Consider the following 72089-nt stretch of genomic DNA (forward strand, 5'->3'; position numbering starts at 1 on the left):
TGATTTCTTGGTCTCTCAGACCTATGCGCGAGTATAGGAGTATTAACCGTCATGGTATTTCGTCGAAATTCTTCGGATATGCTAAATCATTTACGGTTGAACCATAAAAATGATTCTCAGGTGGTGGAGGAGACTGGGAAGAAGAATTTAGGGTCTGCAGGAGTAAAATGCGGACTTAAAGAAGGTGGTCTCAGCTCCCGTTCTATAATAGTAGTATTCAAATTCAGAGTGCCGAGGAAAATATACCATACTAGTGGTCAATGATTCTATAAATGTACCTCTTTTGAACTAGTAGCTATAAGGACCAAGCAGAAATATTCAAACAGATCAGCTATTTCATTCAACATTCAAAGAACAGGTAATTTTGAACAGAAAAAAATTTATGTTGGTACAATAATAATATTGTGCATCATTCTCATTGTGTACTTTTTTTTTCAATCGTCCTCATAAAATCATGAAATGGTAAATTTAGCAATATACTGAAATACCATTTCATTCAAAAACAATTATTCTGCACCATGTTTATTTCAAAATTATATTTAATGTAACTTTTAAAATTATGACATCATACTTTTTTATTACAAATATGTCTGTTCTTTTTGATTACAAGAAATAAATATTCGCTTGGTTAATCGAATACTGAAAAACAATTATTCGAATGAATCGAATATTTAAAAATGACCCCACGATTAATTGACAATTGAATAAACGAAAAATTTAGATATCTCTATTTGTAGTCAAATCCCTTTCCACAGTCCTCTGTATATTTATACCGTTTCCCCTCGCGCACTTATTGACGACACGGTCACACCTTTATTCCACACATCTTGGGTTCACACACAATTCACTACATTGCTATTCACTATGGCAACACATCCATCCAATGACAAATACAATCTCGCCGCATTGGCTCATGACAACAATATGAAACATTCCGCTTGCCGGTGGATTTTCTATTAACTTTTTAAGCAATATAATTTACCTTTTAACAACAGACTGCTGGTGCTCAGAAATCTGCACTGGTATCCATAATGTGATTTGACTGTGGCCACGTTCATCAACCGGCTGAGTCGCATCGTTGCACGAATATGACATAATACCATTTTACTAGAGCGCGCAGATACGAAGGATGAACCGAACTTGATGAGTATTCCTGCTTTACTAACGCGCGAACCGAACGACTGAGATGAAGAGAGCAACTAAATGTTTACTAAACCAACGCTATCAATTCTTGTCGCTCTTAATGTTTCATTATTTTCCGTTCACCGATTGGCAATTCCACATCAAGGAATACTTATTCCCCGTGATAAGGAATAGTAAATGCCAATGCGGGAAATAAGAAAGTTTGTTGTCAAAACATGCGAAAAGCTAGTAATACAGGGTGTTCTGACAGGTTAGGTTTGTGTATCCAATATGTACGTTATCCTTGTAACGTCTACATTTTCTGTGATTAATGTTTGCAGCTTCCCAGAACGAGTGTTCCAGTTTTAACATAAAACGTGACTAAGCATTTAATGTTGATAACGAATTCATCATACATCATACATTGGAATGCGAAAATCGAACTACGTTAATAGGCAAACTTATTGCGACTTTAGTTTTTACATGTATTATGTTGTGTTGTCTCATCATGCGATCCTCAGCTGACACGCAATCTGTCACGTAGGTTTACGCTTCAGCATGACTATAAATTCTCCAGGCGGCATTTAATCTCTACTCGCAAAGCTCAACTGACCCTTAACTCAATAGCGAGACGTGTCCCTAGCTTCATAGAATGAGTACAACATGTACTTTGACACCATTCTGTTGCAGGCGAACAGATAGTGCAGTATTGTAAACACGTGTTCGCGGGGGTTAAAGCTGCAAATTATGCATCTGTGCGCCGGGGATTCAATCTCATCCTTATCGCTCGCGTAAGTGTGTGGAAGGGACGAAGTTTCAATGGCGGAATGGTGTTCAACAACTTCTCCCCAGTTGATGGTCTAGCTTCACGTTTATCTGAAATTCAAGTTGTGTTTTCGCGGGGTTCATTCTTCCCTGTTCATTAATTCTGTTAACATATCTTCAGGAGAAACAAAATCTTGTTAATGTTCAAATCAAGACGTATATAAATACTAGCAGACCCAGCGAATTTCGACCCGCCCAAAATTGATAATCTGATCGTGGTTTTGCATTTTGTGGATTACAGATGACGCCACTTGAATTTTAATTAGTTATTAAATGCGATTGTTGACACTTTCCAAATTCGATTCAATTTAATACTTTTTATTAACTTTGTGGTAGATGTACGTTTGTTCGGTTGCAAGTAAATGTAATGAATAAGTTTGATTATTCGTAATTCCTCACGCATGTCATGGCGTCTTGGTTTTATTCTCCTCCGACATATGTGAACGGAAGAATTATAAAATGACCAATGTTTATGTAGTTTCGATGATATTGCAAAAATTGTTCGAAAAATGATTATGTTATTGTCAAAACGCATTTCTTCCAAGGTTGTCATGAATGACTGAATTAAAGCGTTATATCCTTCAAATGATTTTTGCAGTTCTTCAAAGATCTGACATTCCATATCATGGCTGCACGTACAATACTGTTCAATTCGGCTTTAAAATTGCCAACGAAATAAATTTGCTGGCCACAACAAGTGAATTTTCACTTGAATGAGAACATTTGTTTTATTTTTTGCGGTGCTGTCTCAATCGTTCAACAGTTGCATGTTTCGCCGTTGCATTGCGTTGCATCGTTGCATTCGCTTCAATGCGTTACTTAGGGGTTTGCGACTACGAGAACCAATGTTCGATTCTCTGGATGCCACATCTATTGACTACTGAATTAAGGAAAACGATTGAAAACCTTGAATTTTCCGGTTTGCAGCTGGACCATCTTCGAATCACTCGAACCTTATCGCTTCGGTATCGTTGCACTGCAGCACTTCAAGAATCACTGGGGACAAGAACGTGTCCACCGGGAAGGAAAATATGTACAAACGGAGGTCGGATAGCACAGTCTGCACACTGTCTGACAATGCGGTACTTGAAGCTACCCGAGGACTGGTAGATTGACCTTTGTACCTTTTTCCCTTATAAGAACAAACGAAGGCCATACAGAGATCACCTGACCACCGAACGACAAACCAAATTGATTATGTTCTCATCGACAGATGGTTCCGACTCGGACCACCATTTAGCAGCGGTATGTTTATCAGATCCGACAAAGCCGGTTCAACATCAAGCAGCTACGGAACCTCCAAATGGTCAAAGACTACGCATATCATCATTATTCCACATCTCCTCACTACTTTAATCTACCTCTGGCAACGCATAAAAACAACAAGAATGTGTGAATGTGAGGCCAAAATACAAAGCACTTTCCACCAGACACGACACGAGAATTGACACGGTACATTCACCGAACAAAATTGTATCACTGTTTGTGTTGCATCGGTAGCACGAGAGCGGAGGACCTGGAAGAATAGTTCTTAAAAGAACTGATAAATTAACTCCTTTTGCTTCGGTAAACTGTGAAATAAAATATTTTACGATAGGGGGAAAGCCTAAACTCGCGCGTTGTATTTTCGTTCAGGTTGTGACAGCTAATTAGAAGCTCGTTTCCTGTTGCTGCTACCGATGTTGTTGTCGTTGTTGTTGTTGTTGCTGCTGCTGCTGATGTTGGATTGCATTGTTTCTCCTGGTATTAACTAGTTCACGGCTGGAAAACGGCTGATCACCTCGCTAGGGCAGTTATTTTTATATATACTGACTGGCGATGCCAATCTTCTCTTCAGGAACTCTACAGGAACAGTGCAGTGCGCGATATCCTCCATTTTTCCTTTGTATCGATCAAAATCGTTGTGGGTGATATCAGCATTAGGGAAGGCAATTGTCTGATCGCTAGTTGATGCAAGACTGTGATTTGAGAGAGAGTTGAATTATAATGGTTTTGAACTTTTGTAGTTCATTCGCCTCTAGGGTTAGAAATTATCAATTCAGAAACTTTAACTAAAACTCTCGGTCTGCCGAATCGTAATTGACTCTGATTTGAAATCGCAAGTGTCTTATTTATATGTAATAAGTCGAAAGCGGACGGAGCATAAGTTGCAATATTTTCTCGCTCCACATTGTCCGTGCAACGATATTGTACCTCACTGATTCATTGTTTGCTCGTTATTGATAGTATGGATTGGTAAACACAGAGTGCTCCCGTGGCCGAGTTATTAGGTCACACATTATCATGCCGGGGGTTTGAATTCAATTTCCGTTCTGGCCGGGGTACTTTTCATCAAATAAATTTTTTCGACTTACACTTTATTCTAGAATTTGAATACATTCAAGACAGATTATTTGGCCTCATAAATCTCAACTAAGTACCAATAAATGACGTAAGTTTATACCTACATTGTGACGACATAATATCCTTTAGGAACGTTAGTGTCATTCAAGGCAAGCACAGAATTGCTCAGAACAATGTATGGAAAATGGGAATGCTCCTAATTTTCGAGAATTTACACCTTACCTGCGACCGGGACTTCATGAAAACTAAACCCTGACCTTTCAGTTTTTTTTATCCCATCCGTTTATTAGGCTCATTTAGCAATTCAGCTGTCACAGAGCCGAATTTATTCGTATACATTTTTATGTTAAGATAACTATTGTTGTATATTATTTAGGCTTAAGATTCCTATCCATCGATAAACATTTGTTTTTTTTATGTATAACACAGTAGCTGTTTAGGCCTAAGAATATTCCAATTCTATCGATACACAACACATGCCGAGTATTCCATTTCTATCGATACACAACACATGCCGCCTTTTTCGGCGTTAGAATATTCCTATTGTTCGAATGTTCACAGTTGGACTGTTCACAACGGGACTGCTGATATGAGGCTTCCATTGCTGTGTTAGAATTAGCACCAATTACCGATGCAGCAGATCGTAATGTGAGCGGTAAGGGACTGGGATCACCGACACATGATGATTGTTGCGTGGACGTAGTAGCTAGAATAACACACACAGATGGTCAGTTGAGGGGCCCTGAGTTATTAGCTCATGATCGTTCGCTTAGTAGCGGACACGCAACCAATTAGGCTACGAAGACCCCCGACCAGAAACCTTTCAGTTGAAGGATGTCGTTTTTCAAATCTGTAGCTTTTCCCACCCAAATGTGGGCTACATCTGTGATATAACCGCAAGGTTAACGTGGGACTACCATTGGCATTGAAGTTGCATCTAAATCAATTATCAATAAATGGATGAATGGATATTTTGTTTTCCTTTTGAATTGTCTTGCGTTCTATTCGAAACAATATACTTTCGTTTCTTTTGATGCTCGTCACTCAAATTTTCAAGACAAGATTATTTAATACTCCGTATATCCGAAATGTCTTTTCATGATACAAAAAATCATCACGGGAACACCTAGTTAAGTACCCAAATGTGTGCGAAACCTAATTTCATCCCTTGGATGCACTCACAAGCAAACGATTTTGCATGTCCGGTCATCACGGCAGTAAAAGAAAAACTGACAGATGTTGGCCAGCCAACCTATCATGTATCATGCATTATCCGCAGACCAATCGAGACAAAATTGAAATTAACTTTAAAATGATTTAAATAATTTGCTTTCGAAGCAGTTTTGAGGTATTGAATCAAGTTTTTATGGGCAGTGAGTAATATAAAACATCTCTCGTAGATCTTTTATCTTTAGAATAATGTTATGTTCATACCACTTCGTTCATTCGTTAGAGAGATATTAACTCCCAAAACTTTGTACTTCGAACGTAACCCCCTCGTTCTCGGGACTTTGATTTTACACCCCAGTACAGAAATGAAAGATGTAGAATGTCGAAATAATAAACATAAAAAACCAAGAAAGATTCTATAACACGGAGTTTTCCATAGTGACTTGTTTTGTCAGATTATAGATAAATTAGATGTCACCCCTCTAAGGGTGACACCCGGGGTGGAACGCCCCTTCCGCCCCCCCACACACTACACCACTGCTGTTCTACATTGATGATTGAATGGTTCATGTAATTAACCTCAAATAATACAATAGTGTCTTAAAATGGTCTGCAAGCTGTCATTAAACACGATACAAGAATTTAGGTCTTTGCGTTTCATAATGATCAGCTGATTTCAAGTTTCTCATTATTCTGTGGACGCTTTTCACTTGTCACACGTTGTTTAGTAAAAATGGCGAAGATTATTTTTCTACAAATATTTATTTTAGTATCCCTGGTAATTTTATTTGTTTCAATAAGTATAGGTTTGAATGTTTTGACCGTTGCTGTATTATAAATTTGAAACGGCATGAATTTCATTATTTTCTAATAGGTCTTAAACATCAATTTCATTGTTTTATCTCATGAAAATATTTTTCAAGAAGGAATAAACACTCTTTATTCTTTTATACTTCATGTAATACTTTCCACAAAAAAAAACTTACTCTTGATCTAGGACAAAGGCAAAAAAAATCATCTCAAAAACAAACAAACAATACAGCATCCAGAAGTTTTGATCATCATGTAGAAAACTTTTAACTTTTTCAGAGTATCTTTATTATTAATTAAAAAACCATCAAAATAATTTTTTTCAAAGGTGACTGAAGTGACATTTGACTTTATATTTTGAGGACTACGTCTTTCATTTCTGTACCGGGGTGGAAGTTCAAAGTTTCGAAAACGAGAACGTTACGCTTGGAGAGTGCAAGGGTTTGAGCGTTAATACCTTTTTACAATACCATAAGATATAAATGACATAAGTTTTACGTAAGAGGATTACAGAGGCTACTCTTGATCTAGGACAAAGGCAAAAAAAATCATTTCAAAAACAAACAAACAATACAGCATCCAGAAGTTTTGATCATCATGTAGAAAACTTTTAACTTTTTCAGAGTATCTTTATTATTAATTAAAAAACCATCAAAATATTTTTTTTCAAAGGTGACTGAAGTGACATTTGACTTTATATTTCGAGGACTACGTCTTTCATTTCTGTACCGGGGTGTAAGTTCAAAGTTTCGAAAACGAGAACGTTACGCTTGGAGTGCAAGGGTTTGAGCGTTAATACCTTTTTACAATACCATAAGATATAAATGACATAAGTTTTACGTAAGAGGATTACAAAGGCTACTCTTGATCTAGGACAAAGGCAAAAAAAATCATTTCAAAAACAAACAAACAATACAGCATCCAGAAGTTTTGATCATCATGTAGAAAACTTTTAACTTTTTCAGAGTATCTTTATTATTAATTAAAAAACCATCAAAATAATTTTATTCAAAGGTGACTGAAGTGACATTTGACTTTATATTTTGAGGACTACGTCTTTCATTTCTGTACCGGGGTGTAAGTTCAAAGTTTCGAAAACGAGAACGTTACGCTTGGAGTGCAAGGGTTTGAGCGTTAATACCTTTTTACAATAGCATAAAATATAGCATGAAAATCTGCTTTTTATTGTGATTGGAAAGTGACGGGAAGATGGTCTCGGTCGCTTAAACACTATGCATTTCTCTCCCAATTCCATTTCTTTTCTGCAACCGGAGCGTTTAGCGAGAAATGAAGTGTGGATGACAATTCGATACACATTGTTTCAAATTGGTGACATTGGCTATGGATTTGATAGCGAAGACAATGAAATGTTTGATACGATAGTAGGAAATATTCCACCATATCAAAGAAACCATATTGTTTGATGAAAGCAGGATTTTTAATACCATTTGTTGACGAATGCCACAATTAATCAATGAGAGGGGTTTTACTAATGCTGGGTATTTTCGGGGAGAACTCGATTCCTCCTTAGAGCGTTCATAATTCTTTCCCAGCTAAACGAAGTGGTGGTATAATCACTTTATTCGAAATATAAAATGTCTACGCGTTAACTATTGAGCGGAAGAAAAATAATAAATTGCTTCTATAACAGGCTATTGAAATCATCATTGTCTGTATACAAACTGGCACCCGCTCGGAAATAAATTTGGTTGGTATTGCGATGTGAGGATGGTCACGCTCACACGCCTATGAATTATGCTCTTCTGCCAATTCCATTTATTTTCTGCAGCCGGACAGAGTGGAGCATTTAGTGAAAGCAAAGTATCGATGATAATTCAATACATATGTGCGCCATTGACTATGAATTTAATAGTGAAGAATACGAAATTATGGTGGTATTATTTGTGCTGAGTAATTCCGCGGAGGAATCCATTCTTTTTTCAAGCGTTTATAATTCTGCTCCGAATAAGTGAAATGGTATGATAACTATTTCATACAAAGGATAAAATGTACAAGAGCTATATTCTTGCTATTCATTGACACGGACAATTGTTTCAATTGCTCAAATTTGCTTTGAAATCATGTTATTGACGAATTTCTTGCCAACTCTACTGGCCGTTGGCAGCACCATCTCAAATAGCAGTGAAACGTTGTGGGTGTAAACACATGGATCTTTTGAGCAACTTTGCATACTTGAAATATTCAAAAAATAGACTTTAGCACTTACAATTTCCTACAAGTCGTTCATACAAAAGAAGATGGGCACTTTTAAAGGGAACAACAACTTTTTCATGTTTTCTTTGAGAAAATACAACTTATCCTAATTTTATTTGAAGTCAAAAAAATGTTAATTTGAAAACAATGAGATCTTTAAAATGATGTTCAGAGAATGAAATGTACGAAATTATGTAGCTTTCAATTAAAAAATATCAAACAAATTTTTGAAAAAAAATTCACTGAAAAAAAAATTTTGAAAATTAAAATTTATTTTTCTCGAAAATATGTGTTTTCAAATTTATGAAAAGAAAAGATATAAACAGCCCTTACAATTTCGAACAAGTCACCTATAAATCCGAAGATGGGCACCTTTACAGGGAAAAAGTTTTTTTGACAACAACTTTTTCAGGTTTTTTATTGAAAAATTACTATTAATTACTATTAACATAAACAACTCGTAACATTTTTATGTATAAATTATCGCGATTAACATGCTCCGAAAACTTTTTTTCTATTTAAAAACATGTCAAGAACATGTCAAACGCGAGAATTTACACATAAAAATGTTACGAATAAAACATTGTTTTTTCAAGAGTCTTCGTAAAAAAATGTCCCTTGTTCCGGTAACTATAAAAGATAGAAAGTTGACATCTTCAACATAATTTAACAAGATCTAAAACTTTGTCGAATACGCTATACCGCTATCTTGGCTTTAAACAAAATAAGGATTAGTTGTATTTTTCTCTAGGAAAACATGAAAAAATGGTTGTTAGAAAAACTTTTTTCCTGTAAAAGTGCCCAGCTTCCTATGTATGGACGACTTGTTGGAAATTGTAGGGGCTATTCACATAAATTTTAAGAATTTAAAAAAATACGTTTTTGAAAAATTGAGTTTTAATTTTTTAAATTTGGTTTTTCTTTGTTTTGTTTTTTAGTGAAATTTAAAAAAATAATTTTTGGTAAAATAAATTTTTGGTAAAATTTAAACAATTTCCTGCATTTCAACCTCTGACCAGAATTTGGAACGTATCATAATTTTCGAGTTATATTTTTTGTAAAAAATTGAGTAAAATATTTTTAACCCTTTTCAAAAAGTGGTCTAATCCTATCTTGAATATCTCAAGTAATCAAAGTTGCTTAAATTACCCATGTCTTTACACCCACAACGTTTCACTACTATCTGAGATGGTGCTTTCGTCTGCTGAAATCATACTAATCTGTATGTAAGCCGGTACCTGCTCGAAAATTAATTTAGTAGTGATTGTAAAGTGACAGTTTGTGAAAGAAGCAGTTAGAAGGAATTTTCTTCACTAGGGTCCTTCTCAGGGTTTGAAATGAATGTACTTTAAAATTTCAAGTCTCTATAATTCAACTAGAAGAAGAGAAAAACAGGGAAATAATTATAGGTTAGAATGTACACGAATGCCGCAATCGATCGATGATTCAAATTGTTTGAGAGGGGGAAAGTGTTTATGATTTGCGCGAAGGAATCGATTCCTCTTTTGAGCGTTAACAATTCTTTTTCGGCTCAATAAAATCGTATGATAATCCCTTTTTTCGAAAGATAAAATATCTAAGAGTTATAAGTTTGTTACTTATTTTTTTTTTCAAAAATATATATTTTTATCAAGGCTCATATGGCGTTAGCCTCACGGGGCCGGGAGTTCAATACTTTGACAATTTTTCTTATTATCTATGTAAGTAATATGTAACCGATTACTCGCGGTTGGCTCGAGGTTAGTATTACAAGTGTTTTCGTAATTGGGATGTTGCTGTCTCCAATGCTCTGTACGTGTGCCCGACACGGGATACTTCCTATTTGGATGCAGCTGACCATTAATCAGCAACGCCCCCCTAGTCTGTACCTCATATCTAGCGTGGTGCGTCTTTCTCGACTCGAGTAATCCAGGATAGAATGGTCACTAGCCGGCGCAAACATCAGTTCGTGTAGAGTTGTCATGAGCGGTACAACCTTTGGCTCTTGTTGAATGATCAGTGGACTGCACAACCTTTGGCCCGTGTATCTGTAAAGAGTGTGTGTATGTATTGCCGCGACTAAGTAAAAGTTTATCGATAGGATAGGAGGGATATGAAACGGGGACACAATGAAGGAAACATCATTAAACGTTGACATCGGCGTTTCTGAGGAACAGGTATAGATGAAGCAGAAGATCAGGATCACGGCTACCTAAGATATCTCGGACGGGGATCTCCGATTGTCTGCCTTGTGCTCTCAGTGCTCTAGAGAGCTGAGAGCGAGCAGTATGGAACCGGATACACGACCAGACAACATGCTCGATGTCGTAGTAGTCATCGCCACAATCACAAAGATTGTTTGCTGCGAGCCCAATGCGATAGAGATGCGCGTTTAGGTTGTTGTGATTGGACATAAGCCGAGATATCACGCGAATGAAATCACGACCTACATTCAATCCCTTGAACCATGCACTCGTCGAGACCTTAGGGATAATCGTGTGTAACCAACGACCGAACTCATCTCCACTCCACATGCGCTGCCAACTTACGAGCGTGTACTGACGAGGAATGTGGAAAAATTCATTATAAGCAATTTGCCTTTCAAAAAGAGTGCCTTCTAAAGCGCCCACCTTAGCTAGCGAGTCCGCTTTCTCATTCCCCGGAACTTATATGAAACTTGACTGAGAAATCAGTTGGAGTAGATTTTCGAAATTATCAATCACCAATGGATGAGAAATCTGTAGGATAATTCTGTGAACCGAAGAGTAAGCGGGGTTACTCCTGCCAAGACTTCGAGACTCATCGTATGTGTCGAATGCAAACACCCCATGGCTATACGCAGGCAACGATATTGTATTCTCTCCAGCTTGAGAATATGAATCCTGGCAGCTGATCGGAAGCAAAAACTGCCATATTCTAACACTGATAATATCGTTGTTTTAAATAACTGAATGAGGTCTTGTTACTTATTGATTGCTAAGCTAATGGTAGTCCTACGTCAATCTTTCGGTTATATCATAGATATATCCCACTTTTAGTTTTTTCTTAACCTTTCCATTTGCTTTTTCATCAGCGGTTTAAATATCACAAATTTTCACAAAATAGCTACAGTGACTTAAAGTCGAATTCGAACCTTACCATGCAGATTTCTTGTTACTACTTTTGAAAGTTGAAAACAAGTTTTCGAACCATTTTATTTAGATAATACATTATTTTAAAGCTTAAGCCTTCAGCTTTTGGAACATTTGACGGTCATATTTTTAGCTTGATGTGTGTAGATGTAGTGGACAAAAATATCGGAAAATTGATTTTTTTCTGTTTTTTCAAAGATAATATTGGTCCTCAAAATCTTCTAACCAGCTAGCTAGCTTTCATTCGGTTTCTATAACGTTGATGTTGGACCCTCCCATACAGAGATACTTTTGTTTGAATGAAAAAATAATGAAGATGAATAATTCAATAAACATTTATCGCACCGCAAACCGTAATCTAGTTTTGAAATCCCAAACAAAAGCTGTACAAGCTGTACAATTTGCTTTGACGAGAACAAAATTATTTAACATTTTGCATCAATTTTATAAAAGTGTCAAAAATAGGGGGTTTTGGAAAATCTCTCCCAAATCCGGAACACTTTGAGTAATTGAAACCATTAATGACACGTTGTCCCACCATAAGTATTCGAGAGCATTCGATGGACGTCAATTACATCTTCATATCGATGCAAAAAATAAAACAAAAATTTCTTTGAAAGACGATAATCCATCTAGTGAAGTAACAGATAGTCAATAGCTTTATTATTCATATACAAACGGTCCAATATTTCTCCAAAATGCAAAATTTAATAGGAAAAAATGAATGCAATCAGTAGTATCTGTGAACAAGTTATTCGAATAAAGAGGCTTAAAGATAGCCAACCTAAGTGCACTTCTGTGAGATGTGTGATATAAGTAATGGATGCATGGTCATTTTAATAAAACATCGGTGGGTGAAAAAAATACTGGTTTTCGAGAATATGGCCGTAATTTGCGTTCAGGGCACGGCATAGTCATAGTCAACTGAGGATAGTCAGCTGACTATCTGACTGACTATATCCGTATTCAGTCGGAAATGACTTTTGGCTTCTTCACACAGTTTCTCAGCCACAACGACTAAACAGTTAGTCGGGTGTTTAGTCGCTATCTCTCTCTACCGACTCGAAATTCTTTCTAGTCAAGTTATCTTCATTGCATTTTGATGTAACTTCCCCCAAAAGGAATTCGTTCCTTATACCAGGGACAAACATACAGCTGTACTTGCGCTGTAATACTTATGACAGACATACAACTGTACTAGCGTTGTACTTCGAAAATTGTATGTCTGTCACCATGTACAGCGCTAGAACCATGCAAGCAACTCAGTACAATCGCTGTACCTGTACCGACCTATTTTACCGCTGTACATGGTTACAGTTGTACTGTGCGCAGCGCCATAGACGGTTGGTGGTGGGTAGCATGAACAAACCGAATCAAAGCACTTGGTAAACGTTCTTTTCATTGATTTTCTCATAAGTTAATAACTCATATTGGAGGCTTTTTTGTAGTGTTTGATAGTTTAGACGTTAAATAAAAACCTTTTTCATTGAAATATGTGGTGAAAATTGGGAAAATTTCTTATTGTCAGTTTGACATACGGTACAATGTACAACCAAAGTATGTCTGTCATGGTACGATGGTACCTGTACAACGCTGTACACGTACAACGCAATTACAGCTGTATGTCTGTCCCTGGTATGAGAGACTGTTCGAAGACTTTTCTTTACTGTGGATCCCCAAAATGTTTTGAGCTTAATTGTTTCGTGATTACTCATAATTGGATTTATTGGATTTGATTTATGAATTTATTCATCAACGATGGAATATCTAAATGTCTTGAGGTATCGCTTTCGATAATCAATCAAATCTTGTACTTCTCAAAACTGGTCGCAGAGGCGGTCGATTGGCGAAAGGATTGTCCCTCAACACGGGTGGACTGTCATCATCATTTCTACTCATCCGAGCAGCACCAACTGGACGCAATCCATTACTAGCACCATTGGTGTAGTTGAAACTATTGCGATAATTTAACTCTTGGGCCACTTTGGCAGCCGCAACGTCTCGCCTGACTACCGTGTTTATGTTAATATGTTTCGCCGAAGGCGCTGGAGGAATTGGTTTCTGCGGAATCGGACGAAGTTCGTCGGAATCACTAGCGGAATGCTGCCGGGCCAGTGGTTCGAATGATCGCATCACAGATGTGTGAGGATGTGGTCGTGGATTATCCGGCCAACTTTGTCGGTCATTCACAATTTCGCGTGGTTGTTCTTCGATACTTTCAAGGCGGTGAATGCTGGTGGGTTGGTTGTATGGTTGCCGAATTTGCTCTTGACTGATCGGCTGGCGAGGTCTAAAAATAATACATTTTATTATTTTTTTGCAATGAAAATACCATGGAATATATCTCACTCAATCACATAAGCATCGATTGGTGATCTTCGTACGTCCTTATTATCCCCTACAAATGCTTCATTGATGAAAACACGCTGTCAACGAGGAAGGCATGAGAAGTGTAAAAATGTGTTCATTAGTAGCAGACAAATAGATAACCCAGTCAATTATTTGAACGGCAGCGAACACCGATTGATTGATTAACAGCGGTAGTTTTATTAGCACCGACACGCCCATTATGCTGTAGCACTATTCGACTTATCGGCCGATAGCAAATTTTACACACATGATATGATTCATACCTTCCCCCGCAGTTGATTGTAGTCGTAAATTTTGAACGTTTGGGTGAAAAGATACGCAGCAAGTCCCACGTTGATTATCCAGAATATCCATCCACGGAAAGCCATCACCATCATTATTCCCGAAACGGTCGCCGCTGAAATGAGAACCTGATCAGCTGGGGTAGAAGCTGTATATGGCCGTTCGTGAAGAGCGCGCTGTAAAAAAATCATGTCAATCAAAATGTTACACGAGCTTAGCTTGAATTATCAACTTTAATAGTATCATAATCCACAGCAAACTGAATCCCTAGTGCAAAATCCAGAACGCAGACGACCACGATAAAGGCGACCCAGATGTATAGAAAAACGTTTATGTACCAAACATATTTCTTACGAGCATCTAGGAAAAAACCAACATATTAGTGAGAAAACTACAAACATCCGAATCGAACTTACTAGTCAGTAGTGTAAGCGAACTGATTCCCCAGAAAAAGTGCAGCATCAGATAGACCCAAAGCCAGGCTTGCAGATCTCCCGGTGAAAGAAGATTGAGCCCTCGAACCGCTGTCATGTCGATGAACGGAATGTTTGTTTGTCCGCATGTTCCTGGTAATAAATTGGATAAATCATGTATGTAGTGTGGTAGTAGTAAAAATTCGGTAATATGAACTTTTTCTCTATTTTTGATTAACACTTCTCGAATAAATGCAACCAACACCAATGAAAAAAGACTGCCCTGGGAGCTGACAAGGCAGATTAAGGCTACGATGGATAGAAAACAGTGCTGGGAGGCGATCTGGCGTAGTGGTAACATCCATACCTCTCACGCAGAGATCACGAGTTCAATTCTCACTCCCGACATTCTTCCAAAAATGGAAGTAAAAGTGACGAACCAGCCGAAATGTGTTGAAAGTCACTATAATAAAGAAAAAAAAAAAAAAAAAAAAAAGAAAACAGTGCTGTGTGCGAATATCGAGTAGATTATCTGAGTCATTCGAGTCCCGCGGGGAGCTTCGACAAGTTGATGGTCTCTCTTGCCTGCTGTTCAACATTGTGAAAAAGACCTCAACCCACCTAACTGTCCCTAGCTGCGGCCAATTGAACGTTACTGGGCCAAGTTCAAGAAGGAAGGTCCAGTGTCTACAAATATGCAGCGTCCACAAAGTGCACAAAGACTAGTGTACAGAATTTGAGTAGAGTTAAATCTAAGGTTCGATCAATTTCTAGAAATCAATAATAAGTTTGATTTTTTAATTTCATTGCTATGTAAACTTAATATTCTTTGATAAAATTCACTTTTGTAAACACTTTCTGAACGTTTTCAGTTTTATTTTGATGTTTGAAAATTTAAGACTACTCTTCGATACACTCCTTAATCAGGGCCATCAACAAGTTTAAAAAGAGGTGAATTACTTGTGTATCAATTGAGAATCGATTCAGTTGCAACTTCAAACAAATTGTTACCATTCCAACGTTAGTCCTACGTCCACACATATATAACCCACTTGAACTCAACATGACAGAACCTTCATCGGAACCCGTAATGAAAAACTCATCACTTAGTATTAATGTGGGATAATCCAATATGTCATCACAACGTCGTGTGGATTCTTGGAAGATTCGACAGAATATCCATTAAAAACATTGCAAGTGCAATTTGATATCTTCATAATTCGAGCGAACAGATCAAGAACTCAATAGCATTTTACATTCAAAGGGTCACATACTGCATGGACTGAAATGTCCCGGGATTTTTCAACCGTTAACCGTCGACCAAAAACGGCGGCTTAATCGAGTGGACTTCTATCGACGTTTTGTGACAATAGATGAAACGTGGATCCATTACCACACTCCTGAGTCCGATAGGCAGTCTACAGAGTGACACTGAGGCATATTTCGTAGACCTAGACGTTTCGTACTACAGAAAGGGAATCGAAATGTTGGAAACTCGCTATACCAAGTGTATTGCCCTCGAAGGAAACTATGTTAAGGAATAAATACAGTTTTTCCCAAAAAAATTGTTTTCATTAAAAATCCCGGGACTTTTCAGCCCATGAAATATACGAGGGCAGTCCAATAAGTACTTAGCCTTTTAAAAAAGACAAAAATTTTGGAAAAGTGGCGATTTATTTCTCAACATATTCTCCTTCAAGCTCGATAAACTTGACCCAGCGATGCTCCAACTTCTTTAATCCATCTGAAAAATACGTTTTATCGAGGTCTGCAAAGTAGGCCTCCGTGGCGGCGATAACCTGCTCATTCAACTCAAATTTCTGCCCGGTGAGCGACTTTTTCAAGTTTGGAAAAAAAAAGTCACACGAGACCAAATCTGGAGAATACGGTGGATGGGGCAGTTCGCAGTGCAATTCGACCAATTTGGTCGTGGCGACGGCGGAATTTCCATTTTTACAAAATCCGCGGACACACCCGCTGCCACATACGGTCAAAACAAAACTACGAGTCCGATTCGGCTGAAATTTTGACAGTAGCCGTTTACGAGAATGTACTACACGATAAGTAATCTCTCTTGCGATACTGACACCATCGGGCGATGAGGCTAAAGCCGGGTTCAGACGGTGCGAGTAAGCATACGAGTCAGTCTAGTCAGTTACTGCAGTGCCAGTGCCAGCATGCCAGCTAGTGTCATGTGTGATCCGGCGTGCGAGCTACTTCAAAGTTTTTTGAATTTACTCGCACTCGCATCCCTCAAAACGTCAAAAACAAAATTTAGCGTTCGAATCAGGGATGCCAAAAGTAAAGAAATGTCTCTATTTTTAAGATATTTGAAAATATGCGAAGATAATTATAGACTTGAAAATTATAGGAAAAACAAATAAAACCCTCATAGTTTCTAAACGAAATCGTTGTTATTTTGTTTTGCACTCTTTCTTTTTGAGATAGTTTCCTTGAGAATCTTTAATATAGAATCATTATCAGGCACAATATTCATTCAAAATATACTCACAACTTGCAAAAAAAAAGTATTGAAACAGCATACATATTCGATTTAAAAAAGTACATTTTCATTCATTATTTTAATTTTTGACGCGTACTTCGCGTATGACGCGTGCATCTACTATAAATCTACTATATTTTTCATTTCACAAATTGGTACACGAAGCTGCTGGCAAGGCGAAATAAATAAAATTAAAAAAAAATCTTTTAGACTGCCATTTATAGCATCACATACTTCCGGAATTATCTTAGCTATGGATGCTTTCGATATACGATATAAAAAAACGACAACAATCTGAACGATATTCCAGAAGAAAGGCACATCAATGTCGTTTTTTAATTTCACTCTTGCATGTATAGCATCTCTCAAAACATCTTGGCGTTGTTTCTTTGGACCAATGAAATCCAACAGTGTTTCCACTTATTCAGGTGTTTTTCTCAACACTGCTCTGTACTCTAGAGGATCATCATTGTAGAGTTCCTTTTCCTTGCATCAAATTAATGGCCCAAATCCTTTTGCCTTTCTGCTTTTTCGGATAGTACCTTCAGTTCGAAGAAATTCAGCACAAAGTATTTTTATACACGTTCAACGTGTATTTCGCGATAAAATTATGTAATGATAAATGCAACTGAAAACCTGAGACGAAAAATGCCAATAGAGAAGTCGATTTCGGATCAATCATCTGTCAAATTCGGACCTGATTGCTGTTTCTGACTATTCGATGGACATTTGAAAAATCATCTGGCATTCCTGGTAAGCCAATGCTGTAGTATCAAGTTTCTCGTCAGCAGCTCACACTGTGTGAACGGACAGGGCGAGTCAAGCAATTGTCAAGCGAGTTCACCGGCCCAGTAGCTGCTCACTGTCAAGTCAGTTACTAGCAACGTATAAATGGGCCTTAAGACTTATCCGACCGCCCTCGTATATTGGGTTCAGCATCAAGTGGATTATTGTTGGGAACTATCGCAGATGAAGTTCTATATTAGTAGTCTGAGTTCAATGTTAATGTCGCAATCACTCAAAATATTTTAGAAGTGCGAGCCGTTCAATGAGATTCCTGGAAGTTTTATTTTACACCTACGGGTTTTTGAATAAGGAGTGTATCGAAAAATAATCTCGAACATTTGATACGATATAACTCACAAACGGTTACATATTTTCTGGACGTGTATTCAGAGCATGTTTTGTTTATACCCTGGTTTTCTTTACACGGGGGATAAATACCTCGTAAAAAACGCGTTAGTTAGAAAATTGGCGTAAAAAATCTCGTAAAAACGCTGTAAAAAAACCGCGGTAAAACACCTGTGTGTACTTGTCAAAAACAGATCACTTGTTTCCGTTTGCAAAGTTGTTTTAAAGATACCGTGAATCGAATTTAAAACCAAAATAAATCGCGAAAAAAACCAAATTTTACCGGGGGAGTGTGAATCGAATAATTAAGAAGTTTGCTAATGATATCCTGGAGAATCTGCCAAGAAGTGGACGTAAACCCGGTTCTAGTGACCCTGGAGTGGACAAGGAAGTATATATCGATTTTCCTCTATTCGTGACTGGGTCAATAAATTCGGTGCCATCATCGAAATGATCCAGCGGATTAAGAAGAGACATGATTTGAAAACCTACAAGAAGAAGAAAGTACCCAAACAAACTCCGGAACAGCAACATCGTGCTATAACAAAAGCTTGAGAGGTTTATAAGGCTATTCTGGATAATCCCAAACACTGCATTTTAAAGGACGACGAGACATATGCCAAAGAGAACTTCAGAACTCCAGACTACGGATACGACTTTTGCGGTGGAAAAATTCAGCCAAAACGTACTAGCCTGGGAAGCCATTTGCACATGTGGCTTGAATCTTCCATTTTTCTCACAAAAGGGACCATGAATTTTCAAACTTATTTGGCCGAATGCTTAAAGAAGAGATTGCTTCGCATTGAAGGCATGACCTGCCTTCTCTATTCTTGCCAGATTTGACAACGGCTCATTACTTAAAATCTACTTTCCTCTGGTATGCGGAAAACACCATCATGTACTCGACGTACACATTCACCTACCAAATTGTCCCCAGCTGCGACCAATCGAACGTTACTGGGCAATTGTGAATGGCATATTCAAGAAGGGTTGGTACAGTGTCTCGGAACATTACAGACTTCGGAAGAATTGGTAAGCAGCGTCGAGGAAGTGCACGAAACCTACTGTGCACAATTTGATGGGAAGTGTGAAATGCAAAGTTCGACATTCTAGAGAAATTAGCGATCTGCGTGAACTATTCATTCTACTGTCTGTCAACACTGTGAGCAATAATAAAATGCGTTTAACCTTCCTTCTTTTTTTTAAAGAGGCTTTAAACTTTCCAGTTCATTCGCCTCTAGCGTTTAACCAAAAACTTCAACTACCTATTCGCATTTTCTTTACTTTTTAATAATTCGAGATTACTTTTCGATACACTTCTCATCATAAGGTATGTTTATCAAATTTATCATCATTTAACGTTTACTCAATTATGTCTCAATACAATATTTCTTTGAAACAACCGGAGCACGTAATGTGCTAAAAATATTTCGACAGCTGGATAAAATCAGCCCTTATTATTCGTAACAGTTTCAACGAACAGATAAAAATAATTTGATATGTCAAAAAAATCTTTCCGCCACCAAACATTTCGAAAACCCCACAGATTTGATACCTTATCTTCAGATCACTATCGCTATATTGTTATTCATGTGTTCGCATAATAGGGATTATCTCATTAGTCATACCAGTGAATCATTCCTGAACCTTTCTTATTCTGTATTCATTTTTTCACCATGCATTTAGGTGATGCCACAGTGAAATGTCAATGAACGGATGAATTTCAAGGACGGGAGCACAAAATCACTAATCTGTAGGAAAAATACTGTCTATGTGGATTACATTGTTCTGCGAACCTACCTTCAAAATACTGATAGAAGAAGGTCAGAGTTAGAAGTGATCCCAGCGTGTTGGTTTGGCGGGAAAAGTCCATCGAGCAATGGAACGCTACCAAGCCGGTAATCGCAAATGCGATCCATACTAGGGATTGGAACTGGTTTTAATCGGAAGTTGACGTCAATTCACAGTGCGGTACTGAAATTCAATTGCGATATCACTCACTATTCCAAAGATTCCGGCAAACTTTGCCACTGCCCTGAAAGCATCATAATTCACAAAAACCATTTTTTTATACGTGTGAGTGCACTATCTCCGGAGCGACGAACAAAATTCACACATCAGTTTGGTGTTCTTAAAACTATTTGTATACATAAAAAACTTTACATATTTTGAGAAAGCGAAATCTTATTGCATAATTCGTCTGCAAAACAAAAATAACTGCTATCGAGAACGCGGTCAAATCAAAACTGACTGTCCCAATTGGACACCTTTTCCGGTTTGAAATAACATACAAGTTGACATCAGAAAAAACGATATCGTAACCTCGGCATATCGCGGTTCTATCGATACCTAGACAAGCAGGTGGAAAATCTTATCTTTTCATCATGCTATCCACCGGCGCCCTCCACGCTTTCCGAAATGTATCCCAGAATGAATGGCCCATGGCTTCCGATAACAGCAGAGGCGCATGAAATTGATGCACTTTATATCTTAACTTATCATCGGTGGTAATGCCGACTTTTTTCCGATAGAAATATTTGAAGCATGATGTAAATAAATTATTTGGACAACAGTTGGATAAAGCAAAGGATAGTTTAATGTGAAGGCTATCGCCTTCCTTCATAGTAACTGTTTCATGGAAAATATGACAGCTCTCAATTTTCTAATATTAGATGCAATACCTTCAAGCTGCAGATCCATACATACTCTACGTTCCTATCAGGTTGGCTTTGAAAACATTATGCATCCGGTTTGGTAGGGTACATAGCATTAGAATGAATTTAATCCACCAATGTACACTTTGCAATACATCAGGTGTATGAACATTGGATTAAGGATTTGAGAAAACAGATGTCGCATCAATACTCTGTATATGCTATGAAGATTTTACATTTATGAGCTCATGAGCTCATAACATATCCTAAAATCAGAGAGGTGTTTTTTTTTTGTTTTGAAGTTATGATTTTTTAAGGATAACCGAAGGTCCAAAAAATCCCCATTTACCCTTTTTCCAGAAATGAAAAAAATCATAACTTTTGAAATACAGTAGAACCCCGATTATCCGCGAAACAGTCGGGCTAGCTCACCGCGGATCACGAAAATCGCGGATAACACAACAAATGACTATAAATGAGGTGCAAACACAATAAACAGATATTTCAGCATGAAAACAATCAATACAGAAATCATTGAACTATCCATCTGTAAGGTCGTGTATACCAGTTGTCAAATAATGTTAAAGTCATGACCAAAACAAAAGAACAAAAACCTACCACTCATTGACACATTTTGGACAGGTCCATAGAATTATTGTAGAACTCGATTTCGCGGATAAACCGCACCGCGGATCATCCGCTCGCGGATAATGGGGGTTCTACTGTACTAGACCAATTCAGATGATCGACATATCAAATTGAAGCCAATAATATTCATTCAAAAAATGGATGTTGTTTTCATAATTCTTGATTGTATTTGTTTTTTTTTAAAGTTTACATGGTTTCGGGACCAAGGGCGCCATATTTTTTTATATTTTTTCTTGAAAGTTGAGGTTCTTTTACAAAACATCTGCAAAAATCAGGTAGGTTTTTTTTTGGTTTTCGAGGTTATGATTTTGCAAATTATAGATGTTTCGGTTGCAATAGCTTAATGGACAGAAACTAGGAACATGGGAAATTCATTTTTTTTGCTAGTATAATATTTTTCCAAACAAGACTAGTTAATTCGCTCCAATTTGATATATCGATCATATGAACCGGTCTAGTACATCAAAAGTTATGAAATTTGAAAAAAGGGGAAAATATGATTTTTTAAAAATTCATGGCTCTAATATGAAAAAGAACACCTCTCTGATTTTTGGATATGTTGTGTAAAAAATCCTAAGCTTTCAAGAAAAAATATATAGCGCCTTTGGTCTGGAGACCAAGAAAACCATAAATAATAAATACAATTTATAATTACGACAACAAAATCCAATTAGGGGGTCTTCGTAGCCACTTGGTTACGCGTTCGCTTACTAAGCGATCGGTCGTGAGTTCAAACTCAGGACCCTCAATTGACCATCTTTGTGTTGTTATAGAATAACTACGTCCACGCAAACATCATCAGCGATGGAGATCGATCCACGGTCGAAATTAGATCGATTCATCCATACAACTGCTCTGCTCTGCAAGAAACATCGGGCTGCTGTTCTATAAAATAACCCAACAATGATCAATATCAACTGTCTCCGCTGTCCGGTCTGCTGAACAATGGAAGAACAGAAAGAGAACCCTTACGCCGAAATGGCTACTACTGTGTAATTTACCATAATGTAATGGAACAGAAAACTTAACGCCTAAATGGCTACTACTAACTACTGTGTAATTTACAGTTTATAGAAACATAAACATATGTACATGTACACGATTAAAACCCGGCTCTGTTACAGCTAAAATGCTAATGAGCCTAATAAATAAATAAATGGGATAAAAAAAAATAAAAAAATCCGATTCTTTCGCAAATGTAACAAATTTCCAAAGAAAATCGGCTCATTGGCTTCAATTTGATGTGTCGAAAATTTGAATCGGTACCCTAGTTCAAACGTTATGAATTTTCAAAAAAGTCATTTTGGGGAAAAAGTGGAAAATAGTGATTTTTCGGACCACCCCAATATGAAAATGGTTACTTTAATAAAAAAAAATTAAAAAACGGATCTAATGTTTTGGGGAAAAGAACAAAATTAGGGTAAATGATCTTGGTTTGTCCAAACAATGATTATGATTTGTCCGGTTTTAGAAATCACCATTTTTGAATGAAAAAATTCGAATTTTGCATTTGTTGCATTTATTATTGCTTGAGTTTACTGTCATCATTATCATCCATTCATAATTTAGGCTTTCTTCAGAATATTGCCTTTTCTTGGGCATTTTAAAAGTGTTCACCTCAACCCTCTCAACACACAGAAACTTTATTTCTGCTATGCGCGAAGGACACCATAAACAAACAGCAGCGCGCCAAGCGGTTGCCATAGAAATCATATGGACAAAACAACATTAGTGAATCGGACAACTTATGATCAGAATTCAGGTCATCGAAATGCGTTAATTACATGGTTTAGCTATGAAAATCTGATACAAATGTGCAAGCATGATGTTTACAACATTTGTAAGTGTTATAATCCAAAAAACGTCTGAATACGTGCCAAATAATCATCTGGTGATCGATTAAAAGTTAGCTCAAGTGAGGGGCGCATTGACACCAATAGCATGTGGATTGTATAATCTTTTGAAACATGTGAATCCGTAAAAATATACTATAAAACTACTGTAAATCATAAAGAAGACAATATTATTTATATGTTTTAAAATATTCGAAAACCTTATTTGACGCAGGTGCGTTGAACTGGAGCATTCAAAACAGTGGACAAACCATGATCATATTTTCGACTGGACAAACCAAAATCATTTACCTTACCACTTTTCACGAAAATCTGGCAATCACTATATCGGTTTGGCATGGAATGGCAGAATTGAGGTACGAAAAAGTAGGTGATCATGGCTCTGTAGCAATCATCATTAAATTTCACGTTCTGGCCGGCACAATTGTTGAAGAAAAACTGCATCAAAGGCAATCACTCGTCAGACCTGTTAAGGGGGTTTTGATCAAAATTTGGCAAAATTCCGAATAAGTCAGACCTCAAGTTAGCGAAATCGGTAAAAGATACGAAATCAACTATCACAAACGTATTGGAAGTTTTGAGAATGGTATGTCTACAGCCAGGCAGTTTGTACTTGAGGGAAAAGTGTAGAAGTTGCAAGCATGTGAAGCAGTCAAAGTTCGCTAAGAAACATCCGAATCGGCAAGACATTCGCACTTGTGACTTGAGAAGTGATATTTCCATTGCAGCTGGGACTATCAACTAGGAAATTTTGTGAACGAGTTTCTGGAAAATCGTCTGCTGCCTTCCCCGACCTAGAATCCGACGATAATCAAGTATTCCGAGTCCTACTTATTGATTTAGTTCCTAGTATTGGCATTTCACTTGTAGAGTGAAGTAATGTATAATAATACAGTTTATTGCCAAACACAAAGTGACAATTGGGACGACATCTGTCCTGATTTTGCAGGAAATCCTGATTTTGAGATCCGTTTGTGGTGTCCTGATTTATTTTTCATATTTTAGCGTTTTTCCTGATTATCTTAACAAATTAAATTTAGCTGAAGTATCATATTTTTTCAGTGTATTTTGTTTCTGAGTATGGCCTTTTCATTTGTGACTAAATTTTTACGAGTGGCTAATATGTCATTTTGTTGAAACAAAAGTTTGAAATCAATCGTTACAGTAAATCGTATATCCAAACACCGAACTATTGCAAGAATATTCAATTGGCATCCACTTCCAAATCCATGCTGAATTATGTAGTGCAAAAATCTGGCAGGCTCCGATAATTTGGGCTGCAGAAGGAGCTCTTGTTTTTCATACCGTGATGCGTCATAATAACTTCAAATCCATGGATTGTACTCCGGGACTATTACACATGGTGTTCAATGACTCAGCAAAGAGTCATTAAACACCATGTGACAGAAGACAGAAGGCATAATCTCCGGAGTATTTTAACCAAATCGATCATCCGAGAAATACTGTTAATAGATGAATTTCAGTATCTTGGTCTCAAATGAAAATCACATACAACATGTTTTTGTTTATTTATATCTCAAAGAATTACAATGATTTGGACGTAATCGTAGCTGTGACAGGTGTCCTAATTTTTGCTCCGATCAGATGGTATCCTTGCACAGGACCGCAAGTAAAGTTCATTTCACGAATCCAAGCTAAAACAACGAATACTCGAGGCCAGTCAACTATAGCACAGGCTGGCTTCGAGAACCAATTTGAACTCCGTTCGGGAATCTTTTTGCTTATTTGTTGTTGTTGTTGTTTGCCTATTTATTGATGTTTGATAGATATTCAGTCCCAATATCATTAATTTAATTCAAAATAAATAACGCACATAACGCAAATAAAATAATGCACATTTTCGTCAAAAATCGACTTTTCAGACAAAAAACGACCAAGTGCCAAAAAGTTAATTTTTGACCAAAATAATTTTTTCGAGTTAACAGTAAATTTCGACGTTTTCATGCATTCTGGGACATTTGGCATCATTTTTTTCCCAGAGTGTCGATTTTTGACAAAAAAAAATTCGGCATGACAGTAGATCCCGACGTTTCATTCAAGTTGAAGACATTTGGCATCAACAAAATATTTTGGAAAACCCCGATTTCCTTTACTCTCCCCTTGGGTGATTTTTCGGTTTTCAAAGAACTCAAACTTCAACGGCTGTGCGACACTAGTAAATGAAGTCCAATTGAGCTGATATTTTGCATAGGGTAGTTTTTCATGAGAATCAACTTGTTTAATCAAGTTCCCTTTGAAAATTCGAAGATCGCTTTTTCCCATACATCCATTGGTACTTTAGGCTACAGTCTCACGATAATCTTCACTATTTCGGAATCCGATCGGATTTGAAATATGCTTACTGGGCTGGAAATATGCTTACTGGGAAATATGCTTAAATATGCTACAATACGATTGTAATCGAATCGAGTCAAATCTAATCGGATTATGCAAATGTGGCAACCTTACCAAACAAATCAACATTCACGACATTGAGCTCCGTGTAGCATTTCTATGAAGCAAAAGTGGTAATAGATTTTTGGACGAAACAAAAACGTTTTTAAAATAAAAATTACCTTTTTTCATATCAAATATGCGTTCTATGTGATAGACATTTTCGCAATCGGCGGAACTTGTACTAAAATTGGGTCGAATATTAATTTTACATTATAATGATAAAATTAGGCTGAAAACCAATCTCTGAATTCTAGGAAACTCAACAAAAATATTTGTTTAAGGTCAGAAGGATATATTCTAAGTATTCAAATTACATCAAAAAATAATTTTCATTCAAATTTAAGGGAGCAGTACACCATGAACAAAATAAAAAGTATGTGATTCTCGCGATTTTTTTCAACGAGAAAATAAATTGCAATGATTAATACAGTTTTATTAGGTATATACACTGCGTTTTACTACTATAGAACCACTCATTTTTTCTGAGTTTCCAGAGATATGTAAGAAGTCGGATGAATTGAAGTATATAGTGTAGGACATAACAACGATCTTCATTTAAAAGACTTGCCATTCGAACTTTATTGTTTTGTTCAGGCGCGAAACAATCAAAAAACAAAAATTCCAATGTTTCATAACTATAGAACCAGTTGGAAAAACTCTCTTTCCGTTACAAAACTAACGTCAATTTCATATGAATTACAATAAGTTTCTAATTCGTAGGTCATTTTTAGTTCTAAATCAGTTCAAATAACCCATTCGGAGTGGTTTTGACTAAGATGGGTCATGTTGTACTGTGTATTTCGTTCTACGCAGAGGATACTGCTCGTTTAACTCCTTTAATCACTCATACTGCTTCTAAGCTGCATCTACTATTCGTACGATCACTCCTCATAAGTTCTCGATAGGGTTTTGATCTGGTAAACAAACCATGCCTTGACTTTTCGGATTTTATGGATTCTCTCAATTGTATTGCAAAGATTCAAATATGGGTTGATGTCATACCGTTCCAATAGATTTCTGCGTTATTATCAGTTTTCAAGAAACTGATTTGTTTGAGTGCTTTTATCATGTGATAAATACAAATCAGTTCGTTTGTTCCGAATGATAGTATCACTTTATTTGTCACAACCATATGCAAATGGCGTGTGCATCGTTTCACAGTGCATCTAGTAGATCTTAACAATTATTTACATATTTTACAGAAATAATCCACCCTTCGATACCGCGGTCGTCGGATCGCCTATCTGGTTTGTGTCAATACCTATACTCGGGTCCGCTCCATTCTAGAAATATGAAAATAGGTCATTAAATCTAGATCCCAATTATGTCCCTACTTATCATATTCTTACTTCCTTCATCGCTGGAACGGTCATCGTAGGATACTTGTTTGGATATTCCCGAACTCAGATCATCGTCCGAGTTTTCCTTTTGGTCCTTTACAGTCGCAGCAGCTTTCCTCGTTGCGGCGAGATCTTCCGAGCTGGGAAAGTATGTCCAAGGTAGTTGATTCCGAACCTCAGGCACGCTCGATGAGTTCCTTGAGTTCAGCTGAGGAGGTCCGGCGAGGTATGAAAAAGGTTGGGGATTCCCCGGTATATACGAAAAACGTTTGTCAATGTAAGGGTTGACTGTCGAATTTGGTTTAAGCGGATTTGGAGCTCCTTCTGAATGGCTACTTTGAATTGAATATTCACGCTGAGAAGAGTCCTGGCCACCCTTCAAAGGTTCGACTGTCCGTCGAACGTCAACGATGACAGGTGCAATATCGGCATATGTCAAGTTGTCGTTTGGCTGTCTTGCTGGATCTTTGTATCGGGCATCCGCGCTAGAGAATTCAACATTGGTTGTTTTCTGACCCTCTGTGAATTCGGTTGGACCCGGAGCAACGGAAATCGAGCTTGTTGTTTGCATAGCTGTGTTGTATGAAGGAACTGGTTTGTTCTCGATCCACAGTCGGCCTGCGACTCCAATCATTACAAAACCTAGCAACAGAAAGATAATCCATCCGATAACGCCTTTACTTGCTGCAAACCACATAAGCAGAGGGGGGACCACAAGCTGAACGTACTCAATTTGAATGAACAGATCTTGGATGTGACCTTGATACTCGATCTCCAGCAGCTTTATTACGGAATCGAGGTTCTGGAATCAATAATTATTTTATAAACTAATGTAAATTGGAAGCAGAAAATCATACAAAGCTGTTTATAAAATCGATGAAATAAAAAACGAAAACTACAGCATCGAAAATGAGCACCGCAAACAATATAACAATGTAGGGATAAAGTCCAAAAGCTATGCAAAACCTTCCCATACAAGGAGTACAAGTTGATCCTGAAAAATATAAGCTGTTAGATATATTCCCACAGTATCTTTTATGCAATACCGATCATAAATATTGATGAAACAAACCAAAGTCCATACAAAACTACTCCAACCATGCAGAAAATATACGTTCTCTTCGCGGCAGCTGAAACATCGGGGATGTAGATGTGTAGCTCGGGTGGAACTTGTTCAAATCCAAGATCGTAGAGGCTGACTCGTTCACATTGAGATGCTATCGGGAATAAGAGATAAATAATACAGTTACCCACATAGTGCGCTCGTTGAAGTCAACTTACATCGTAAATAATACAGATAAATCGTAGATTTTCCTGGCGTGGTAGTCATGTCGATTTGACAGTTTTGTACTAAAATACCGGCTGTAGTGAAGAATATATAAACTCCTGAAAACAACTGGAGCGAAAAAAACAACTACTTAGTTCCTGTCCTTCTTCAACGGCGCAATGCTTCAATTCGCCTTTTCATTCTATGGGTTATTGAACATTACAAATCAGACTCGTGAAACTCATTTTCACGGACAGGACTGGCAAACCCATCTATTCTGGACAACGTAGCTATTTTTTTTACTTTTTAGTTGAATTTCTTACGGAAGTATAAAACTTATGTTGGATAATTGGATCAGGCAAGGAATACGTAAGCGTTGTAGCAGAACAATCATTTAATTCCTGTGATGAATCATACCAATCGTTCTTGCAATTTTGAATCAGATGTCGTTATCTGGTGTAATAAACTTTCCTACAAAAACAGTAGCGATAAGTATTCTGCTGGCTCATATGTTGCACAATGCAAGAAGAGAGCTGATATGATTAACCTCCCCTATTTCATTTATAACCTGCACAAACGCGAGAAAAAATTATCTGATATCAGAAATATGCAATATTATAATTAAGTGTTACAGGAAGGTTGTGTCCAAGAGACGACCGCATGGTTGACTTTGTCGCATACTGATTGTTAAAATGTAACTAACACTGTAGCCACAAGTAAGTATCTATTTGTTCCTCCATTCGATAAACATCGATAAAAATGAAACTTCGGGAAAATTATCGTTTATGCGAAAACGAGAGATTGTTGCATCGGAAGGGGGCCGATGGGCACGAGAGCAAATACTAATGGCAAGGAAGCAGCAAAGATATGCGACTATACTACGTGGGCTAGAGAGTCCCGGGGTTTTTAATGAATACAATCGTTTTTGGGCAAAACTGTATTTATTTCTCAACACAGTTTCCTTCGAGGGCAATACACTACATAGTGAGTTTCCAACATTTCGACAATAGCGAGTATAACGAGTACAACTTTCTGTAGTACAAAACATCTAAGTCTTCGAAATACACTCGACAAAAAAATTAGAGAAACAGAGTACCAAGTCGGAAATTTTAAGTGATTTTTGACATACTGTATCTTCGTGAAAAATCAATGAATATCGATTAGATGCATATCATTTCGAAGCTACAACTTTCAGGTATTAGAATATTTTACGTACATATTTTTATCTTGGTGTGTGTAGGTGTAGTGGGCAACAATATCGAGAAGAAATGAAAAATCGATTTTTCTCTGTTCTCTCTCTGTGGAAATGAGTATGTATATGTGTGAGCATTATCCCTCCTTACAATATTTGTACCTACAAACACATGAAAACGAAAGTTAAGAATCGTTCATTCTGAGAGTCGTGTTGGATGTTGTACTTCTGATACGATTTGCGATTAAATGCTCCTCTAATTTACTCCAAATTTAGAAAAATCGTTTAGAAAAAACGGCTGAACGTATCAATATGAAACGTTCACAGATGTTTAGGGAATACACTAGACTAAAAGTTTGCCTGCAAACATTAGAACTTACTGCGATATTTGCAGAGTTACAGTGGATTTTGTAAAGCACTATAAAAACGCAGTTTTCCGGTACTTTTTTGAAATCGATGCGATTTTTTTTCGTCAAAGTGATAAATTATCCTTGTGCAGAATTTCTTGGAGTTTCAAAACTGCCTTTCGATTTGCGGTTCGATTGAAGTTTATTGAATTATTCATCATCAAAGACGAAGGGGTAATTTTTCATTCAAACTGAAATATCTCTGTGTGGGAATGTCCTACAGGAACGTTCTTGGAATCAAATGAAAGCTGGTTGATAAGGTTAGTTGGATTTGCTGTTGAGTTGGTTAGCAAAAAAAATGTGTTAGTCCACAATATTCTTAAAAAAACAGAGAAAAATCGATGTTTTATTTCTTCTCGCTATTGTTGTCTACCATACCTACACACACCAAGATAAAAATATGTACGTAATATATTCTAATACCTGAAAGTTGTAGCTTCAAAATGATGTACATCCCATCGATATGCGTAGATTTTTCACGAAGTTGCAGCATGTCATAAATCACTTCAAATTTCCGACTTCGCACTCTGTTCCTCTAATTTTTTGTCGAGTGTATGTTACATTCATTGTCACAAAACGAAAGGAGTCCACTCGATTAAGCTGGATTAAGTCTGGAATACAATCGTCTCATTTTTAAACTTTCGTCTAGAGCGGACAGCATAACCACAGAGCTCCATCAAATATGCTCTGCGGTGTACTCCAAGCCAAATCTGTATCACTCTGCTAACCTTTTCGTGCACTTCTTCAGTTTTGTCTGTAACAAGGAGCGAACTGCTGCTGAGAATTCCCAGCCACTTCTGCACGTCTAGCTTCGTCCATCTTCCTCGTTTTGAAGTGTCCGCTGAGAATATTCTGACAGCACTATCAGCTGTGGACTCGCATAAAATAAGCCCGAACAGCGTCCGCGATCCGAAGATCGTTGATTGATTCAAAAGCGAAGTTCAATAGACGCATCTCTACAGACATCGTCAAAGTACAAGCTCTGCTATGATTCATCCAGCGCAACACGTTCGAGTTCGATGATGAATACACTTTGAAAACTCTATTTGTTCTAGGTTCACGTTAAAGCACCGTATCGTAAAAGTCCCGAGACATGCGTTGCATCGCCTATCATGGTTCAACCCTAGAGTTATCATCATATGAAGATCGTTATGAACTAATCTATTTGAATGCATTAGCCATGAGACAAATAAAGTTACATGAACTGCTTTTTCAAATTTTTTTAAAACATAAACTGCTCGGATTGATAGCAGCTATTTATTGCAGAATCTACATTTTGTTTGCACCTGCACATCATTTCCGTAATCGTGTTCTTCTGTGGATTCTCACTAATCGTATACAATACGGTTAATTAGATCTTTTTGTCGCAATCATCAGATTGATGAACGGAGTTTCTGGCAGCTTTTATTCCAACATGAAGAAACAAAAGTTTAATCAGAAAGTGAAAACTGGAGGAACTAACAGTCTGTTCTTCTTCTTCAAATTGAAGGCTGAACAAAAAAAAATAATTACAAATTCAACCTTGAAAATAATATACATTCTGTGAAATATTAGGTTGGGGAAAAAGTTATCCATTATTCTCTCGTTGGCTGGTTTTAGTGATCAATATCTCGCGTAATATCGATCATACAATTTCAAGTTTAGGTTTAGTGAAGAAAATGCTTCATTTATCATCTGGCCGGGTATGGAAGTAAAAAGTGCCCCAAACCAAATTACCCCTATCAAGAATATTGTATAGCGTACTAAATAAGAAATTTGACTATTTATTTTGAACCCCTATGAGGTCTATGTTCAAAAACGTACTTTTCATGCCATTCTGCTCCGTCAAAATTGTCAAAATTTTCATCAAAAGTTTATTTACTTAAAAAATCTTGAAATATTCAATTGTTTTTGGAAGATTTAGAGATTCACTACTACTCTAATTCGTATTTGATCGTGTTTAGATATTCAGAATTTTAACAGTGTTACGCGATACAGAAAAATATATATTTATAATTTTTTTAATTTTTTTTTTACAATTTTGAGACTTAGTACTGGTTTAATTCCTATTCAAGTATGTTCGTATGTCGTTTTTTTCCAGAAAATTTCTAGAACTGCTCTGCCCGAAAATATTTAATAATAAAGAAAATCTTTTTTGTTCATTTTCTAATATTTTGTTATTATCCTAAGTCTACAATTGTATTGTATTCATGTGCTTGTTAATAGTGCATCCAAATTTATCACTAGCGCAATGGAAAGTGTTGTATAAGGTATCAAATTAGAAAAATTAAGTTTTTTTTTTTAATCCCTATATAGTTCACTACAAAAGCTATAGTCAAAAACGTAGTTTTTCTTTTTTTCACGCCATACCCAATAGGCTTGGAAATGAACATTTGAGAAAATACTTAAAGTATGTCTATTATGGTGTACCACGACAAATTATAATTTTTTTTATAGAAAATATTTTTTTTTAATAAAAGTAATTAATATTTTTTTTATTTTAGACCCTTCTTCTTCTTCTTCAATGGCACTAACGTTCCTAGAGGAACTTCGCCGTCTCAACGTAGTATTACTTGCGTCATTTTTATTAGTACTTAGTTGAGATTTCTATGCCAAATAACACGCCTTGAATGCATTCTGAGTGGCAAGCTCTAGAATACGCGTGATCACAGTGCAAGTCGGAGGAAATTTCTTTGACGAAAAATTCCCCCGACCAGAACGGGAATCGAACCCGAACACCCGGCATGTTAGTTATGACGCTAACCACTCGGCCAAGGGAGCCATTAAAACATAATTTTGATTTAAATGTACCTGTTTTTGATGTGTTTTTTCTCAGAATTTTAGAGGGTTTTGCGGTTCAATTTTTTAATAATTTGAAATTTTGGAATTAATAAATTAAGTTTTGAGACACAGTACTGCTGTGTTCGTACTTGTTCTTTTATATTTATTATTTTTCCATAATGTATCGAGTATTGAACGTACATTTTGAGGCAATTCTTAAATACATCTATAAAAATGGATTTTGTGTTGGAAAAAGTATATTGATTCAGAAGGGACATATTTTGAAGACGATAATATAAATTTAAATGATAAATAAAGTATTTAACTTTATAAACACAAATTCCCGGTATAAATATGACAGAATGTTTTAAATATTTAGTTGTAAAATCAAAACTCGAAACATAGAATATTTCCAATTGTGATAGTAGAGCGGTGAAAATTATGTGACAATAAACATTTAATAAACATTTCCAAATGTTCACCGTCTGTATTTTTTTATTTTTATAAAATCGATGATTAATAAAATCGTCATAAGACTATGTGTGTCGCCTAGTTGAAAAACGGGCAAATCCAAAAATAAAAATTTTACAGGAAAGACTATTTTCGGTAGCATCACGCCACCGGTTTTGCAGTACAGTATAGATTTATAGATTTATCCAATTTCGTGTGAAAAAAATCGAAATGCCAAAAAATGGTAATTTTATGACTATACTATGATTCACTATGTGTATTTTTTCTATATTTTCTTTTCCAAGTTATTGAGGGTGTCGTGAAAAAAAACTACGTTTTTAGCCAATGCTCTTATAGTGAACCATATTCAGAAAGGATTCAGAAAAATTATCTAATTTTCTAATTTGCAACAATACTTTTAATAGCGCTGGTGATAAGATTTGGGGCTCTTTTTACGAATACACGAATACAATACAATAATAGATTTTAGGAAAATTTTGAAAATGCTAGAAAATCACAAAAAATGGAAATAAAAAAATGTAAGGGGTTGTATCTAGGACACGACCGCATATTTTTGACGTAGAACTACGCAATTATATTATGTAATCCACTTGTTTACCACTTCGAATACTATTTTAGAATGCATAGAAATTTTTGTAATAGATTATGTTATTCGTGACAAGTAAATTTGATGAACGTCCTTTTACGTTTGATATGATGCGTAGGACTGCCAAAATATGTGAACGGAAGAATTGTCAAATGATCATTGTATATTACAATTCCTTCTGAAATTATTGCACATCTCATGTTTACGTAGTTCTCGAACCGCGAATGTTCATTCCCCTCTAGTATCTGAAATGGCGATTTTCCCAGACTTCTCAGTTTGAAAGTACGTTTTAGGGAAACAAATTCCGGTCTGCACAACAACAAGAGAGTACAAAAGTAATCTACACCAAAAAATACCCCCGACTTGCACGTATTTGCAAAACGGATTCCCCCAGGCACATTGATTTTCAAGTCCGTATTAGGGAAACACAGCTCGGTGGGAACGAAAATATCCCCGACCTGCATGTTTCGACAAAGCGGATTCCCCCAGGCACATTGATTTTGAAGTCCGTGTTAGGGAAACACAGCTCGGTGGGAACAAAAATACCCCCGACTTGCATGTATATTTGCAAAGCGGATATCCACAGATACATCGATTTTGAAGTCTGTGTTTGGAAAACCGTAAAACGGGCCAATCAAAACTTGGTAGTTAGGGCGTTTAGACAACGCTTGACATTCTACAGTTATTCAATTGTTCATCTCATGAAAAATAACTTTTTATTAATTGTGATAGACGCGTAGAAATATTTCCTATGAATTGATGCAAACATCTTTCCGATCTATCAAGAAATGTTCAAGTTATAAGCATTCGAAATACGGGTAGGGTGAGCACACCTATCGGCAGAACAAATGTATGGGAAAAAGGAAATCCATCCAGTTTCCATGAATTTAAACCGTTTAGAGCAGGGTTTCTCAATGTGGTCGATATCGACCCCCTGGGGTCGATTTCGGTTTCCAAGGGGTCGACATAAACGAAAATTGATTTTGGGGGTCGACGAGGTCTGAAAATCGACCCCTATTAACACCAGGTTTACGGGACGCATTTCAAATTTTAAAAGGAAAATCATCAAAAATCATCGGCATTTTTATTCCATCTCTTATAATGACTTTTATACATTGATCGAGGTAAATCCATATAGATGTTTATTTTCTTTAAAAGCGTTGAAATATTGGAATTATCTATGTTGTATACCTATTTCTACGGATATGCGTCAATTTGACGCGATCGAAATGTAGACAAAATTTTGCGTAAAAATGCAAACATCACAACAATGATAATTAGGAATGTACCGACAACACTTCGATCCGTTAACTTCGTTATCCTATATCATTATCTCAAATGAAACAAGCAATAAACAACTGTTGCCGAGAAGCAACAATAGAAATAACGAAACACAGAATATCAATTGTAGTCAGAGTGCGAAAAGGTTTTAAAAATTACAGTTGCTTAGGAAAATTAAATACTAGAATATTTTTTTGATTCAGTATCACTTATTACGTTATTGTGAACCTCAATTATACATATTATTATTTTTTACTTATAGTATACTAAGTGTAGTTATATGCAGTGTTGCCACACATACAGATTTATATGAACTGATACAATTTTTTTTCGTTATTTTTTTGTACAGATTCTATACGGTACCGAGTACAGTTTTTTTCAAAAAGTACAGATTGGTACAGATTTTTTCCACGTGTGATAATTCTTACTTTTGAACAAAGCAACATTAAGGTACATATGATAACTTTTACGTCGCAGTAGCGCTTGGTGCTGCTAATCATAAAAGCATTTACAAAGCAATAATTGATCAGTTTCATAATGATGGAATTTCTTACAAGGATCGTCTGAAAGGATTTGCGTCGGACGGTGCGACGTATGTTTTGCCCCAGATCGACAGATTGAATCGTTTGTTCCTGGCTGAAAAACCTGAATTCATGATGCTACATGAAGAGCTGAAAGATTTTTGTTTGACCATTTTCACTAATATGTGCGAGGAGTCTTACGTTGTTTCAATGTCCAATGCTATTAAATTTCAAGATCATTTGAAAAGCGGCAAAATCTCGCAGAAAAACTATCAGAACAATGGACAGCGAAAGGTAGATCATTTCTAACTCTCCTGTACTCACGCGCAAAATCGTAACTTACATACTCACAGACTTTGCGTGTCACTGTAATTGTTTATTGTTTATTGTTTATTGTTGTTTATTGTTTTACAATTCATCCATCGGACTTCAAGGTCTACATGAATACTACACTTAAACTACATTTAAAATTCGATCACGGAAAACTTTACAGCTCACATTGAAATCAAACAAATAATAAAAAGAATTAAAAAGAACACACATAGATGAAACTGGTTCGTGCTAAGCATAATCTGTTCGGTGTGGTGGAAATCGAAGGAAACTCCGCTGTCTGAGTGGTCGTGGTACAACGTTAATATTGATTCGAGCGAGAATCCATGGGGTATCGATCTCGCCAAGAAGAAGTTTTCCGACGAATGTGGCTTTAATTATGTTCCGTCTCTTCTCCAGTGTATCCATTCCCAGCAGACGGCATCGGCTTTCATACGATGGGAGCTCATTTGGGTTTTGCCAAGGCAGAAATCTCAATGCGTACCTCAGAAACTTCGATTATATTCTCCCAATCCTTTCGATCCATACCGTGCGAAAGGGACTCCATACTACAACCGCTGTTTCCAATGTGGACCGGACTAAACTGAAATACAGAGATCTTAAGCAGTATGGGTCACGGAATTCGGCGGATATCCGGAAGATGAACCCTATGTTTCGGTTGGCTTTGTTGATAACATAGTCATAATGTTCACGGAAGTTTAGCTCTGAGTCCAGCATTACACCGAGGTCCTTCACAACGCGTGTCCTTTCCAATGGTTCATTCCCTATGCGGTAGGTCCAGATAATAGGGGTTTTCTTCCTAGTGAATGAGATGACTGTGCACTTCTTCACGCTTATGATCAGATAGTTTCGCCTGCACCAACTCGCAAAAATGTCAATGATCGTTTGCAACATCCTGCAGTCATCGACAGACTTCACGTGCCAATATATTTTGAAGTCATCGGCATATATGATTCGACATCCCTGTGGCACGGCATAGCAGACATCATTGAAGAACAAGGAGAACAATAATGGTCCAAGATTGCTACCTTGTGGGACACCGGAGGGGTTAGTAAACGGTTCAGATTCGGTAGTCCCTAACTTAACGTTAAGCTGACGGTTTGTCAAGTATGATTGCATACATTTTACGAGATTCGTCGCCACTCCCAGGCGGTCTAGCTTGGACAGAAGGATTTTGTGGTTCACTCTGTCAAACGCAGATTTTAGATCCGTGTACACCACACCGACTTGCCCTCCCTGTTCCATGGATTTCAAGCACAACGAGGTAAATTGTACTAAGTTCGTAGCTGTAGACCTCCCCGGAAAGAAACCATGTTGATCTTGGGAAATATATGATTTTGCAATTCGAAACATTTCATTGCTTATCAGAATTTCAAATAATTTGGATCCTGCACATAGTGACGTCACGCCGCGGTAATTCATTACATCATTCTTGTGGCCCTTCTTAAACGCTGGGAACATAATGGATTTTTTCCAGCATTGTGGAAACACTGCTTGCGAAAGCGACTTGTTGTAGATGGATCTTAACGGCTCACAGATCGACCGAGCACATTTAATAAGAACAATAGAAGGAATCCCATCCGGTCCAGGTATGGTAGACGACTTCATTTTCCTTATGGCATCGAGAACATCTTCCTCATCATACTCACTAATACTCAAACTCATCGCTCCTGGAGGCACGTCCCCTACAGCACTGTCAGTTTGATCCTGAGTAATTACCGTATCATCAAATGCACTGGTAAAATGTTTGGCAAATAGGTTGCATATTCCTTCAGTTGTAGTAGACGTTTCACTCCCTAAAACATGCTCATCGGCAACCCGGTCTCCTTTCGCTTCTCATTTACAAATGCCCAAAAACTTTTGGGATTATTTTTCAGGTTTCTTTGTTTCCGTTCTACATAGCGGGCATAGAGCACTCGGTTGTAATGCTTGTATTTGGAGCTAGCAGTGTTGAACGCTATTTTGGTGGTTAAGTTTCGCTCTCTGGAAAATTTCCTGAGAGCCCTGGCACGCTCTCGTTTGAGAGTTCGAAGAAAGTGGTTAGACCAGGGCGGTTTTTGGCGCGGACGAGAAGGAGGTACAAATTCAAGGAACAGTCGCGTGAGGGTGGTGGTGAAAAACTCAACTGCCTCGTTGACATCGGATGCATTGTATAAAGGCGACCAGTTGATAGAGAGAAGAGATTCGTTCAGATGTTCAAAATCGACTCTCGAGAAATCTCGATGTTTTTCCATGACGTGTTCAGCGAAAACGATGCGGACCGGGCATCGCAGAGTTGCAAGGATAGGAGGGTGCAGCGGATCAATCGGTATCAGTGGTTCGTGTGGTTCAACGAGATTGCACATCGCTAGGGTATCTTCATTCACAAACACTAAGTCAAGGGTACGATTCATGCAGTTCCTCGCTACATTCAGTTGTTCCATGTTCAACAAGGATAAACCATCGACGAACGCAATACTGGGCGAAACTGATTCAGAAGGGTCAGGACGAACATAGCCCTCCGGAGTAGTGTCCCAACATAAGTCAGGCAAATTAAAATCCCCAAACAGGAGATGTACGGCGCGCATATCATGCGATGACACCACCGCAGAAATAGAGCTGATATGACTCTCGATAGTGGAATTACTTCTTGCCTGATCAGGGGGGATGTACACGACGCCAAGGCAAACATTTTGGGCATTGCAGTCAATGTTTACCCATAAATGTTCGAGACCAGTTTCAACAGAAGCAGTGCACAGAGAAGAGTTGAATATATTCCTTACAGCTATGAGCACACCACCCCCTCGAGTTTTTCCGGAAATATCTGGATCTCGGTCTTTGAGGTACACACTATAATCATGACCGAATAGTTGAGCAGACATGATGACATCATGCAACCACGTTTCGGTTAAAACGATGACGTCATACTCATTGTCCAATGCCGCGATGAAGAATTCGTCAATCTTCGTCCGTAATCCTCGCACGTTCTGATAATATATGTGGAGGGGTGTGTCTGGTACTGGAGCATCACGTGGGTGGTCACCAGCAAGCGAGTCCTTCGATAGTAGCTGAAATGGTTGAGTTTCTCTGAGGGCAGGTGCAGTATCTATCGAAGCTTCGGCTGAACATATACTGGTCGAATTTTTACCTGGACCAGCCGAGTCATCAAGCTGGAAGATTACATCAATCGGTGAGAGCGGGTCAATTGAGTTAACCGGTAGAAGCTGGAATGGTTGAATTCCTCTGAGAACAGGTGCAGAATCTTTTTTCGCTTCGGATGGACATATACTGGTCAAGAATTTACCTGAACCAGCTGAGTCTTCAAGCTGGTGATTCATATCCATCGATGATGATGAACCCTCGCCGGTTGTTTCATTTATGGATTGCTAGCTTGAAAAATCGATTTTTGTCTCGCTTTGTTCAGACGTTTTCGGTTAAGTGGACATTCGTTACTCCAGGCAGCATGGGCAATATTAAGTAATTCGCCTGTGACTCGTTTGGTATTTTCCAGATGGCAGTTAATGCACTTTACAAAGTCTGCTTTGCACTCTTCTGCCATGTGATGACCGGCACATTTCGGGCAGCACGCTGGTTTTCTGCAATCCACTGCCTTGTGCCGGAATTCTGAGCAATTAAAACAACGGAGAGCATTGGTTGTGTCGATTACTCTACACCTTTCCCATCCCAGATTTACGCGTTGAAGTTTCATCAGAATATCATAACCACGGGCATCTGTTTCAATAGTGGCTGACATCTGGTTTCGTTTCTCGTTTTTCGTCATTCGAACAACTTTCAATTCGCACTGATCATCTAAGCTGTTCTGCTTTTTCAAGTTTATTACTACAGCTTCCTCACTCATATCCTCGGAGAAGCCGATGATTTTGATTCTAGGCTTGAGCAGTTTTTGCATTTCCACGTTGTATTTTCCCGAGAACGCAGCAACAGCTGCTTTGACGAGATTAAGTGCAAAGTCATTTGTTCCGCACCTCAAGGCGACTTCACCATTCTCCTTGAGCCAAATATCCTTCACGGCGAAAGCTACTGGATCGAATTCTGCACATATGTCACTTTTCGTTTTCTCTGCGGGCTGGTCTTTCTTTGGCTTGAAAAGAACAGTTTGCTCGATTTTGGAAATCGTAGCCATTTTGGTAGCTTGAGTGCAGGGTACTGCTGGGCTGGACGATTGGGGAACATCTAAAGTACGGTTAGATGCAGTGATGATTGGGCATGGGAGTGCTAATCGGCGCTTTCCAGAACGCAACAGACCACCTTGTTCTACATGGCTTCGAGCAATATCTTGCGAATCTGAGATAGACGGTACACATTCAGTGACAGTGTTCGTTGCCTTACTTGAAGCTATGACAGTTGAACTGCGCGCAACATTAGCATAAGAAGCATTATTCGTCCGCATTTGTCCAGAGATTGTGGCCTCATCATTAGCAGTATTAACAGCTTTCGAATTATTGCCGAGTTGATTATTCATCGCAGAGAGGATACGCGGCAGAAGGATTGATTCAATTTTTTCTGGATCAGCAGTCTTCATACCGGTTAGGATTGATTCGTGTTTGTTTACAAGTTCGCGCAAATCATCAACTTTAGCTACTAGCTGAGTACAATGCTTTTGGATATTGTTTAGAGTGGTTTGTTCTTTCCTACATCCGAAGCACATATATATTAGGGAGTTATTTTCCCTTAGAGCAGCAACAGCAGCCGAGCTCAGATCGGCGCAGTATTTGCTCACATCCTTCGAAGCAATACACTCTATCGGTCTCAGTTGGTAATGTTTACTATTGTGTATTTTTAGGCGTAATTGGTATTTATTAAAAGAAAAGGATACAATAGAATGAAACTAACTTCAGTAACTTCAGAAAATATTTTTCTTCAACTCTATTCAGTTTTAATAGTCATTTTATTCAGCTACCTCATTGATTCTCGGTCTTTAGACCAATGTGCGATTATAGGAAGCTTAAGGATATTTGTCACAGTTTTTCTCTTGGAGCTTATAAAGCAAATGAGAAAAAGATTCTATTTTGATAATCCGACGCTTAAGGCTGCGGCAATGTTAAATCTCAGAGAATTTTCAATTTGACAAGCATAAACGTTGTGTTAGTAGCGTTTACTGGATTCTACGATGGGAAAATACAAGATCTGAGGAATCAATTCGGTACCCCAAAGATAAAATTACTTCGTAAGGAAATTTTCGAAGAAACAGTTTTAGAAAACGACCATGTGCAGGATTGGTAGACAAAAATTGGATGCCTAGTTTGTAATGCCTCACTCCTGGCAACTGTCGAGCGATTTTTTTCTTAATATAATCAGAACAAAAATAATCTTCGAAATCTGCTTAGCAACTATACGATGAACGATATTTTAAGATCAAAAAATTAAATAAAAACATCGTGGCGGCTGGATAGTATGAAATCTAGATTCTGAAAAACTATGTATAAGAAAAAGCACAGATGAGGAAAGATTTTTAACCCCTCTGGTACAGATAAAATTGTGGCAACACTGGTTGTATGTATTCGTCCACGCGTCAAATTGAGATAGGAATATAAGAACGTCCGTAAACCTAGTGTTAAATAACACAAGTTCTTATTTGAAACTTTCAAGATGCTGCATAAATAGTGTGAACAACCCTGTTATAAGAGTGAATTTTGAATATTACACATTTAATACAAAGAAAACCATTATGAAATTCAAATTAAAATAAAATTAAAATTATTTCAGTTGACTTGAGACGGGGAGCGAACAGGGAAAAATGTCATTTAATTTATTATAGACCAACAGATTTTCTTTCCAGCTGGACGAGTCTACATTACCCAGCAATGAAGCTCTGTTGTTAGGGTATGTTCGATACATTAAAGATGAAAATATGTGCCAAGAAATGATTGTTGCTACATACATGAAAACTGATTTCAGAGAAGAATCGATCTTTCTGGCCATGGAACGGTTTTTTTACCGACAAAGCTATTCCATGGAAGAACATTGTGGTGAGTCGTCATCGTGGTTTCACAGCTCACTCAAAGTTATTGCTGCGAAAGGTACTGGTCATTCACTGTTTGATTCACAGATAGCTTTCAGTAGCAAAAAGTCTGAGTCCTAAATCGCATCAGTCTTTACAATATGTTATAAGCGCTATTAATAAGCTTCGAAGCAATTTTTTTGAACTCTCGATTATTTGCTCAGCTATATGAGAAGAACGACGGAATCTTTACTGGGTTACTTCTACACGCTGGAGGTCGCTGACCACCAATATTTGAATTTGTGTTTCAGCTGCAGGGTGACGATCTCAACTTGATTGAAACAATATCAATAATATCGGTATTTCTGACAAAACTTTAAAAACAAAGTTTAGGCAAGAAGAATATTCACAGTTCCCTCATTTGTCAAAATTATTACAAAAGCTCCAAGATCAAGTTATATTAGGCTGTCAAAAAAGTCCTGCGGTATTTCCGCGAGGTGTCGTTGTAAGCGCGTAGTTCTAGTTGTATTCATTGTATCGAGTCATACTATAGCTTGTTGGAAAGGTATTTTTGCGCGCTATAATATCCTTGTCCTTGGCAGTGTTTTGTTTGGTTAAGTCGTTTGTGAGTTATAGTGTCGCAAATATGAAGCAAAATAAAGAGAAAATCCGACATATTTTACAGTACTACTATGACAAAGGCAAAAATGCATCTCAAGCTGCCAATAAAATTTGTGCAGTTTATGGACCCGATACAGTTTCCATTTACACCGCATAACGATGGTTCCAACGTTTTCGTTCTGGTGTAGAGGTCGTCGAAGATGCGCCACGCTCCGGAAGGCCTGTCGTCGAAAATTGTGACAAAATCGCTGAATTAGCCGAGAAAGACCGGCATAGTAGCAGCCGTAGCATCGGCCAAGAGCTGGGGATAAGTCATCAAACCGTTATTAACCATTTGAAGAAGCCTGGATTCACAAAGAAGCTCGATGTATGGGTGCCACACATGTTGACGCAAAAAAACATCTTTGACCGTATCGACGCATGTGAATCGCTGCTGAATCGCAACAAAATCGACCCGTTTCTGAATCGGATGGTGACTGGCGATGAAAAGTGGGTCACTTACGACAACGTGAAGCGCAAACGGTCGTGGTCGAAGCCCACTGAAGCGGCTCAGACGGTGGCCAAGCCCTCATTAACGGCCAGGAAGGTTCTGCTGTGTGTTTGGTGGGATTGTCAAGGAATAATCTATTATGAGCTGCTTCCCTATGGCCAAACGCTCAATTCGGACCTGTACTGCCAACAACTGGACCGCTTGAAAGTATCACTCATGAAGAAGAGGCCATCTTTGATAAACAGAGGCCGCATTGTCTTCCATCAGGACAACGCCAGGCCACACACTTCTTTAGTGACGCGCCAGAAGCTCCGGGAGCTAGGATGGGAGGTTCTTTTGCATCCGCCGTATAGTCCGGACCTTGCCCCAAGTGACTACCACCTGTTTTTGTCCATGGCGAACGAGCTAGGTAGTCAGAAGTTAGCCACAAAAGAGGCCTGTGAAAATTGGCTATCCGAGTTTTTTGCCAATAAGGAAGCGAGCTTCTATAACAGGGGTATTATGAAGTTGGCATCTCGTTAATTTCTCGCATCTCGTTAATTTTATGAACAAATGAAAATTCAAAAAAAATACCGCAGGACTTTTTTGACAGCCTAATATTATCATATGTTACTCGCTTGGATGTATTACACAATGATTTTACTAAGATGTTTCAGGATCTTCCATATTTTCAAATTCCTCAATGGATAATAAAATCGTAATATATTACAGCCCTGGGATGAGCCAAGGTGATATGCCAGAAAAGTTGATTATCATCAGCACCGATGAGGAGCTCGAGCAGGAGTACAACCAAGGTTGTCATAAGTTATGGTTACAACGCAACATTGAAACACAATATCTTGCGTTATGGGGCATTGCTGAAAAATATCTTCTCATTTTTTCATCATGATACCTTGTTGTAGAAGGCTTCAGTGTGGTTACAAACAACCCAAAATCGAAGGAACCATTTGCAAATCAACGAACGCGGAGATTTAAGGCTTTAACTAACCAAAGTTGGACCGTATTTTGATATTTTGATAGTAGCGGATAGATTGGTTTGCGATTTGAATGTTTTTATAGTTTGTGAGTAATATGTATTAATAATTATTAATTACACTTGATATTAACTAGATTTCATATCTATTTATTTTGTTGGATTTGTTGAGAAAACACTGTTAAGTTTATTCATTGAACTAACTGCAATGTTTCTAAATTGATAATTATTCAGTAAGAAAAAAGATCTAAAGATAAGATTTTCAAAGAAGTTCAACTTTAGGGGATCTGCGGTATGACTTCATTCTGGAAAAGGGGTCTCTTGCTCTAAATAGTTTGAGAACCCCTGGTTTAGAGATTAGCGAATTGTAATGTATAGCATAGCAAACAAATCTTAGAGAATTTCCGATTCGATTGGTATGCAAATCATGAGAATTCAGTGAATTCAGAAATCATGAGAATTCAGTTCACAGTGAAAATAGTTATTAACGTTAATTTTATTTAATAAAAACGCGACCTGTTTTCTGATTAGGCACCCTTCCTGAAAGACGTAGTTCTACGTCAAAAATATATTTAAAATTTATTAGATTTTTTCGTACCGCGCAATTCTCGAAATATTCTGAAAAAAGATCACCAATATCAACACATATAATAGATACACAAACAAATAAATATGCGTATTTAAATATAAACTAAACCTGTAATAGGTCTCAAAAATCTAAAAAAAATCAAAATTTAGAAATGTTTTTTTTGTACCGCGCAACACTGTTAAAATTGTGACAAAAATTACACATATCTAGAAAAGACGTAGAAACGCATTTTAATACGGATTAGAGTAGTAGTGAATTTATAAATCTCCCAAAACAAATTTCAATATTCCAAGATTTTTTTTAGTATTTAAATTTTTGACGATTTTTTTTAAAATAATAATTCTCGATACACCATAGTGAGGTGCACTATCTATTTCACGCCTCGATAGCACGAAGCTATTGAAACATTGAAAAGTACGTTTTTTGCCATTGAACCTAATAGGGGTTTAAAAAAAAATTCCGATTTAGTACCCTATACAATATTTTCCATAAAGCGGGTGATTTGGTTTGGGGGCACTTTTTACTTCCATACCCGGCCTGGCCCTTTATATCACGCCTTCAAAATGGATTCCTTCTGAAGCAATGCACCTTTTTCAACGAACAATCCTGTCATCGGAACTTTTTTTATAGTGGTATTCTAGATTTGCCTGCAGTTCACACAGCGTATTCGTTTTTATGTCGTCGAAGCTGTCAAAACAGGCTCCACGAAGCGGTAGTTTGATCGTTTGCATGTCATGCTTGTACACCCATGCCTTGTGGCCAGTCATTATGCGTTGGATGAACGTGGAATATGATTTTGATCGTTCAAGCATGTTTTCAGCCACTTGATTGCGATGAAATTTTTGAAGAAAAAATAATTATTTCTTTTGGCACTAGTCGTGCTACCATTCTTCTCATGCCCCTAAACATCAACCAAAATATGACGAACGGTCCCACTAAAGATATTTCATTCACGGGCTAGCACTCTCAAACTAAAATGACGTTTACCGAGCACCATTCTTTTTATTTTTTCGATGTTTTCATCAGTCAAAGAGTTGAGCTGTTCTTCTCAAAACGTTCAAAGTATTCAACGAGAAGAATATATAGTTGACAGAATGTATTAGGTAGTGGAACTTCCCACTTAGTTTAAGAGTTTTTTCAACGCATTAAAGTCGAAGCCGTTTTGGCAGCTATATACACAGTATTGGACCCATTAATTAAACGTGACTAATAAAGGGTGTGTCACATCAAATTGCATCACGGAAAAAACGCTGTAGAAATTCGCCCAGTAGACCGATCCTTTTGAAAATTTTAGACAGTAAAATAAAAACTATTAAACAACTTTTGGCATTTTCTTTTTATTCATACTTCGAGCCCAAGCCCGTATGCTCGCACCTTCCTCTTTACCCCGTCCATAAGGTTCTGTACAACGTCAGGTTGTAGTTTTTTTGAACAGAAATCCATTTTCTCTTGAAGTCCGCCTCCGATTTGACAACTTTTGGGTTCTTCCGGAGGGCCTGCTTCATAATCGCCCAATATTTCTCTATTGGGCGAAGCTCCGGCGCGTTGGGCGGGTTCATTTCCTTTGGCACGAAGGTGACCTCGTTGGCTTCGTACCACTCCAACACGTCCTTTGAATAGTGGCACGAATCGAGATCCGGCCAGAAGATGGTCGGGCCCTCGTGCTGCTTCAATAGTGGTAGTAAGCGCTTCTGTAGGCACTCCTTAAGGTAAACCTGCCCGTTTACCGTGCCGGTCATCACGAAGGGGGCGCTCCGCTTTCCGCAAGAGCAGATCGCTTGCCACACCATGTACTTTTTGGCAAACTTGGATAGTTTCTGCTTGCGAATCTCCTCCGGAACGCTGAATTTGTCCTCTGCGGAGAAAAATAACAGGCCCGACAGCTGACGAAAGTCCGCTTTGACGTAGGTTTCGTCGTCCATTACCTGGCAATGCGGCTTCGTCAGCATTTCGGTGTACAGCTTCCGGGCTCGCGTCTTCCCCACCATGTATTGCCTTTCGTCGCGGTTAGGAGCCTTCTGAACCTTGTATGTACGCAGGCCCTCTCGCTGCTTGGTCCGCTGGACGAATGAACTTGACAAATTCAGCTTATTGGCGACATCCCGGACCGAACTTCTCGGATCACGTCTAAACTGCTTAAATACGCTTGTGATCTTTTTCACTGATGGAGCATCCATTTTTGCCGTTCTTCACCTTCCGGTCGATGGTTAGGTTCTCGATGTATCGTTTTAGTACTCTGCTGACCGTGGATTGGACGATTTCCAGCATCTTACCGATGTCCCGATGTGACAACTCCGGATTCTCGAAATGAGTGCACAGGATTAATTCACGACGCTCTTTTTCGTTCGACGACATTTTTCCAAATTTACGAAAAATTGACAGTGAAGCATGGCCAACGTGATCTATACACTCTAATCTGATTATAAGCGAAAGCTGGAGATATAATTCCTAAAAATTAAATTTCTACAGCGTTTTTTCCGTGATGCAATTTGATGTGACACACCCTTTACTAGCGAGTGATTCTATAGAAAAACACCAGCACATACTCTTCATTCAGTTCTCGCAGTTCTCGTTAAGAAAGAAACTATTTTAATCTTTCTAAACATATATTATATGTAAAAATTTACGAAAACAATAAACTTATTTTTGCGAGAGGATTTATGGAGTAGTACTTGTATTGTGTACTCTTAGTGCAGACATATTTTATTATAAGTAAGTGAATCTGTCGGGGCATAAATGTGTCGTCTAAATGCAAAACCAGTCAAATTTGAGAAATTGTTTTGAAAAATTCGTTTTTTCGATTTTTTATACCTTAGATACCATTTTGTCATATATTCCGAACAGTCTCGAATTCCGAACACTTTATTTTTAAATGTCAATTTACTGCACTTTAATTTTTTAAATATTTGATTAATGAAAACCCTAACATTTTTTGTGGTATAGGCTTCATTTTAACATCATTTACAGGTATCGATACTGCCCATAACTTATAATACTAAGCATTTGCAAAAGAGAGACTGTCAAAACCAGCGATAAAATGTTTGCGTTAGCAAATTCCTAATTTGAATCAAGTTTAGGAGCACAAAACCCATTTTTTGGGAGTATAATATTTTTCCAAAAAAGAATAAGTAATTTGATATGTCGATCGTCTGAATCGGTCTAGTAGCTCAAAAGTTATGATTTTTTTAAATGCATTTTTGCTGTTCGGAATTTGAGACAAATGTAATCAAACATATGCTTAGTTTTTCTCCATGAATATGTATTTGTAAATTAATTTTATGGTGGATAAATGAATAAAAAGGCTCTGTTGTATCCAAAAATCACATTAATTTCGCGAAAAGTACCATTTTGAGTATTGAGACACAGTTTAATGACCAATAAAACTTAAGTGTTCGGAATTTGAAACAAAACCGTAGGGGAGGTGGGGGTAAAACGGACATGTTAAGAAGAACTTTTTTTTTCTTTATTAAAGAGATTTTCAGCCAAATGCTGGTTCATCTCTATGAGAAGAACTTCAAAACTTCAAAAGAAACTACATCGAAGTTAAGATATCTTTAGAAACTCATGTTTCCCAAAACTTCGATGCAGTTTCTTGCAATTCAATATACTGTTTTTCTACCAATTTGGCCAAATATTTTACAAAAAAGTGTTTTTCAATGTTCTTTATTGAAAAGTACAACATTTTTTGATGCGGGTAATATTGACATAAAGTGGGGGTAATATGGACAGTTTTGTAATATATGAAACGTAGAGATTTATCGATCGCGAGAGGAATAATTTTATTTAACCAAGGTCTGAACTCATCACGAATGTCCGTTAAATGATGGAAAAATCGAATTAATCCACCTAAAAGTGATATCGTGCTTTTCAGCAGTATAAACGGATAGACCCTCAACTATTTTGCTTTTGGTTCCAGTCAGCTTCCAAACAGTCTACATCTGGCGATTTGATTTCCATTCATAGATGCAGGACATTCCTTAGGAACAGATTAAACAGACTTTTCACAGTCTATCTCACTCCCTTTGGCAAATGTCCATTTTACCTCACCCGCATTATCCCTTCAATAATTTAAATTTTCCACTCAAAAATGAATTCACTTTTCCGTACATACCTAATATCGCTTTTCTGTTAACTCACAAACCGAAATATAGCCATCAGCGAATTCAATTTAATATTAAACCGCTCAAAATGCTTAATATCGAAGCAGCTAAAATTGCATCCTCACGCGGAATCATGTATGATTTTCGGTTTTTGTTTCCCTTTTCCACTTTTGAACAGTATTTATTGCTATAAGGTGGCTCAAATATTATAGAATAACATGTAGAAGGTGTTCTCATTAACAGAAATCTGAAATTCGAAATGTAACTATACAAATCAACCACCTGTCCATATTAGCCCCACTGTCCGTATTACCCGCGGTTCCCCTACATTGTTCCATTTATTGGCAGTGAGAAACAGCGTCAAAATCTATCAATTTCCTATCTTCATTTCTACATTTCTCGCATTCACTTAGGAAAGCTAGAAAACATACATTAAATACTATCAAGTCTGCACGTGCGCATCGAACAGTGTGTCACTGTTTATGTTTTTGAATGCTCTCTGCAGCATGATACCGCTAGTCTAGTAGTAGTGTTTTAATGTATTGTTGTGTATTGTTGTATTATAATATTTATTATTTATGTTTCACCGGATGCTAGTCAAACGCGTAGAATTATACGGGAAACTTTCTACACATAAAAAAAAATTTAACAGTTCCAAATATGTTATGATGCGTTCGTGGATTGCGTGCTAAATTGACTAAAATCTATAATGAAGCATTATAGATTGTTGTCAACATTTGATGGATGTTGTCAGTATTTGATGGCGAACAACAAAATACAAAAAAAAACAGATAGATTGAGTATTAAATACCTTAGAACAACTTTGCATAACACTATATGAAGTTCACTATTATTATTCTTGTAATGAAATTCTAAATTTAATATATTCGGAATGACAAAGTTCCAGTTCCTGAAACAGAAACTCAAATCGTATTTACTCGCGCACTGATAATCTTTATGGTCACCCACATCTGTATTGCGATAAAATTCTGATAAGCGCCCCAATTAATCATTCCAATGTTACTCCCCAGGTCCTCCTCACTAATCCAACACTTACCAATGATATCGTCCCCACCACGATGATGGTGGCCCGAGGGCTGAGCCCACAGAGAGAACAGTTAAACGCCATATCTCCTCTCCTATGCCCCAACCACCCACGGAAATTCCGACCCCACCGTAACGTAACACCTCTAGTTGACTTAATCTTCGTTCAATACTCGTTCGATCTTCAGACACCAGACCAGGATAAATTTTTCAAACGTGCGCTTTCTCATTGTCTGGTCAGCAGCAACTGTTCCGCTCCACGATGGCTCACAGGAAACAATGATATGAAGTACAATCGTGGAACAATATCACCACCCGCGCACACAAACATGCGCGAACGAAGATGATTAGAGCGGTAATCAATCTACGTATCTTCCTGATAAAAGATTATTTTCTACATGAATTTCAGCCTTGTTGCAGTCCTTCACGATACCGGTCTTTCAATATCCACACTATCAACCACATTCTCCAAGAAAAATTCGCGATCATTGAACGCTTGTTGGGTTTATCATTCGATTCGATTTTTGAGAACAAAATACCTCGAGTAATCGGATTCACCTCTGCCCGGTAAGCAGCTCTTATCGGTAGGTGACTCGGTTAAACTGCGGTTTACGCGTTAGATATTTGTGAATGTAAGCCAGTGTTCTTTTTCTTTGCCTGCGCAGGTAACAGATATGTTCGTCCATCTGTTTGCATGTTTACTTCGCCGCGTTTAGCCGCGCTCAATTTGATATCACTGGACGGCCCGTCTCGCGCGGCTTTTTAGTCAGTCCACACATTTATCATACATTCCTTAGCTATCCTACAATGTGAACGTTTCTTGGTGGAAAGTGTCACCGTCAGTTATTTTAAGTACAGTTTTTTTTCTCTTCCTCTGCAGTATCTTGTCATTGGTCGGTGTGTGAAACGTGCGAGAACGTGATTGTGTTCTGATACGGCAGAGCTACGTATCTCGAACGGAAGGAAATAAAACATTGGATTTTACAGTTCATGTTTTATCCTTCATACATGTTTGCCCAATTTGTGGCATGAAACATATAACTTTGTACGTTCACGTTCAATTACGAAATGTCAAACATCTATGTCAGCGATGGCCAAACGGTAGTCCACGATCTACCGTATTCCTAGGCGCCCGCCAACTGGTCTAGGATAGTGTCCCTAACACAATAGATTTAATATCCTTCCACCTTTTGCCGTGGCCATTTTACAAGGTGTTTATGCTCACCGCAATAAAACATACAGTTTCTTTTAGACTAAACGCTCACGCAATAAATTTTAATAACTTCTACAAAAGCTGACCTATTTTTATTTTTGAAAAACAAAAATAAAGCTTATTTTAGGACATTTTCGATGTGACCACCCATTATTTCGATAACGCGTTTTAAACGTTTTAAACGGTCGAGTAATACGATTTCACTTAAAATACACGTTTTTGTAAATTGCACATCTTGACACCAAAACCATCCGATCAGACGTCCCGAGTAGCCGAAATTTATCGTCCCGAAGTGGGGAATGCAGTGTTACCATCGACGGAGCGAAAAAAAATTTATAGAAATCTATTCGATTTTTTTGCGTGAGCGTTTAATCTGATAGACCCTGTATTAGTTTCTTTTTTAATATTTTCTTTGATATTGTTAGTTATTTAATATTAATACATCCAGTTGTTCGACCATAACTTGCAATAAAGCTAGGAACACTAGGCACAATTTAAACAATGTTCTCTCCTGGCATATCATTTGTTGAAAGACCAATGAAAAATGCTGGAAACATCCGGAAACAAACACAATTTTGTTTTTATTGATTTCCGAACCCTTATAATTAATAAAAACTATTTTTTTAGAAAACTTCGCCTTTGAAGAGTGCGAATGCGAGTTTTAATGAAATATTATTATTTAAATTTTAAAACTATGATAAGTAATGTGAGTTAATTGTGCAGATTTTTTTTCATGAAATTATAAATTTCTAAAATTAAATATTGGGCCCTATTATGTAATTCTAGTTGAACAGAATTTTGCTCGTTTGCCTTATTTTACTGTTATAGATACAGTCGGATGAAGGGTGTCGGCATAATTTTTCGAGCTGATTTGTTTGCTTGTTGCATACCTGATGTTTTGCTTTGGCCGGACATTTCGACCAGAATGTTGCGAATTACGCGTCGAATGTTGTCTCTGAGCTCTTCTTAAGTTGCTGGTTCGTTGGCCAAAAATAGACCAGTGACATAGTTCCATCAAAAGAAATCCAATGGCGTCAAATCGCATGAATGAGGCGGCCCATCGACAGGTCCATTTCTCGAAATAACACGTTCACCAAACTTACTTTTCAATAAGTCCATTGTAACGTGCGCTATGTGGCAAGTGGCACCGTCTTGTTGCAACTACACTTGATGTTAGGATCTTCTAATTCTGGCAAAAAAAAAGTCTTTCAACATGTTGCGATAGCGCTGTCCATTGACGGTAAGTGACGGTCGTTCTAATCGACGAAGAAATACGGCCCAATCACTCCCCGTCATGAAAACCACACCAAACAGCATTTTTTTGCGGATGCAATGGTGTTTCTTGAAGCACAAATGGGTGACCAATAACGCATATTTTGCTTATTGACAAAGCAATCTGAAGATGGAGAAGAAAAAGCATCCGAAGATGATTTTGTGATAAAAATCATCATTTTCTTCAAGATTCGCCAGAGCCCAATCGGAGAAGTTCCCACGCAGAGATCACGAGTTCAATTCTCACTCCCGACATTCTTCTAAAAATGGAAGTAAAAGTGACGAACCAACCGAAATGTGTTGAAAGCCACTATAATAGAGAGAGAGAAAAAAATAGGAGAAGTTTCGGCGCTTCATATGGTCAAGTGACTTTAGTTCTTGAGTCAATTTGATCTTGCAAGTATGTTGCCCAAGATTTTTTCCGCAATATACACCACAATGAGGTTTCGAAGATACCCAATTCTTGAGAACGTCGTGACTGATTTGGGTAATTTCGGATAGATTCACTTGCGGTTGCGATATTTTCGTTGCTTCGTGCGAGGCGGCACGGGAATATCCAACAGTGAAAATGCAGATTCAAATTTGGTCACTAAACTATGCACAGGCTGGGACGATTATTACGATCGAAAATTGGAGCGCTCTTAAAGTTGCAACCACCGACTCCGAATTTCGGTAGTAAATTTTAATAATTGCTAAGCGTTGCTCATTCGTGTACTTCACCACGATGAATATGTTGATTTTGACTAATGTTTTTAAATAAACAGATCATTAAAATGTTTCAAGGGTTCATTCACACAAAGACATAAAACTGTCAAGTCGCTAATGGATGCCTCTTTATTTCTAGGTAATTGAGGAATATAATAATCACCTCGAATATAAAAATCAATCAATGCTTTGTATGTTCATAAATGGTAATTTCTCAAAAAAGAATCAACAATATTGATTGATGAAACTTTATATAAATAAAGTACTACTTATCAATCATTTAGTAACCAATAATTATTTTTATTTAATAGAATAATTTATCATTGAATATTGAATATTTGTATGACTTATGTATTCCCTTTAATTTTCCTCTCACAGTCCGAGAATCAATAATTTGACTATTGAAACTTAATGAAGTTGAAGAAAAAATATTTTCTGGAGTTTTTTCATTTAATAATATGTTTTTGTTTTGCTTTGAAAAAAGATTAAAAAGAGTAAAACCTTTTAATTTTTCGACGCAGGGCTACGTTCTTCATTTCTGTATTGAAGTGTACAGGGTGTTCAATATGTTCGAATTCACTTTAAAAATGTGTTATATATTCTTTTCTGCGTTAATTTTCATTGAGACAATGAGAACCTTGGGGGGTCTCCGTAGTCACATTGCGCGTTCGCTTAGCAAACGATCGATCGTGAGTTCAAAACTCAGGGCCCTCATTGACCATCTTTGTGTTGTTACAGAATGACTACGTCTACGCAACAATCATCAACGATGGAGATCGATCCACGGTCGAAATAAGATCGATTCATCCATATAACTGCTCTGCTCTGCAAGACACATCGGGCTGCTATTCTATAAACAGCCCAACAATGATCAATCAACTGTCTCCGCTGTCCGGTCTAACTGGATAATGGAAGAACAGAAGGAAAGCTTTTATACGCCTAAATGGCTACTGTGTAAATGTGTACCATATGCAATGGTATAGAAGGGAATACTCTAACGCCGAAAAATGGCAACTGTGTAATGTGCTGATTATAGATATGATAAACATGTTACGATTAAAATTCGGCTCTGTCGCAGCTAAAATGCTAATGAGCCTAAAATAAATAAAGAGGGATAAAAAACGAGAACCTTTAAGACATATTAGCTGAGAGCACACCGGGCACCGACGAGCTTGAGACTTTTCTCAAAAGAATCGCACGCGGCACGCACCTGGTCCTTCGGCACCTCTTTCAGATCTTGGAAATGATCTTCTTAAATTGTTCCATAGAGCTCACTTTATGTTTGTTCTGCTTGGCCAGCATGTACGACCATACATAAAAGTCGAGGGGATTAAGGTCCGGGGAGCTGGGAGGACACAAAGTCTTATCAAGAAAATCAGTTATATTCTCCCGACACCACGCTTGGACGGTATCCGCCATGTGGGCCGGTGCGCCGTCCTATTGAAAGACGTAATGATACTTCTCATAGAGATCCAGAGGTTTCGGGGCCACAATCTTCTCCAGAGCCTCGGTCTTCTAGTATGCGGCGTTGATTTTCACGCTTTTCTCGATAAACACCGGTGGGAGCTTCCCACGCCAGGATACGGCCTCCCAAAACATCACCGACGCAGTGCCCTGTTACTGCTAATGTTTATGTGGGACGGGGGAATGCTGGCCAACGTCGGCGCCCACATTTGATCATTTTGGACATTGTGCAGCTGTTGCAAGGCAATGAGTTTCTCACCAGAAAACACGAACTGCGGACCTGCTTGCCTCGAAAGTAATAGTTTGGCTCTGTCCAGTCTCTTCTTCGATGTAGCCTTCGTTACCTCCTGAACCTTGCTTTTCTTGTGTTACTTGTATCCCAGGTCCTTCGTCATGATGGTGTGAGCAGTCCCGATCGACACGTCCAGCTCAGCTGCGGTCTTGCGGATAGAGCGGTTCATTTTTCGATGAACCCACTGGCGTCCTCGCCGAACGCGGTCACCCGGATCTCGCACGGGTCCGTCTCCCAGTACCGACGAATAGTGGTATAGATGAATTTCCGCTTCATCCCATGGGATTTTAACCACCGGAATATGTCGCCGGGTCCATAACCTCTCGGAAACAACTTTACTACGAAGACGCGGTACTCTGTCGTGTGCAGTAAACAAACAACAAAAGACAGCGAGTCGACACCGTGCGCGTCGGTTAGTCTATATATGAGGCTAAGCAGACACCAATACCAGTACACAGAATGCACATGGTGGGCACCTATACAATGATGAAAAGTTGTATTCGAACTTATCGAACATCCTGTATGTTTAAAATTTCGAAATCAAAGGCATTACGTTAAGAGTGTAGCGTTTGAGCGTTAACACCTCTTTGCCGGCTGAACGAAGGACACCCAGGATTTTTTACGCGGATTTTCCAATTAACGCGGTTTTTTTATGCGGATTTTTACCGCGGAAAAAACCTGAGAAATATCCCATCTCTCTCTCAGCTCACATTTCTTCTTCATGCTCCCTCAGAGCATATGACGGTAATCAGTGCTTGCGACGGAACTTAGCGCTTATTACGAAAATTAGTACCGCACTCTATCACGATGCTTACGTAGACTTTAGGTGACCTGGTTTTTTTACGCGGATTTTCCTATTAACGCGGTTTTTCGAATTAACGCGGTTTTCCGAATGAACGTAGTTTTTTTTACAAGGTACGTATTCCCCGTATCCCCGGTATAACCTGGGTGTATATGCTAATCACTTCATTCGGAAAATACGAGATACATATTCTCAAATTACAGTGCAAAGCTGCATGATGTTGATGTGGGACGGGGGAATGCTGGCCAACGTAGGCGCCCACAGCCGATCTTTCTGGACATTTGAGGCGTTTGGTTACCTTAAGAGAGTCATAGTTACTCCCACCGTTTACCCGCGCTTGCTTGAATTTCTTCACGTTGACATAGTGTGCTTATGTGCAGAAAATAAATATCTACTATCCGCGTATAAATCTAGTCCTGTTTCAGCCAGCGAGCAGCCAACTAGCAAACACGGAGGTTTTGCCCAACTCGAAGTCTGATAGCGAAAGGGCCGATTGCTTTTTGTGAACGTAAGCAATCTTATTGCTGTGCCATTCTGATCTTTTCTAAACTTTTCGTTTTCTTAAATTCCGTGGAGGCCTGATAAAAAGATAGGACGTACTGCGTCGATTTGCATACCGCTATATGGGATGTGTTCTTGTACAAAAAATAATTCCCCGCCGTCGTGATTGAAGTTCGATTCAGAGTACGCGCGAATACCGCTCCGATTGGTTTTAGAGGAGTTCTTAAGGTTATTTTCTAAGGTTTCCCAAGGATAACTCTCCGCCGTCGCGATTAGAGTTCAAGGAAGCGTACGCGCGATGAATAACGAAATATATATCCAGGACGATTGATTTTTAGGAGTTCCCTAAGAGAAGGTATTCTCAGGTTTCTCTCCACCGTTGGGATTGAAGATCGATACAGAGTACTTTCGATGATTAACGGAATATATCGCATGGTCGATTGGTTTTAGAAGAGTTCTCTCGGTTACCATCTCGGGTCTCCCATAGTTAATTCTCTCCCGTCGCGATTGGATCTCGATAAATACCCAGCAAACATTAAATCGCATAACAAGCGTATCCCAGCAAACATTAAATCGCATAACAAGCGTATATATAACATCATATGCCCTAAAATTTGGTTGGCATATAATGCGCCTAACTGGCATATGCATGCAAAAGTGGAGGCCATATACATACATGGCAAATGCTTACCGAATTTGTTTGGATGAATATGCAACTTTGACCGACTATAATAGCGATTATGTTGGAATTGAATTGCGATCTAATATGAATATATTCATGAATTGTCAAAGCACCAAATACGACTTTTGCCATACTCATATACGATTTATTACAGACATAGAAGAAAAAAAATGGCGCAAAATATTTTCGTTAAATGTTTTTCATAACCTCACGAATCGCTATTTTTATATATGAGTATTTATGTTCGTAGAAATAATAATTGATTGATTGACTTATGTTGGGAGTGGAATATGAATGTTTAAAATGACACAGATTGATAATTGGTGAAAACTGCTCCGATGTGGGTTCGAACTCCGGTCGTCTGGATTATCATCCACCAGCTATCTCGCGCGGCTATCTGAAATTTAATTCAACAGCGGTTAAAACTTTCGCGTGCATCAGCATTTCATTGACAGTTCAATAGGATGTAATATGTTCTTTATTAGGATCTAATATGATTTACTGTTTCATGATTTTCTTCAGCATGCAGCACGATTTACTACAGTACTGAATCGATTTAAATTATACGCTTATACGACACACAAACTGCATCAGCGTAATATACGCATATGATGCGGATTAAATATATTTTACGACAATGTACATCATAAAACTGATGTTTATTATACCGAATTGCGACTTAATTTGATAATGATATATAAAATCGTGTTTTTACATTTTATGCGATTTCAAATATACACGATACATACTTTGATTGATATTATATGCGATTATGATTTATTCTGATTTCTTGTAAGACTTAGTACGTGCAAAATTATACGATTGAATGTTTGCTGAGATATATAACATCATATGCCCTAAAATTTGGTTGGCATTTATTGCGCCTAACTGGCATATGCATGCAAAAGTGGAGGCCATATACATACATGGCAAATGCTTACGGAATTTGTTTGGATGAATATGCAACTTTGACCGGCTATAATAGCGATTATGTTGAAATTGAATTGTGATCTAATATGAATATATTCATGAATTGTCAAAGCGCCAAATACGACTTTTGTCATACTCATATACGATTTATTACAGACATGGAAAAAAACAAATGGCGCAAAATATTTTCGTGAAATGTTTATTATAGCCTCACGAATCGCCATTTTTATATATGAGTATTTATGTTTGTAGAAATAATAATTGTTTGATTGGCTTGTGTTGGGAGTGGAATATGAATGTTTAAAATGGCACAGATTGATGTTTGGTGAAAACTGCTCCGATGTGGGTTCGAACTCCGGTTGTCTGGATTATCATCCACCAGCTATCTCGCGCGGCTATCTGCAATTTAATTCAACAGCGGTTAAAACTTTCGAGTGCATCAGCATTTCATTGACATTCCAATATGATGTTATATGTTCCTTATTAGGATCTAATATGATTTACTGTTTCATGATTTTCTTCAGCATGTAACACGATTTACTACAGTACTGAATCGATTTAAATTATACGCTTATACGACACACAAATTGCATCAGCGTAATATACGCATATGATGCGGATTAAATATATTTTACGACAATGTACATCATAAAATTGATGTTTATTATACCGATACGCGACATAATTTGATAATGGTATATAAAATCGAGTTTTTACATTTTATGCGATTTCAAATATACACGATACATACTTTGATTGATATTATATGCGATTATGATTTATTCGGATTTCTTGTAAGACTTGGCACGTGCAAAATTATACGATTTAATGTTTGCTGGGTAGTACGTGCGAAAAATAATAGTGTCACCTTCACCTTCACCTACACCCTAGCGCCATGCCGTGTGTTCCTTGTACAATTTCACTGGTTCAGCCCAATCACTGAGAGTAACTACGCAGTGTACAGTCACCCAAGCTTAAGCTAAATCGATAGTGGCTGTGTATGACAGTATCACACATGAGCATCGTTGATTTTATGAGTTGTCAAAAGTAGATAATGGTGGCGATGATGGATCAAACAAAGAATCGCCAGTGGCTGCAGTGGATGTCTAGAGTAAAAGATCCATTCTGAGCGCGCTACGTTTTTCGGTATTGAAAACTCATATGACCAGTTTTTGTATTGTTCTCGCGAGAACAAGAATGAGTCATGAATGAGACCGCGCCAAGCAGCGGTCCTATTCACCACCACCAAAACTTTGTAACTTTGTGTTTGTAGAATTTCGATTTCGAATGATTTCTTTGGGAAATCATGTTTTTGGGAGCGTGGAAGTTCATTCATTTTATTTATTATCTGGCAGTGTAAGGTATAACCCCTTATAAAATACTTCCACTGTGTTGTAAAACGGTAGTGCATAATATCACACAATATTAAACTAATGTAACATTAATAATTATTTAACTTTATCTACGGTTCCTGAAGTCGAGGTAGCCCCTCATGAAACTTGCCTCCGAAGACGAGTGTTTAATCTCAGAAGGCACCAGATTCCAATTTACCACACCTTTGACGAACGATGTACTTGCGTAGGCAGCTGTATTGTTCGAAGGAAGGCTTTGGAACGGGATCAGTCGTTGAAAGAGCGCTGGTAGGGAACGATTTCTAACCAAAATCCATATAAAGATGCACGATCGGTATACATAGAAGCTTTCGAACGGACTTCCGATCAAATTCGCCTGGAGATGGCTTACTCTTGCGTAGCGGTTTAACGTATAGACGAGACGAACACAGCTGTTAAGCGCTACCGTAACTCGTTCATGGGGTATGCAATAGGTGAGACATGCAGAAGTTCGCCAAACAGGAAATGTGGCCGAATCAGTGCCTTGAACATTTTAAGCCTAACATTGCCATTACCATATGGTATTGAGATTTCCAGCCTGCATTAATATTGAATGCCGAAAAAGGCATTAGCGCCCGTATGTGAACTGTCAAAATGGTTGAATTTGTCTATAAGCATTCATATGGTGGATACTTAGGAATACATCAATACCCTTACAATGGCTCGCAAAATCGACCGTTGAAATAAAACCGTTTTTTGTGAACTTTTTGTTTGGTTACGGTTATCAGGGAATTGAGAAAAACTCCTCTCATCTCAGATCATGGTTTAACCATAACTTGGATGCGGACCAAGTATTTGCATAGAAGTTCAATTCATGGTGTATCAAGGGATCTGTTACGCCCAGAAAACGATTAAAAATGTAAATCTAAAGTAATAAAGAACGGAATATCTAAAAAACGTATTTTACCCATGGTCCCATGGACGTCTAGTTGCGACAGTTGAGTGTACAGTAATACATACATGCTTGCAGAGCGCGAACTTCGAAAGGCGTCTGGTGTCTTTCAAACGGTCACGAATCATAAATGTCTGACCCTTGATAGGACTGAAAACTTAAATAGTGGCTAATCAAAATTCAATTAAACTCAGTTATATTAATGTGGCTTTCCATTGCGCACCTGCGCAGAACAAAATAGGGTCGTAATTTGGTACGTTCTACGCCTCGAGTCGTTGCACTTAGCTTGCCTATGTAAGTAATTCACGTTATGTTAGGTTCGCGACGGTCGCTACTTTTGGCGAGCGCATTATACACACAGGTAGTATGAATAGGCGGCAAGTGTGTCATCTACTTAGCGAGTTGAGTTGCGGCATAGAACCAAATCGAGATTACCTATACGCAAAGAACAGTGTTTGACTGCCACACTGTGTGCTAAAGCTGCCCGCGAATTCGCGCACATTGGCTGAATAAAGTGATAAGATAGCAGAAAATCAATACTAATTTTGTTTGCTGATAACTGCATGGATTGTTATGTTCCGAGGTAATAAAAAAGAGGAGATGAGTGCGGGGAAAATATTCCAACGTTAGCATTGTGATGTTTTTGGTTCTGCTATCGTCGCTTCTTCGCGAATGACGACAATATCTCGAACAAGCTGATCAGGTTCAATCGGAAAAAGACCGGTCAAGGTACTGGCATAAATATTATGAGCACAAAAACTCCGGCTAGCAACATTTGGAAAATAAGCAAAAATAACCAAACGATGTACAACAACCGTGCGTGTTTCAAAATATTATATTTTTTATGATCATATTATATCCCTTAATCCTTTATAAGGCCGTGGAAACTAGGCAGGGGATCGACTTCAGCTTCAGAGAACCCAAACCTTACATGAGGAAGAACATCTATATACCTTTGATAAAATTAGACCGGTTAGACTGGATACATGTCCCAATTCTATCTTTTCCTCAAAATCATCAGTATTGTCCCAACCTCCTTATGTCCCTTTCTCTCCCTGTCACCCACCCTAAAAAAATGTCACCCTACTAACCTCGAGTCGTCCGCAAGTAATCGGTTCCCCATTCTATTAACCGTAGAATAAGCAAAGTCGTAAATATGTTTTTGAACTGAAAATATATATAGGATTTTGCTCCTTTAAACTTTATGTAACTGAGTCTGAACAAATGAACGATTTATCAAAAAAACTATTGAAACAACTGAAAAAAATTATGACAATATAGTTGCCACAGCCTGTTAAGTCCAAAAGCACTGTTTGCCGCTGTTTTCGCGCCACAACGAAAAAAAAATGAAAATTTGCTTTTTCATCAAATACGCCATTTTTTATTGAAAAAACTGCATTATCTTACACAGTAGATCTCAAATAAAACGTTTCCAGTGAAAAACTTATCAATTTGTTGCATTTGCAACGAATTTAAACAGAATTTTCTGCAGGCGGTCTAAAATCGCGGGTTTTCTACATAAAAATGACTCCCAAATTAATATCGAACATTTTTAGCAGCCCTAAAAAATTGGAGTTTCTCCAGATACCTTTAGAAGTCTTTGGTTGAGTAAAATATTAAAATAATATTCCAAGTGCAGCGGAAAAAAAATTCTAGGTGGCAATATAGTTGCCACGGTCTTATAAAGGGTTAATGAGAACAGATCTCCATCACAACATAATTTCGCCAACAACGCCGGTCAATGGCTGCAATTATCCAGTCTCCTGTTCCGCCAATTCTCGCTTTGTGCTGCTCCACCGGATCCAACCACTTCACCCCCTGAGATCTCCTTTTTTGTTCACCATCGGATTCGATGTTGTTCGGCATTCTAGCAATATATCCCGCTAATCGCACTCGTGCAGCCTTGACGACTTCCAGGACACTTTGTACGCCGTAAAGTGGGGCCGTGGTTAATCTTATTTATTCATGCTTTAATTTCCAGTGGTTTTAAGTACTCGACGTTACTTCAAGTTACTTCAAGAAGGATTTATATTCGATTATCCGCGGAATATGCTGGCAACGTCACCACGGATAACAGAAATCGCGGATAATGCAATAAAGGGCTAAAAATGAAGTACCAACGCAAAAAAAAGGTATTTCAGCATGTTTTATCAATACAAAATCATTAAACTATCCATCTGCATGGTGGACAGACAATGTGAAAACCATGACCAAAACAAAAGATCAAGAGCATAACACTCGCTGTTGAATTTCTTAAGGCTCTATAAAATTACAATAGAACTCGATTCAGCGGATAATCCGCACCGGGGTTCTAATGCAGTTACCTCAGCTCTTTCCTCTGGTATACAGACAAACCTTTTTTGTGCGGGGGACCGCATAAAAAATATGGCATAAAAAAGTCGTACAAAACATCACTAGTAGCTTTGGAAAATCGTGTTCGGTACACATTTTGAAAAAAAAAAAATCGCACAAAAAAAACCGCACAAGAACAGAATTTTTTTAAACTGCCATACGAATGAAACACCAATTTCTGCATTACTCGAGAATTATTCAAGCAAACGAAACCAAATTTGGCATATTGAGGTATTAGGGTGCAATAAATGTTTCTATGGTGGTTAGACTCTCTACTCCCCTCTCTAAGGGGGCGCTGCCATACAAATGAAACACCAATTTCTACATTACTCGGAAATTAATCAAGCAAATGAAACCAAATTTGGTATATAGAAGTTTTAGGGTGCAATAAAAGTTTTTATGGTGGTTAGATACTCCTCCACCCTCCCTGACGGGGGACTGTCATACAAATGAAACACAAATTTGTGCATTACACGAGAATTAATCAAATCCAGCAAACTGAACCAAATTTGGCATGTGGAGGTTTTAGGGGGCAAGGAACATTTCTAAGGTGGTTCAATACTTCTCCCACCTTTTCGAGGGGGGGTGGGTTGCCATGGAAATGAAACACAAATTTCTGCATAACTCGAGAACTAATCAAGCACAATTTGTGATGTTAGGGTTTTTTGGGTATGAGAAATGTTTTTATGATGGTATGACACCCCTACAAACTTGACAATTGAAAGTTTTCGGAAAACTGTGAAGGAAAAAGGGAAAATTCGGAAAATTAAATTCCCATATGTTCTACAATTATATAGTGACAAGTGCTGTTAGTCCATTTGATGTTTGCGCTAGCGAAATTGATGTTTGTTCGAAACTGGAAATGGATTTTAATGTGATGAAACACACTTCTATATCTTCTTCTATCTATACCAAAAAAAGGATTGCCGGATATGTTGATAAGAGCAGGACTCGAGGAAGGAATTGTCCGATTTAGGGCTGTCTATGTTCTATCATATTTTCTGTATGAAACATTCATTCCATGTAACGGAGAACCATGTTATTTGCAAGTGGTTGAAAAATCTTGAACGAGAATTGTGGCTGAAAATAATCTGATATTATAATGATGAATTTTGTTGGAAATACTACGAATTTATAGTAAAAGGTAAATTCAACTGGGTCGATTAAAAGATCAATCAATGAACAGTTCTGCGATTGGACCCATGAACTTGCTCATAGTAAGAAAACGTGAATGTTTGAAGGTATTGATAACAGAAAATAAATTTTGGGCGAGACGAAGTTTGCCGGGTCAACTAGTAGATATGATAGACATGTGACATGTACACGATTAAAATTCGGCGGATAAAAAAAAGTATTATTTCCGCGCTAGAATGGTTAGAAAGTCATCATTTTACAATGTGGTATGTACATTGACGAATTTACGTTAGATTTACAACCAGATGGCGCAGCGAGTAAAGTGATGATGTTTTGTTTTTTTTATATATTAAATCTGTTTAAATTTGTCCGAATTTTCCTTCAAATTTCCCGGATTCATTCCAAACTTTCCAAACTGAAAAGGTTCGAAAATCATCATTTTAGAATGTGCGATGTATATTATGAAGAATGGCTTGGTATAAGTGTTGTAACTCTAATTCATTTTCAACTAGATAACCGATGAGTAGCATGTGTTGCGCTAAAAATACTGCAAATCCTTCTCGAATGGGCCTCTTCATAATCAATGATATTAGCCAACTTAACATGATATCGATTTCATCGTCATTATTCACAGCATTCATAACCAGCATGCAATAACAAAGCTGGATTTTTCGAAGGTTATCTATGACTTTGGTCAAATCGCGTATTGAAACCATCGTAAATATACAAAACTCAAACTTTCTTACCATATACTGATGACATTTAAAGGTTGAAATGAATTTAAATAGAAATAAAATGATCACTTTTGTGGTTCTGAGTTCTAACGCAGATGTCGCATAAGTTGATTCAGTATTGTAACTTGATTTTTTTTCACTAGGGTAACGATGAGCTACAAATACTGCAAATCCTTCTCGAATCGGCCCCTATATGATCAACGATATCAGACAACTTAATATGGTATCGATTTCATCGCTATTATTCACAGTATTCATAACCTATATGCATTATCAAACTTAAAATTTTCGAAGATTATCCATGACTTTGGTCAAATCGCGTGATGAAACCATCGTAAATAAACAAAATTGTAACTTTATTACCATATACTGACGACATCTAATATAATGCTTGAAATAATATAGATAGAAATAAAATTAATAACTACGACAGAATCCTGCTTTTAAATGTGTAGAATATACAAACATCATCATTTTTGTGGTTCTAAGCTCTAATATAGGTGTCGCATGAGCTGATGCAGTTTTGCGTAAATTCGTCAATTGACGAATCTATCCTATGAAATTCGTCAGTTGACGAATCTACATTAGAGCTCAGAACCCTAAAAGTGATGATGTTTGTATTTCAACTCGCTTGAAAACGAGATTCGGTCGAGATTACTTTTTTTAATTTCTATTTAAATTCGTTCGAACCATTAAATGTCGTCAGTAAACGGTAAGAAAGTTATATTTTTGTATATTTACAAAACTGCATCAGCTGAAAGTCTCAAAAATAAAGAATAAAAAAAAACATTAAGTTTGTTGATATCATTGATCATGTAGGGCAGGGGTTTTCAAATGGTGCTCCACGGGAAATTTGTGCTCCATGTAGCTATAACATATGCTCCCATTTGATAACCCATCTTGGAAAAAACATTATTTAATTCAATTTCACAGAGCATATAGTGCTTTATCTTGTTTACTCCAGGTCAGATATTGTGTAACTGGGACACGCAACCGAAATAGAGTTGTTTCCAGTTGGGTAATGTCAATGCAAGAAGGATTTTTTTTTATTGATGAAAAAGGCAGGTGCTCCGTCAAATGTTTTCGCTATAAAAAGTGCTCTACCATAAAAAATCTGAAAACCCCTGAAGTAGGGTATTCCGTTTGGCCGATATGAGAAGGATCTGCAATATTTGAAGCGTATTACATGCTACCCATTGTTTACTTAATAAGAAATTGTTAATTATAACACTTATACCAAACCAACCTTCATGTGCTATGAATGAAACATTGTAAAATGATGATTTTCTAACCTGTTAAGCGTAGAAAGAATACTAGAAACCGTGAAATTTGAAGAAAAATTCTGAATTTCCTTGAAAAAAATCAAAACACCATCATTTTACTCGCTGCGGCATCTGGTTGAAAATCCAACGTAGATTCGTCAATAGTATTCAAGTCATGTAATTGCGGAGGTATTTTGAACTGATTAGGACATTATAAAACAGGCACTCTCGCACGATGAGATCAGTCCTTGGTCAATTGGTACATGCATGCTGGAAAAGAGTGGGATCGTAACGATGGATGCTGCAGAGATGAAGAAATGGCGTAATAAAATAGCCGGTCAGGTTGACCAACGGATTGTCCGAAACTTCAGGGTGAAGGCAAGGTATTCAAAGAAAAGAGGCGCAAATTCGCCAAAAACCTATCGCTATTTTTATAAATGCAATATAAAAACTTAATTTTTAGCCGACATCCATCAAAGTTATTCCTAGAGAAAGATATATAATCAGGTGAAACCAGTCTCTTCAGCACACCTCCTGCAGGGCTTTGTCGGAATTGCGGGCTCTCCGAGGTCAGCATTCGGATTCTTGTAAGAAAGTTTAACAGACAATTCCATGTCTCGAATCTTTAATCTCTAGTCGCGGTTCCTTGTTTGGGTCTAGTCCAATTGTCCTATCTCGAGTTCCGCTGTAGGTCTTATACAATCTAATGCAACCGTTGCAAATTGAACACATAACAAAATTTAAGTCACACTTATATGACACAATCAGGTAGATGAGAATTCAGTGATAAGGATACCACGATGGACACAGTAATGCTGTCAGCATAAAAAAACAAGCATTGACGTTCGTTTAGAATATATTCAGTAAAATGTTTAATACGAAGCTTACAATATGTTTTCTTTTCTATTTTGCCAAAATACGTTTTCGTTCTGCTTTACTTTTTTCAACATGCTCCAACCGTTTTTGTTTATCAATCTTCTGTCGTTTCTCTTTCAAAAGATTGGCTTCCTTCATGGATTTCTTCTGATTGTCCATCATCTTTCTGTACAATTTCTTATGCCTCGATTTTACCATTTTCGCTCTCAATGCTTCTTCTTGTTTGGTTAGCTGCTTCTGTTCTCTAAGATTTTCCTTGTATATTTTGCCTCCAACCACGGCCATCTTTTTCTTTTTTTCTTCAACCTTGGAACTAGCTTTTTCTTCTTCACCATCTGAAGCACTCTGTTCCTCGTTCTCTTGATTTTTATCTTCCACCGGCTCTCCTGAATTGAAAGCTTCCGCATTTTCTTCTTTGAATGCCTGCACCAGTGCATAATCTAACTGAACCTGCTTGCGGGCTTCCTCCATCTCTAGATCCTCTTCCTCGTCGTCAGAAACGCCTTCAGTTCGTTCCTGCCGCTCCAACTCTTTACCATCCCGCATCGCTGCTTCCTCTGGTGGAACATAAACCGCATCATCTCGGTTGAAGGGTGACAAATGAGGTGGCAACACGGCCCCAATAAAGTATTTGTTAGCTGGCAAAAGTTTCCTCTGATTGACGCTATCAAAAATCCACTGCGGTTGGACATAATCTCTCGATATATACTGTTTGCTCAAGCTTGGCCGATCAACAATTTGATGGGTTATGCTTTCATCCGATTCATCGAATGTGGCACCCACAAACAGATTTTTATCCCAAGAAACTCGTCCTCCAAAGCAACGGATTATAAATACCAGCGGTTCGCGGGGTACCTCCCGATTGATGTAGAACTTTAGTCCTTTGAAGAGAGTTTTCAGCTTTTTCAAACCCAATGCTTCTTCGCGCAACTTGCGAATCTGTAAATGAGCAAAATTCATAATCAAATGATTCCAATTTTTACTATTTTTTCCCCAAATACCTGATCTGAATCCTTATCGTTATCCAGCAACTGTAAATCAACGTCCTCTTCTTCCTCCTCAACGCCTGGTTTGTCTGATCGTAGCAGATCTGTGTTCAAAGCAGCGATTCGTTCCGACACGAAAATCTCTTCGCTGGTCCTGCTCTCCTCGCTATCGATAGAAACGGTGAACTGCGGCGGATAAACCAAATTCAAAGAATTATACAACCGGAAGTTAACAAATCCGGCCATTATGGTGTAGAAATCAGCGAACGATTTCATAATCTTAAAGTCCACATATTCTTTTCTCTGCGGCTGGAAGGGATAGTAATGCGGTACGATCCAGGTAACCAGCTCCCCTTTAATCTCCGCCTGGAAGTAGTACCCTTTGATGGAAACGAATACTTTTCGCAGCGCTTTCGATGCAATCACGTAATGCATGAATTCAATTGTGAATCTTCTCGCGAGTGAAGTAATATCTCGTGTGACGACTTTTGTTGCCGGAAATGTTGAAAATAAGAACAACAGCGTCATACAATCGTCCAAATCCTTGATAGCGTCGATGAACGTGGGATATCGCTCCTTGATAATATGATCCAGCTTAATTTCGGGGTAATTTGCCATCCGAACTTGCTTCAGCTTAGAATTTCCTTTGGCACGAGCATGTGCTATCCTTCGGTTGAAAATTTTTCTATCGCGAAGCGTCCAAACAATTGGCTCGTGGAGCAAAAACGTAATGTCTTTTTTGTGGTAGAGAATCTTTATATCGGTGCTGCCGCGCTGAGCGATAACTCGATGTTTCGGTTCACGTGGATAGATTCCTTTCAATATACACAAACGTCTGAAATCCTGCATGGACAGCTGAAGCTTGCGCATCGCCGCCTTCCGCGTCATGTATTGGGCGCCTTCACCGGATTGGTACTAGAAAACAAAATCAGTTCCGAGTAAATATAACCTCAAAAATCAATAGACAAATTATTTACCTTGTGATTTCGTTTAACCATTTTGTCAGAATAGTCTTTTATGAAATATAGTTCGAAAACTATATACACTTGCAACTTATGTGTGCACTTACACTGCAAACAACTTATTTCCAAAGCAATTTTAAAATAAGTGACCGGAATAGCAGCTGATGGTTGCAAGCATGCTGTACCGACCAAAGAAAAGATCTATGTTTTGAAATGTGAACACGTTTGTTGTGACAGACCGGAGAACATCAACAAGACAGGGATGCCTAGAATTTTTTTAGAAGATCATTACAAAAGTCCACATGTTTTTACCAAGATGTATATATGAATGGAGGTGTAGTCGTTTGGTCTCTAACAAGGTGCTTATATAAGGTATATATAGGCGCCTTGGTCGCTAGTGCTTCCTTTAGGCCTTGTTCTTACTGCAGCGGGGCGTCAGCGTGGCTTGGGCGGGGCGTGTGACGCTTACGATTAATCGCGTGTGTTCTTTTCGATGTGTTCACACCAGGCTTACGTGTCGTGAGCGTGGTTTTGATATGTGGCTGGCGTGCAAACGAAAACACTTCACGCCGGTGATATTTATATTTCTCCGCTTCTATCTAGCATAAATTTGTTTGTAGTAGTGACATAATTTAATTTTGTCACTTTTTTTTTTGTTTTTTTTTTTATTTTTTTACGTTTTTTACCCTCAGGCAAGGCGCAAATTGAGACGCATATAGCGCGAGTAACTTGGCGCGATATAGCGCCTGTTTTTGTGGCTCATGAAAACAGATAGAACGGCGCAAATTGGCCAGATGACGAGAGATGGTGGAGCGCTCGTGAGACAAGACTCGCGCGACGCTGTGGCTGAACCACAGTTTCTCGTGCTGGTCATGCCGGTTGTGGTAGTTGTGTTGGTGAACAATCATATAGCGCCGTTGGTTTGACATTGTATGGCTGTACTGGTCGAGTGATTGTGTTAGTAAATAAATATATCGCGCAACTCTGTGTTAACCAATCATTGTATGCGAATGGCACCAAACTGCGACTCGATATGCGCTCCACCACGCTACGTTTGTGGCACGTATGAGTCGTGTTGGTAGTCTCGCGTTCGCTTACGAGCGCTATACGCTTCTCAATTTGCGCCTAGCCTCAGAGTTTTTAGCCGGATACGTCCAACGATGTTGGAATATTGAAAAATATACCAATTGTCATTCTTTCATTCAAAAACACACATTGACAATTTTCATAGAACACACCGAAGACGCGCACGCTGGCACGGTGCAATGTGAGTAAACTAAAATATCGTGGCAAGAAGTGAACATGCCCCGCTCACGCCACGTTGACGCCCCGCTGCAGTGAGAACAGGGCCTTAGAGTAAGGTGACATTGGCTCGGAGTACGCACGAAAATTTGATTGTACGAGTTGAAAAAAACAATTTTGTTCGATAGAAGCAGACGAATTCGAACGAAGCAAGGGGGAAGCAATGTAACCACACCAATACAACTCAATGCGGTTGTTTACTTTCACTATTGCATACAATTCGTACGACCACATTTCTGCATCCAGTGTCACCGATGCAGAATTATCTTGAAAACTAATGTGAGAGTACATACCATGAGTACATTATGTAGATGTGTATTTTCAAATATTGTTGGCAGCCCTTTAAACTTGACCAATCAGTAGCTGGTCAGAAAACTGGTCCGAAATCGACCCCCTATTGTCTGGTCTTGTCTTAGATTTATATCATGCATTCAGAAGCAAACGATTTGAGTGCGGTCCCGCATTGCAAGAGAAAATAAAAATTGATTAAAAATATATTCAAAAAATTTATTGTACTAGCATCTCTTCCTCCTCACCATGGATGTCAGGTGATTTTTGTCACCATGCCTTCACATGGTACGAAATAATCTTTTAATGTCTTCATAATCATTTTGGACAAACCTAAACTTCATAACTTAATTTTTAACAATGTTTGATAGATTATTCAATGTTTATTATAATCAATTTTGTTATATAGAGCGTTCATTAAACTTACCATGAGGTTTTGAAGTTTATTTTAACAAATGTGAACAAAGAATATATTCCCAAGTAAATGGCAGTATATCTGCGTTTTTGGTGCTTAGAGGCCTTATATCAACATTATTAATGCATATAAACATTAATGAAGATAAGCATTAATGAAAGCCCTATATGCTCATTTAGTGCTACCATATAAAGTGCGATTTACATACAACATCCACGTCACGTTCACGTTCCGTCCCGTCACGTTGCGTCAATTATTCTTCCATGCAATTCCTATTGAAGCATTCACATACACCAGCAACGGCAAGTCGAAGTTGCCGTTGCCGGTGTATGTGAATGTTTGCATAAGAACTGCTTGGAAGAATAATTGACGCAACGTGACGGGACGGAACGTGAACGTGACGTGGATGTTGTATGTGAATCGCACTTAATGCTTACAAACATAAGGATAACACATATGAAAATTGCCCTGGAAGCCCTATATGCGCATTTAATGTTACCATTTTTTCCAGACCCACACATACATGATCTTTTTGAGCAGGTATCTGAGGGCGGTTATTGAAATAGGATTATTTTCCATTCATTTATATGTATCAACAGTGGTCCTTTGTCGTAGTCTTATCCCTAAATTGGATACATTCAAATTTTTAATTCATAACTTCAATTGTGATGTTTTTGCTCTGTCCGAAACTTGGCTCTCTTCGCGAGATGATATCTCTTTCCACGATTTTAATATTATACGCTTGGACCGTGATGATAGATACGGAGGGGTGCTTTTGGGGATCAATAAGTGCCACTCATTTTTTAGGATTGACCTTCCACCTATTGGAGGGATCGAAGCTGGTGCTTGTCATGCAAACATCAGGGGCAAAGACCTCTGTATTGTCAGCTTGTATTGGCCTCCGAGAGCTGCGGTTAGCCGCAAACAACTTGATGACATGTGCTCACTCCTTCCTGAGCCACGATTGATCTTGGGAGACTTCAACTCTCACGGAACTGCCTGGGGGGAACAGTACGACGACAATCGTTCATTGTTGATATATGACCTTTGTAACAGCTTCAATATGACCGTTTTGAACACTGGGGAAACAACAGGTGTACCTAAACCTCCTGCTAACCCAAGTGCTCTTGACCTCTCGCTTTGCTCGAATTCATTATCGTTAGATTGCAAGTGGAATGTAATCCAGAACCCCAACGGTAGTGATCACTTGCCAATCAAAATTTCCATCACCATTGGGTCGAATTCTTCTGAACCTATAAACATGGCATATGACCTCACAAGACACATTGACTGGAAAAAATATGCGGACGCGATTGCTCTAGCCATCAATTCCAGAGATGGTTTACCTCCATTGGAGGAGTATAACTTCCTTTCTCGTTTGATCTATGACAGCGCGGTTCGCGCTCAAACGAAACCCATCCCAGGTTCCACCATTTCCCGAAGGCCTCCCAATCTATGGTGGGATAGCCAATGTTCCAAGCTTTATGTAGAAAAATCGAATGCATTTAAAGCTTCTCGGAAACGTGGAACCCCTGAAAATTTTCAAACGTATTTAGCCCTTGAAGATCAATTTAAAAACTTAATCAAAGGGAAAAAACGTGCTTATTGGCGAAATTTCGTGGGAGGGTTGTCACGAGAAACGTCAATGAAAAAATTATGGAAAGTGGCTCGAAACATGAGAAATCGCTCTTCAACGAATGAAAGCGAAGAATATTCACATCGATGGACTTTGAATTTTGCACGGAAGGTTTGTCCTGATTCCGCTCCTTTGCAAAAAATTGTTCGAGATATACCACAAGGTAGGTGCGATCTTGAT

At 38.0% G+C, this 72089-nt stretch overlaps 4 protein-coding genes across 4 annotated transcripts in view; all 4 read right to left on the bottom strand.

Annotated features, from left to right (window-relative positions):
• Nucleotides 1–1310, bottom strand: part of LOC129770660 (glycine cleavage system H protein, mitochondrial) — a 12624-nt gene extending 11314 nt beyond the window's left edge. Inside the window, exon 1 of the mRNA XM_055773621.1 lies at nucleotides 983–1310. Within this exon, the coding sequence (XP_055629596.1) occupies nucleotides 983–1103 (121 nt within the window). The 5' untranslated portion in view covers nucleotides 1104–1310. The remainder of the gene's footprint in view (nucleotides 1–982) is intronic.
• Nucleotides 1311–13391: 12081 nt separating this feature from the next.
• On the bottom strand, nucleotides 13392–20513 carry LOC129766865 (uncharacterized). The gene is made up of 7 exons (XM_055767466.1): nucleotides 20295–20513; nucleotides 20094–20226; nucleotides 14663–14812; nucleotides 14479–14606; nucleotides 14228–14422; nucleotides 13944–14020; nucleotides 13392–13884 (listed from the first exon to the last, which is right to left on the bottom strand). The coding sequence occupies exons 1-7, from the start codon at nucleotides 20355–20357 to the stop codon at nucleotides 13392–13394; spliced, it is 1239 nt and encodes a 412-aa protein (XP_055623441.1). The 5' UTR covers nucleotides 20358–20513.
• Nucleotides 20514–27006: 6493 nt separating this feature from the next.
• On the bottom strand, nucleotides 27007–50548 carry LOC129768960 (uncharacterized). The gene is made up of 6 exons (XM_055770915.1): nucleotides 49832–50548; nucleotides 28527–28641; nucleotides 28292–28462; nucleotides 28103–28239; nucleotides 27255–28047; nucleotides 27007–27188 (listed from the first exon to the last, which is right to left on the bottom strand). The coding sequence occupies exons 1-6, from the start codon at nucleotides 49901–49903 to the stop codon at nucleotides 27160–27162; spliced, it is 1317 nt and encodes a 438-aa protein (XP_055626890.1). The 5' UTR covers nucleotides 49904–50548; the 3' UTR covers nucleotides 27007–27159.
• Nucleotides 50549–66282: 15734 nt separating this feature from the next.
• Nucleotides 66283–68487, bottom strand: LOC129767475 (pescadillo homolog). The gene is made up of 3 exons (XM_055768433.1): nucleotides 68284–68487; nucleotides 67322–68221; nucleotides 66283–67259 (listed from the first exon to the last, which is right to left on the bottom strand). Exons 1-3 carry the CDS (start codon nucleotides 68302–68304, stop codon nucleotides 66348–66350), a joined length of 1833 nt encoding a protein of 610 aa, XP_055624408.1. The 5' UTR covers nucleotides 68305–68487; the 3' UTR covers nucleotides 66283–66347.
• Between the last annotated feature and the right edge of the window lie 3602 nt (nucleotides 68488–72089).

Source organism: Toxorhynchites rutilus, chromosome 2, assembly GCF_029784135.1.
Source record: "Toxorhynchites rutilus septentrionalis strain SRP chromosome 2, ASM2978413v1, whole genome shotgun sequence".
Lineage (NCBI taxonomy): Eukaryota > Metazoa > Arthropoda > Insecta > Diptera > Culicidae > Toxorhynchites > Toxorhynchites rutilus.

What these genes read in the sequence shown, in the direction of transcription:
- LOC129768960 (XM_055770915.1), bottom strand. Translation starts at nt 49,903, where the DNA reads ATGGCGTTTAACTGTTCTCTCTGTGGGCTCAGCCCTCGGGCCACCATC. An exon ending in TCGATTTTATAAACAGCTTT is followed by an intron (nt 28,048 to 28,102) that starts GTATGATTTTCT and finishes TATTGATTCCAG; the next exon opens with AACCTCGATTCCGTAATAAA. An exon ending in CCGTTCCAGCGATGAAGGAA is followed by an intron (nt 27,189 to 27,254) that starts GTAAGAATATGA and finishes TCATATTTCTAG; the next exon opens with AATGGAGCGGACCCGAGTAT.
- LOC129767475 (XM_055768433.1), bottom strand. Translation starts at nt 68,304, where the DNA reads ATGGTTAAACGAAATCACAAG. An exon ending in TGGTTAAACGAAATCACAAG is followed by an intron (nt 68,222 to 68,283) that starts GTAAATAATTTG and finishes TTTGTTTTCTAG; the next exon opens with TACCAATCCGGTGAAGGCGC. An exon ending in ACGATAAGGATTCAGATCAG is followed by an intron (nt 67,260 to 67,321) that starts GTATTTGGGGAA and finishes GCTCATTTACAG; the next exon opens with ATTCGCAAGTTGCGCGAAGA.
- LOC129766865 (XM_055767466.1), bottom strand. Translation starts at nt 20,357, where the DNA reads ATGGTTTTTGTGAATTATGATGCTTTCAGGGCAGTGGCAAAGTTTGCC. An exon ending in TTCGCTTACACTACTGACTA is followed by an intron (nt 14,607 to 14,662) that starts GTAAGTTCGATT and finishes GTTTTTTCCTAG; the next exon opens with ATGCTCGTAAGAAATATGTT. An exon ending in TGGATTATGATACTATTAAA is followed by an intron (nt 14,423 to 14,478) that starts GTTGATAATTCA and finishes ATTTTTTTACAG; the next exon opens with CGCGCTCTTCACGAACGGCC.